Here is a 72,089-nt window from a genome sequence, read left to right as displayed (position 1 = left end):
ACGACCAATCCTTACTCAAAATGATCTAAAACTCGTTAAATGATAATTCCATCAGATTCATCAGGAGCATAAGCTCATGAACATTTACTATTTGTCCGACTAACACATGCATCATGACCTATAGGTCTTTCGCCATAATAACACTTGTTATCAAGTCGAATTGAGTATCTCTACTTTAGAATTCCTTAATTCACTCTTAAAATAATATGTATAACTTTTCCAAATCCATAGAAATTATTCTCAAGCAATTGAAACATTTTCCATCTCAACTGAAAGGCTAATTGTTCACGCCATTCAATAAGAAAACTTGACAATTTGTAGCAATAACTTCATAGCAGTTAATGCTAAAATCACACTATCAAGCAAATTTACTCTTTTTTCTCTCACTACAAACTTGAAACTTTTCAAGTTCTTAGGAATCAATCTAAATCAAACAATAATTCATTGTAGCATAGAATGGGTAGACAATCCATTTTCGTAAATTTACCTTCGTAAGGTAACTCTATCAAGTCCATAAAACTTAATATATATTCTCAGTCAAACTCATAATCATTTGATTCACTAATAACTCGATTTTCTATAAAATTTTAGCGGAAAACATATTTACCGCTTACTCAATTCCTCTTACTCAAATCAACAATGCTTTAAATAATTTAATGCTTAACTTAAATATTTCTCACTTATTTAAGCTTACCTGAAGGAACCTCAGAGTCATCACTAGATTCATAAATCTCATTTGGATCCTCATCCGATTCGAATTCTCTTGTAAGCCGTTCAAATTTTTTAATGGATTCTTCCAATTTAGAAACTTCGTTGAAAGCTGGGGCATTTCTTCCACAGAATGGAGGAAAATCCCTAACAACATCCACCCTTCTAAGGCGTGTTACATAAGTCATGTCAGATTCTTTTAGGTCAATTTTCAATCTCGACCTTCTTTTCAACATTTTCAACTTTCTTACCTTCGTCTTTAGTTTCTGACAACTGAACATAGTCAAAATCATTTTACATTAGTAAAGTGTAACTTTACTCCCAATAAGCATCATCACAATATATATACAACTATCAGTAAACTTTTGACATCATAGTGGCATATATACATTCTTGACTTAACATAAACTCTTTCCATGTCCAGAAACGGCTAAATCGAAAACTCTGATACCAATAAATGTAACACCTAAAATCCATATAATATACCTATACAGATTATAGATGTCACATGATTTTCTAAAAATATTTTCCTAATTCCAAAGGTAATTTACAAAATTCTTTTCTCAAATTGGTAATTGATAATATAAAAATATTATCTCAAGTAAAACTATCATATGATATTCAAAGCATATATATGTATATTAAATACATATACTCAAAAGAATAATATCGTTTCGTATTATCCATATTTAAAATAACATAAAATGATTTAGTTTATCCATTACAAACCAGTTTCAAAATAGTTACACAGAGAAACTAGGACATTGATAAGTACATGCCACTAACTAAGTCAAAATTACATCATAGGATGTCTTACTGATATTGTAGTGTATTTCTGGATGCAAAGAGTGCTTTGTACTCTTTACTATACTCTTGGCTTTTTAACTACGCGTGAAAATCATCAAACGCTAAGTATATACTTAGTGAAGCAATTTAAAACAACAAATAGTGCAATACAAATCATGCATGAAATTTAATGTCATATAAAAATGCCATCAGATCATGTTACCTATATGTCCAATATTTTACCATGATTAAAATAATACGATAGAAATATTAACAATTTTACCGATAGCTATAGCCCATAAGTAAACCTATGAAGAACCTAGGTATTTGAATAATATCTGCACCGTAGTGCTACACATAAGGTCATGCCCACCATATGCACCAAAGTACATTACACATAAGGTCGTGCCCACCATATACATCCCAAAAGTCGGGTTAGTGACCAAAATGAATGTTTTTGAAAACTTTGTGCTCAATTTTGAAATAAGTTAAAAGTTCAAGTACTAAAATGAAATTTATTTGTGAATGATTGATTAGTCAAAAAGGAAATGTGTGAGGGTATATTGGTTTTTTTCCAAGAAAGATTTTTATCTTTCCTTTTTGTGGAGTATAAACACGTGGAGAAGAAAGACTTATTGAGATGTTAGTTAAGCTTAAGGGAAGCTTAAAATGGTTTAAAACTCAAAGATGAACAAGTTATGAGAAATTATTAGGGAAGTAATATTAAGCCTTTCTTTTGGTTGAAGATTATTAGAATCGAATAATGATGTTTAGATTGCTGATATGTATAGGAATGTATGATTATGTAGATATCAATCAAAAGCAAGTACCAGATGAGTCAACAAGATATGATCGATCAAGAAAGAGTTATAGGTGCTCGAATTGACTAATGAGGCTAGATGAATGCATATTAGTTAGTATACGAGGTTTAAGGGAAATAAGACTTGCGACAAGTCTACTTCATATATTAGGATGCATGAAATAATGTATATAGCATGTTATTGATATGAGTATATGTATGATATGGTTGTACATGTTATATGATCTGTGTAAAGGCATGTTATGTGGTTATGATATCAATGATGTGATAATAAACTATATGAAAATATGAAAGCTGAAATAAGCTACATAATATTGATTTATGTGACCTTGTGTGAAAAGGTATAATTTATGTGATTATAAAATATGTGAACACATATATGAGATAAGCCATGTGAATATGAGCTATGTGATTATAACTAGTATGATTACATGATCACAAGAGATAAGCCATATGATATGATAATAAGCTATAAGAATATGTGTCTATGTGATATGACTATGTGAAATGAGATAAATGATAATGCCTATGTTATGTGTCATGAGAGCTAGAGGTATAGTTGACATGATAAGAGTTGAGGGTTCTACGTGGTCCTTCGAGACATATATGTAATCCTTTGGAACATATATGTGGTACTTCGATACACTTATTTGGTCCATTGGAATATGTATATGGTTCTTAAGGAGTGGTCCTTCGGGACATTTCTATGCGGTCCTTCGGGACAAATTCTACGTGCTCTAGTGGGAATTATACGAGCTGTGGTGACAGTATATGTGCACAACCTCTATGTACTCACATATCTTTAGTTCTCACAGGTGTACATGGGCTAATAAAAGATAATATAATAACCTTGGTATGATTATATATTTGTTTCGTTGTGAAGTAATATATGTGACATGATGATGGGTATATGGTTTGGTTAAGAGTGTTAGATACAAGAGTATATGACTAAGAGATAAGAATGAAATTAATATTAATAATCATAAAAATAATAATAAGAATAATGTGATGTTATGAATATGTATGTATTTATGTTTGATGCATAATGTGTTTTATAATTAATATGATTACATGAAGTGTGCATAATAGGAATTAGTATTTAGATGTTATATTTAAGTTTATTTATGCCTCACTAAGTCATCGACTTAGCGTGTGAATATTTCACACGTAGGTTCCGAGAAGATTAAGGAGCTGATTGGAGCAAGACATGTCAGTTTCTCCTTACCGAAGATCAGATCATAAAAGAAATGGTTATAATTATGCATATTGGTATATTGAATGTAGTTCACATGTACTAAAAAAATTGAGTTGAATACTCTCTGATATGTTTTGTAAAACCATCTGTTTTATATAATAGAAATTATTCTGTTTATAATAAATGTCAAATGAATTTTTTAGTCACTAAGTAAAAGTAAATGCTTTGAAAAGTCAATGTGACACATCGGATTCGGATCTGGGTCGGATGCGGGTTGGGGTGTTACACTTAGTGTCCTTACACACTATAGTGCTAATATAAACCTGCAGCTAGTATTCTCTATGGCATGTCAACTATACCATGTCCTTCAACAACTTACTTGGGCATATAGTCTAATTCATTCATCCATGGTATCATATTACCATATATTTAACATTAGGGCAGTTCATACCCAAATTAACATCCATGGTAAAATATCACATTATCCATGATCAATGCATTATCATTTCACACTGTGACATATCAATGTCATATCGAAGTTATAAAAATTACATAATATCATGCTAATATAAACAAGGTTGACTTATTGTAAGTCTTCCAGATGATGTATAAAACATCTATGTACAATGTCATGCATGTATTGCACTCACCTTGACACTTTATATATTCAAAAGATATGCCTCACTATAATCACAATAAACCCTTTTATACTTGACTTGCCTCGATCACAAATCAATCACGATCTGTACAAATCACAAATTCATAACAATACATATGTTAGTATTGTACTAACATAAATACATCCCCCAAAAAAATCCATAATATACTTGAAACTCATTTTCTACCAAAATACTTAACACTTAATAATTTCATTTAACATTGGCACCAACTTTTCCAATTTACACAAAATGGTCATTCTCCATTTTATCACTTAGATTCTTAATACCAAAATTCTAGCATTGAAATTATTACCATTCAAATGCTTTGACAAAGGCATAATTACATTAAAACGCCCCAACTATGCGAATATTGCACTTAACTCATCAATCTTTTCAAACTTCCAAAATAGTCATATTTCACATCTAAACACTCATTTCAATTCCAAAACAGTAATTTCCAGCAAAGTACATTAACTATTAGGCAATTATACAACCATTCACAACTTCTCCAAAATTGTTGAATTGGTCTCCCAACTTTTGAAAAATTACATAATGGTCCCAAAATTTTTTAAGGCTTGTAGAATACTTTCTACATTATTTCCATAATTTTTCTCACTCAAATACATCATAGCCGAATACTTTAAACTTAGAAACTAAGTTTTCATGATTTTGCTCAATTTTGATTCGATTCATGCATGAAATCAACTTCCAATCAACATTATAACATCTCTACAATCAAATCCTTAATCAACTCTCATCAAAACACCAATTTCTATCATTTCTTCATTTGACTGAAAATTATAGATCATTTCTAGGAAGTTTGAACATGTTTAATCATAATTCATGCTTGGAAATGAATTTACAACCTCAAAAAATCAATATTCCTAATCAATTTCATGAACCCTAGAATGAACATAAACCAAAAAATTTGGGATCTTTGAAATCAAGCAAGTTGAGCAAACATAATTGGTACCAAAAGACAGTGTTTCTCGACTAGATTACTTTCCTATTTCACGACATATCTTGAATTCCATAGGAAATAACTTAAAAATGGAAAACAAATATTTTTACCTTACCTTAGGAAACTCACGGCAATGGAGAAGATGATGAACAACTTTGGCATGAAATTTAGATATTTTTCATGCTAAATTTACCTTCAATGAATATTAAATTCATTAAGTTAGGAAAATACCAATTTACCCTTAATGAAAATTCATAATTACCATTAAACCAATACACCTAACCTTATCATCTTCCAAAATAAGACAGCTCAACCTTATCATCTCCCATAAGTCAAAGATGAACAAATAAGATCTTAGTTTACCGATTTGTCCTTGTTTTTTTTCTTCAAAAATCATGATCTTGCCACTTTAATCCAACGATCCAAATTAAACATAGAATTAAACCCTTAAATCTCAATATTTATATTATTTTCCAACATTTAAAAATGTGAAAAATAATATTTTCGGTCTAATGTATCATCCTTCATATTTTCCTGAATTTTCTATTGGATCTGATTTATCGAATTTTTCCTCAACTTCCTTGCTTTATAACTTTTATTACAAAACTCGTATTAACATTCTGATTCTCACATAAACATTATTCTTGAGATAAACTATTTATTTACAGGGCCAATTTGTAACTTTTTAAAATTACCATTTTGGTCCTTAAAATTTTCCAAAGTTTATACTTTGGTCACTAAACTTTCAAATTTTGTAATTTGGTCACTCATTAAATCCATTTATGGAATAAATTTTTTTTGGGAAGTTACCACTTAGGTCCTTAAATTTTTCCTAATTTTCTACTTTGACCAATAAACTTTAAAAAATTTCATTTTGGTCATTGTCTAAAATTTTGGGGTATTACATCACATAAGCTTGTAATGGGCTTAGGACTGAGGGTGTGGCAAGCCCAAGGGGGCACCATCAAGGAGAACTCAGGTACCCTTTTTTAGAACCTAAATCGAGAGACAATAGGGAATTAGAGCCCACCCCGAAACTCCATTTCAAAACCTAGGATGCTTGAGTTATTTCCTGCTTTACTTACTGTTCAAAGCATGCGAACTAGAAAATATACGGTTAAGACATGCTAAAAATATTACAGGGTATCATCTGTTGACGATACAAGAAAAAGATGTTCCAAAAATGACATTTAGGACTCGGTATGGTCATTATGAATGTGTAGTAATGTTATTCGGGGTTAACTAACGCACCTGCAGCGTTTATGGATCTGATGAATAGAGTTTTCCAACCGTACCTTGATCAGTTCGTGGTCATTTTTATTGATGACATCTTTGTGCATTCAAAGTCAATGGAAGAGCATGATGTCCATCTTTGTGTGGTTCTTCAAACGTTGCAAGATAAGAAGCTTTATGCAAAGTTCTCTAAGTGTGAGTTTTGGTTATCTGAAGTGGCATTCCTTGGACATGTGGTTTTTGCAGAGGGAATTCGAGTAGATCCTCTGAAAGTGCAAGCTGTATTAGAGTAAGAAATTCCAAAGAATGTGTCGGAAGTTCGAAGTTTCTTGGGTCTCACAGGTTTTTATCGAAGGTTTGTCAAAAACTATTTATTGATATCGCTGCCTCTAACCAAATTATTAAGAAAAGATGTGCATTTTGATTGGACTCTTTATTGTCAAAAGAGTTTTGAAGCATTGAAGAAAGTTTTGACGGAAGCTCCAGTGTGGGTGCAACCGGAATCGAACAAGAATTTTATGATTTTTAGCGATGACCCATAATGATATCCTTTATCAGTGTGGAGACTCAGAAACCATAATGTTACTTGGATTATGGGGATGAGTCAGATATTCTCCACTTCTGGCACTTCGGTAGTATGGGGCACGCTAGTTTCTCCCAAATACAGATGGAATTTTTTGATCGAAATTTACATACCATGAGGACAACTACAAGAAGAAGGTCAAAGACGTAGCTGAGTTATGGAAAATATATATTCAGTATGGATGTCGTGGCTGCTAAAGACATGCTTACTCCAGATTATTTGGAATGGCGAAAGTTAAGAAAGAATGATATCATTCCCGTGCCAGATCAAGAATATACTCGGGCCATGGAAGAGCATCTTAAACCAGTTCCCTTCGAATCAGAGATAGTAAAGAAAGAATTCGAAGTCGAAAAAGAGGAGCTGAAACAAAGGCTAAGGAAACTCGAGGCTGAAAGATTCCAGTGGAAGTTAGATACTCAGAAGGATCGGGCAAACAAGTTAGAAAAAGAACAGAAGAAAGTTTGCTTTGAGCTGGAAGATTTAAGAAATGAGTATCAGAAGCAAGTCTAGAACAATTCCAATCTGAAAAGATCTTTCGAATACTGGAAAGGTGAAGCTAACAACCTGAAAAGAAAGTTCGAAGGACAAGATGAAAGAGAGACACTGAAAGAACATCTAAAGACTTCTCAAAGACGTTTGTTAAAAAGCCAACACCAGAACAAACGGTTGAAGACTAAGATAACTGATCTAGAGAGGTTTCTTCAAAGACAGCAAAAACAAGATGGCAAAATCATAACTGAGTTGGAGGCCATTATAGACAAGTTTAAGAAACAAGCAAGTGAGCTTCAGATAGTTCCCTTTGATGGAGGATTTCAATGGTGTTTTCGTTGGGAGAAAGCTCAGCAAAGGGTAAAATCTAGAGATATGCTCATCCGAGATTTCTTAGAACAAGTACAGAAAGTGGCACATCACTTGCACGGTTTGACAAGAGAAGCTGTAGTAGTCTGACGGGGTAATCAGCCGATGACAGATGAAGGAAAAAGACTCATCAACTTATTAAAAGTTGTTCGGGGTCTAGAGGAATTAGTCAGAATGTACCTTTGAGATGTTTTTAGTCTCTTAAAAATAACACTTTTGTCCCAATAAAGATTATTTATAATAACGGACATGTTTTTGGATCAATGCCTCGAAACTTCATTCATCATGCATTCTTGCATATATCTAATCAAGCATTGGACATACCTCATCCTCACAATACCAATTCAAAGAAAAGGAAAATGGAAGCTAAGATCACTCAACTTGAAGAAAACATGCTAAGGTTACAAAGGGAGCTTGAAGAAAAAATAAGTCAAAATAATCAAAGCAATTTGGAATCAATCACTAAAAGCTATGAGTCTTTGGTTAATCAAATCGTTGCAATTGTGTCTAGCCTAAATCAAATAAATGTTCTTGGAGCAGGGGCATCTGAGGGGATGGTTGTACCACATGCTCCATAGTTGGTTATTTCACTTGGAATCTTACCAGGATGTCAAACGGGTTCATCTTCCGTGAAAGCACAATCCATTGTAACCAACCCTTAAAATAATCCAGATTATTACCATATTCCAGAGTTTGATGAGGATGTCAAAGAAAAGATGGTAGAAACGACCACTAAGCAAGGAAAGACAAAAAAAAAGAAGAGAGAATGAGAGATCAACAACATCAACGCTTTCAATACCAGCAAAAATGTTATGATCTCTAAATCAAAACCAACTATATATATACCGTCAGGTACTTCTAGACAAGATTTGAGGGAACCAATGAGAGAAAAAGGAAAAGAGCATTTCGATCCTATTCACATGACATATCAGGAGCTTTATCAATAGTTTTTTGATGCACATGTGGTGTCACCATATCAAGAGAAACCTCCAAAGCCCTCATACCCCAGGTGGTATGACAAAAATGCACACTGTGAATATCATGGTGGTGTTCCGGGGCATGCTATTGAAAACTGCCTCGCCTTTAAAAGGATTGTACAAAGAATACGCAACAAGAACTGGATTCATTTCAATAGTTCAGAGTCACCCAATGTTGCATAAAACCCTCTGTCTAATCACCAAGATAATGGGGAAATGCAACCAACAAGGAGAAGGGTAAGAAGTTCAAAACCAAAGTTTCCAAAGTGAAGTCACCTTTGGCTTGGGTATGGAGGTAAATGATAAATACAGGGTTTCTTACGTCACATCCTAGCACATCAGATGGACAAGGTGGCAGTCATTGTTTTTATCACAATGATGATGGACATGATGTACAAGAATGTGTCGAATTTAGAGCCTTGATCTATCTAAGGATGGATAGAAAAGAGCTATAATTTTACGATAAAAGCGATGACACTCTCGAAGTGAATGTTTGTGTAACTAGAGATGGGTCTAAAAAGTGAGTGTCACAACCGAGGAACGAGGTATCTTGGGATGAGACAAGAGGAGGTCATCACTATTACCACAGAGTTGTGTTACATATGAAATGATGTCTTGTTTGAATTTATCTTTTATATGCTTGAACTTTTTCCTTTTTTAAAAAAATGATGACATTTCTTTGAGTAATAGAGAATTGTTTGAGATTCAATGAATGTCAAGTATAATGAAATGCACATTTTAAGAAATGATGTTATAGCTTTTTGACATATGCTTATATCAAATTCCTTTAATAATAAAAAAATCCATATCTTTTACCCGAAAAAGAAAAAATGTTTTCTTACACGTACAAGTAGGGAAGTAGACAAGACGGGGCATCTCCGATGCATGACATTGTAAGACCGGTTAGTTTGCATGTCTATTAAGGATGTTCCATGACGATATACAATTTTCACAAATGGAATGGTAGAATAGAAAATTTTGGCTTAGATCAGTTGCTTAAGAATTGAGCTCTAAAGATGAAATTTTCTGAGTTCCACTGACACTCAGACTATAACAGATTCTTCTTGACAAACTTAGGAAATCTCAAAATCGAAGAGTTAATGTAATTTTAACAATGTTGGGGGCACTTCGCTGAAAGTAGTAGGCTTTTAATCTTCGGAAGTAATGTCTGAAGCAACTATTATGGTAATGTTCGAGCTTTATGAAGTGAGTTTCGCTTGAGTTTGTCAAGTCGAAGACTTTCTGATACTTGAATCCTCTAATTAAGGGTATTCTTCTAATGTAATGGGTAATGTTAAGTTCCCTAGTTTTATGAATACGAGTACATTCAGATCATGACACTAGTCTCTATGTGTCGAGATGAATCTCCCAACAAAATCTAAAGCGAGGACATCAAGTTTAACAAAGTATAATTTTAATTAAGTCGATAAGCCCTTAAATAAACGTGAATTTGAAATTAAATTTTGATGGAAGGTTGACTAAGGGAATCAGGAAACATCTATTATAGTTGACTACATAAAAACATTCAGGGGTTTTTGTTTTTAGATCGATATTTGGGCGTTATCTCTTTTTAAGGAGTCTGTGAAACTTGAACAAATGGAAGATTCCTGAGAAATGAAATAGAAATGCTCTCTAAAGGTCCTTACAGTGGAATGCATCAGTTGCACTATTTTGTTTACATACTATTTGAAAATCATAAAAATCAAAACCAAATCGCATTGCCTTCTCATATCACCTATGGATCTTGACACATGTCAAAAAGGCTATAAATTTTTAAAACAACTTGTGTGATTCATTTATTTGATATTCAATGAACTGATACTTTGCTTCAATTACTCTGACATCATTTTTATACCAAACATTTTTTTTTTAAAAAAAGGATATATCTCAGACAAGACATAGTTTCTCGAAAAATTGGTTGAAGGACCTGAAATGATGTGGGGCATCTCCAGGTTTCCAATCTCTTCTCTTTCCACCACTCGTGCCTCCTGACGTGGTTTCTATCAAAACAGAGCTTGAAGTTGCGAAGAAGAAGATAAAGTTACAATCTATGGCCAGAAATGATACTAGATCAAAGGGACAAAAATAACCATTCTAACCAATCATTTCAAAGTGAATATGAGCAATACAGATGATTGCTTTATCCAACACAATGTCTCTCTTTACTAAAAAAATGGTCATCCAGTAAGGTGAAAGAGACCTAAAACAATGAGTTGGCCGAAAAAAGTTTAGCCAATGATAATGAGAAATTCGTTCACAAGAAGCATGAGTTTACTGTTGTACTTGAGGATGTCATATCAAAGAGAAACAACAGGAATACAAGCCCTCATGATAATGACAACCCAAATGAGCATGAAAGGATGAGAGCGAGACGCTTATAACTCAACGATGTTTAGAGTAAATATAAGCTTTGTTTCCAAGATTCCCATGCAAGAAATTCAATGTACTCTGCGGGTACAAGAAACTGAGAACTCACAAGAAGCACTAAGGGTGCTTGACATAATTTTAGGGAAACATGCCTTCTTGTTCGCCAGTCTTTTTCCATGACAATCAAAATAATTTTACAAACACTAGAGGAGGTAGCATTGGCTATAGAAGTTGCCAGTTGAGCTTCCAAGCCACGTAAGGAAGCTTTTCGCTGAATATTGATGTGTCAACTATGATATTAATTCAACCAATTCCAGTAGTTGATCATCAATCGAAATGCAAAAGAGTCTTACTCCCTCGAGTAAACAAAGGCTAAAAGAACGTTTAAGAATCTCTGGATTAAAATTGATCCATATATTCAATAGGGAAATATCACTGGTTTGAGCTAACAAATGAGAAAATGTCAGATATTTTGCATGAAGTCATCAGTACTGGGCATGATCGATTCCAAGGACAATACCATCAGACAAAGAATGAAACTTCTCCCAAGAAATAAAACAAAAATTATTCATTTTGCATACATCTTAGACATACTTAAGAGCATTACATTTATCATTTTTATCATACATAATTTTTACAGCTTTAGAGTCAAGTTTCAACTTCACGACGAAAGATACTCGATTCAAAAGTGTCTTCAAAAAATCGATGGTGGTTGCTTAACTCAGTGGTGATGAGCTACACCTTAACCAACTTGACCAATAGAAAGATCGACAAATCTTAGAGTCAACTTCAAACCTGGTTTGAGAGTCGATTCAGACGTGTTCGAGAGCCAATTCAGAACGGATTCAGTTTAGCTTAACTCAACGACGAGTGGCTAGTTTCCAGCCAGATTTCAACTCCACGACGGATGATATCTGGCTGACAGAATATACCACTTGGCTTTCCAACAAAGGGGAGTCATACGAAGAATGAAGGTCGAATTAAACCATGAAGGGAGTAATATTACTTGACTTTCCCGTGAAGGGGGTCATCTAAAAAATTATTACCAGTTTAGACCCGATATGGGGAGCCATCCTTCATTTAGAGAAACCATTTACAGCATAGCTCAAGGCGAGAAGGGTTATATGTCAACAAAAACTTTTTAGTTCGATTCCATTCAGCTCGAGGGCATATCAACTGCATGGTAACAGCAAGGAACTACTTTCCGGTTGAATTTTAAACTGATGTCTTTAAGCCTAGAAAAATACCTAGGTTAGCTGTGATTTAGCAACAAGGAACTATTTCCCAACCAAATTTACAACATAGCTTAAGTTGAGAAAAGTTGTATGTCAATGAAAATTTTCGAGTTTGATTCCATTCAGCTCGAGGGCGTATCAACTGCATGGTAGCAGCAAGGAACTACTTTCCGGTTGAATTTTAAACCAAATACTTTAAGCCTAGAAGAAGACCTAGGTTGGCTGCGATTTAACAATGAGGAAATATCTCCTAGCCTAATTTACAGCATAGCTCAATGCGATAAGGGTTATCTGTCAACAAAAACTTTCGAGTTCGATTCTATTCAGCTCGAGGGTGTATCAACCATATGGTAGCAACAAGGAACTACTTTTTGGTTGAATTTTAAACCGAAGTCCTTAAGCCTAGAAGAAAACCAAGGTTGACTACGATTTGGCAACAAGAAGCCACTTTCCAATTCGGATGTCGAGTTTGATTTCAACTTCAAAACAAAGGATATAATATTCAAAGACATCTCAAGATCGACTCAACTTTACGACGAAGGAGTCACCCGCAGTGCGGCTCAACAACAGGGAGTTGTCCTTTATTTATTTTGAATCTCAACTCTGCAGTAGAGGGTAGTTGATAAAAGATTCGACAGCAACATTGAGTTGGATTTCAAACTTAGAAGCTAACAACCCTCACAAGAACATGTTTGTTTCCAAATCCATATGCACCGAACGAAAATTTGTGTCCTTTTGTCTTTGCCCTATTTTCGTTGCACGATAATGGGCAAAGAGGGGCAGCTGTAGTCACTCATTTTGTCCAAGGTTTTGTTTAACATTTATAATGAAAATATAATATATAATATATAGTTTTGAAAACATTTTTAAACGTATATAATATATAGTTTTGAAAATATTTTTGAAAACATATATTATATATAATTTTGAAAACATTTTTGAAAACGTATATAATATATAGTTTTGAAAACATTTTTGAAAACATATATAATATATAGTTTTGAAAACGTTGTTGAAAACATATAATATATAGTTTTTAAATATTTTTGAAAACATATATAATATAGTTTTTAAAAAAACATCTTTGAAAGCATATATTATATAGTTTATAAAACGGTCTTTGAAAATATAATATATATATATATATATATATATATATATATATAATTTTTTAAAATTTTGATTTTATAGTTTGAAACATATTTGGTATTTTATTTCTGTTTTTTATTTTATTTTATTTATTTATTCTTTTTTGGTTTAATCAGGTCTAGGGTCTAATAAAATTAAGGTCAAAGTCCAAATAACAGACCCGCCTGATCCAGCAAGCCGCTAAACCAGGCCCAGAAAGAGACCCGAAGCATATTAGGGTTGTAAACTTAGCAAAGGCGCTGCCACACGTGGGCCATTGGATCTAGCCACCATATCCAACGGTCATAAAGCATCAAGGGAATACCAAGCGACCGGTGACAGCATGGGTCACGCACTATGCGAAATTTTTGGCAGAAATTTTCGATCACAAAGTAATCAAGGTCGAAGAATCCCGACTAAATCGGGACTGATCCATCCCGTTTAGCTGGTCAAACAACAACCCTCAACTCTGAGCAAATTGAGAACAAGGGTAAACAACCCCGAAACCACCAAAAACAAATCGAGAACGAGGGGTTATAAATACCTCGATGAACGCCAAGAGAAAGAGGAACCAAGATCAAGAAAAAAACAGCAATACAAGTAGCAACCACACAAAGGGAGAACAATAAACAGTGATACACAACCAAATCAAAAAAACCAAAACTAAAACAAGCCATATTCGACTAAAACCAAAAGTCACCAAGCCAAAGAAATAACCAAAACAATGCCAAATAAGGTGTTATTTACAAGCTCTGAAACACAGCGCAGCGTCGGTCACAGTTCGGGAAGGGAGCGGCACCAGAAAACGAAAGGTTTCATTAGAAAAGGCTAAAAACCCGAACGTTTAGGCGTAGATCTACGCCATTAAGGGCTTTTTTAGGTGATATGGGTCTCGATTTAGGCTTCGGGGTGGCGGGAGGAAGCTATCGAGTAAGTTTGGATTTTTTCGACCACTGGAGCAAGGGTACGAGGCCAGGATGGTGGCCGGTCATTCGGCCGGATGGGGGATAAGGGAGACTAGGTTGTAATTAGCTAATAGTTTAATTATTTCTGGAGTCCCTGATATTTTGATGTGTAATTCATTTTGGTCACCATGTGTAATTTTGCCTTCGAATTTTTAATTTATTCAATTTAATCCTCATTTATATTTTTATATTTTTTGCAAATCGGACACTTAACTTCTATTTCTTTCATTGTAGCCCCCAGTTAACTTTAATTTGACCTCCAACTTCTCGTATGTTCCAATTTAGCCTTCTAATTTTATTTTATTTTTATTCAAACCCTAATCTTTTTTTATTTTATTATTATTTAACTCTCATCTGGCTTTATTTTTTAGGACAAAATTAAATTCGATCAAAGGTAAATGATTCAAATCGAATCTTTAAATTTTAATTTAACTTGTAATTTTCACAATTAAGACAACCGAGAAATTAAATTAGTATCGAAAGGGCAGTACAATGGTGCTAATCCTTCCTTGACTATAACCGACTCCCAAACCTGACATATTTATGGTAAAACGCATATCATGTAAGATGATAAATTGAGGTGTCCGGTCAACCTAATTATTGTTTTAAAAATATATAAATAATCGATGGCGACTCTTGTATGTTTTATTTAAGTCGACGTCCAATTCCAGGTCCACTCGAAAGACGATTACGACAATTTAGAATACGGATTACTTCCCTCTATTGCTCGTAGTAATTTTCTCATATGTTGACAATTTGTTTCATTCGTAGTTTCCCTCTAAAGATGTTACAATCAGTATATTAAAATTGTTTGAAAGAAAATTAAATATTAATATATTAAATAATTATTTATGTATAAAAAGTTAAAATATGTATACAAAGAAGTCCGACATAATGTCACATCTTTCGAAAAGATACTAGAAAGTAATGGTCTAAAATCTTTTGGTGTTGATTTTCTTTTACCATTTCTTACCAAAATATCTAAAGCATCAAATATCAACGGTAGTATTTATTCGGTTAATTTAATCACCGATCTAATCGAATTTGAATAGCTTTGTTTGTAATTAATAATTTTATTCAAAAAAATTATAAAGTTTCTTATATCTATAAGCCAATATATTATTTTTAATTTTATATATAAATATAGTATAAATTTTATTACACAAAATGTGGGTGAAAGAGAATATTTTATATTAAAATATATATTTATAAGAATTTATTCAACAAATAATAAGAATCTTATATTTAATTTAGTTAACCGGTAGTGTGAAATGTTTAATAATGGTGTGGGGGGGGGGGGAAGCGGCGCATGGAGAAGCCAACGGGCAACAAAGAGGAACAAAACAGGGGGCGAGTTTAAAGGGAAAATCATCAGCTAAGCGAGTGGATTAAAAGGGAAAAAGTGAAAGCAGAAAAGAATACATAATGAAAGAGGAGGTGAAATGAGTGAACAGCTGGGGGCGGCCAAATTGTGGGAGTTAAACAAAGGGGCAAATTGGGACGTTGGCTCTTCGAGGAACGGATGAGCCATGCAACCCCTGGGTAGCTGGATGGCCCGTCTCTCTCTCTCTCTCTTGGTTCCATCCCGTGTAGGCTGCTGCTGCCTCCACACCACACGCTTCGTACCAGACAAAAACAGTGCGCCTAAAACTTCAACCTCTATGGTCCATAGATTGAGGCCGCCACCTTTTCTTAACATTTGTTTCTCCCTTTTTTTGGTAACTTGTAAGCCATCCTCATGAAATATATATAAGGTAGTTACGCGGTATAATCCGGTAATTTAAGGTTTAAAAACGGTGGAGATACACAAGATTGAAAATTTTATAAGAAAACATAATATTTTAGGTTTTGTGCTACTTAAAATATTACATTTTTATTGAATTTAAAATATTATATTATTTGTAACATTTTAGGTTAAACCTAAAATTATTACAAAGAATATAACATTTTAGGTTATACTCAACTTAAAATATTATACTTTTTGATAATATTTTCGATTGGAACTGTTTATTGTTTTTTTACCTTAAATTAATATGCCTTTTTCTAGACTTTCCTTGGAATACAAGGGATACTTGTGTTTTTAAATATTTCTTTCATTCTTTATTCAATGGATGCATGTGATGAAAGGCTAGCTCTTGGGTGGTAAACTGGTAAAGGTGATTTACTACGTGTTCAAACCTGATTGGCCATCACACATGTACAGGAACCCTAGTCGAGTTTTCTTAACAGTTTATTGTCTTGGTGGCGAATGAAGTTTCCAGGAATGATCCTGTTAGATATGGCAGTAATGTTATTTATAAATTCATTTACTTACAATGATCTGTTTATGTTTTATGTAAAATATTTTCTCTCATAAATCATTGCAGGAGAAGTGCACCAACACTTCCAGCTTGTGACTTTTTACAATCGTTCTTCCCTTTAATTTCATGCGACCCGACCCACATATCTACTTTTTCAAAGCCATTACTTTCGGCCATCCAAATAGGATTTAAATAGGCAGATAGCCCAAACCAAAATATCAAAGATTATTTCACAAATTTATTATAAATGTGGTCTGTAGTATCTGTAAGGTGCTGATATTATCTTTTAATCATCACATTTATTAAAAAAATTAAGAATCTAAAAATATTATAAAAACTTAAAATTTAAGTAAAAATTATAAAATTATAAAACTAAAAGCTAGAATTTATAAAAAAAAACTAAAAGATTTAAACACTTCCATAAAAAATTTCTCGATTATATCTTTAACTCAAATTTTCTTTTAATTATTTACACAATATTAATAATCGTATCACCAACTTTTTGTTTTTTTGCTTCCTATAACATAATTGAATTTGTATATGAAAAACAAATATATATAAAAGTAAATAATGAATTAAACTTGTAACAACAACATATAATTTGAAAATTTTATTATTTTGGTCCTTAAACCTATAAATTAGATTCCTCTTTAACCCCTTTAGTTTAGAGGGGAAAAAGGGGTTTATACAGTCCTAAAGTTGTAAATGTATTTTTCTTAATAAAACTACAAAACTACAATCCTAAAATTCTATAATCCAACGGTTAATATTAATTGAAACCACTAATATTTGCTTGTTGTTTAATTAATATGAGGACCCTTGACACTTAATCCTCCACGTCAACATTCTTTCTCTTAACAAGCTTTCTCTAATGACCACTAGATCCCAACACTTCCAAATCTTGACAATTTAGTCTAGATTTCCTAAAGTAAAATTTGTTACCTCGACATATACTTGATGGAATTCACAATGTCCAAATTAATCCGATATACAAACTTGGTTTAAACGAGAGGGTCGTTCTCAGAAATTTTAAAGTTAATCAAATTTCATAATGACACAAATTTTGATATAAAAAACTTACATAATAATAAAATTAGTCTTCAACATTTACATAAATAGACATTTTGACCCTTAATTTTTCGAGTATTTTAACTTTTTTAATTTGTTATCAAACTAGTTAACGTTGGATGAAATTCGTTAGTTAACTACCGATCAACACATATTATTAATGTATCATTTTCGCATAAGTTTAATTAATGACACAACACATTATATATTACTAAAATAATGACATGACATATACCACGTCACCAAATGTAATTGCAAAAATATTTATTTATGTAAATGTAACTCATGTTTAAGATGTATATTTTAAGACAGAGAATGGTTAGTTTTAGTCGAATTATAAGATTGATTTGAGCAAATTGCTTATCTATAGGCTTGCAAATGAACTGAACGTTCAGCGAACCGTTCATGAACGGTGCGGCGGGAAGTTCGTTTATGTGCGTTTATTTATTAAATGAACGAACATGAACAAGATTTTGTGTTCGTTTAATTAAATGAACGAACATGAACATAGGTCTCGTTCGTTCATTTACGTTCGTGAACGTTCGGTTATGTTCGTTTATGTTCGTTCGATTATGTTCGTTTATGTGCGCTCATTTATGTTTAACCCAATATTCTTAAATCAATTTTGGTAACTAATTTATATGTATCTTAAAAATATTAATTAATCTGATATTCTGATGATCAACTCCATAATTAACCCAATTTTACGTCGTTACCCATAAGCAATTAAGCGCTAATACAAAAAAACTCTAAATCTAAAAAGCAATATTTTCTCAACTCTTCTCCAGCCCGTCACTCAGTCGTTCTTGATTCTCCACTCTCCCCACTCTCCACAATTTTCGTTTCTGCAACGATTCGACAGAGCTTCATCTCTTTTCCTTCATCTTGGCATCTTAAACGTGATTTCATAAGGTAAATAATTTGAAAAAAAATTTGGTATGTTAATTTTTGGTGTGAATTTAGGGATTTTTTGTGGGTTTCAACGTTTTTTGACCTGTTAAATCAAGGTTACATCTTTACTCTCTCTCTCATGCTTGGATTTGTTTTCCTTTCTTTATTTTTAACTATCCTTGTTAGATCAGATGCATTCAATTTCAAAGAGCTTTGTCAATCTTGTTGAGTTCGCTTGAATAGATCGGTTGCTCTATGAATCGCAATTAAGGCAGAATGTAGTTCTTGCTTTAGTTCCATGTTTTTATATCTTTTATATTTGCACTGTATCGGTTTCTGGTTGAGGTCCGTTGTCTCCCTATTCAAAAGGGACTTGCTATTCCTGTTATCTGCTCTGCTTCACTACTGAGGTACTTCTAAAAGTAGTGTTAGCTCCTTATTCAGTCGGTTTGGTAAAGGTATTAAAACTGGCACATCTAAAAATGACCAACATATTAGAAGTGTCGATACTTTTACATTTGTCAAGTCAGAATTGAACACTTATTTGGAGGAAGGAGTTTTAATTGGTGAGCCTGGTGTATATTTTGATGCCTTGGGATGGTGGAAGGAGAACAATCTTAAATTTAGCATTTTGTCAAAAATGGCTGTTGATATATTGACAATTCCGGTCACTACTGTTGCTTCTGAATCTGCTTTCAGTGTTGGTGGGAGGGTTATTGATCCGCATATATCCTCTTTAGGAACTAAGATGGTAGATATGCTTGTTTGTGGAGCTGATTGGTATCGTCAATACTATGGGTTGGAGAAAAATAAAAACAATGTATTTTTATGTTTTAAGTTTTATTAAATTTGGTTTTACAATGACTAATATATTTTTGGTTTTTTGATTTGTTGTAGCAAAACGAAGATATCATATATGTTGAGCTTCCTTGAAAATGAGGATGAATGAATTGGTATAACCTCGATAATTTAGTATACTTTTCATCTTTTGTTATAACTCCTTTAATTTAATATAATTTTATTTCTTTGATTCTGATCAGGATGGATGATGAATTAACGACTGATCATGAATGCAAGTTTAATATGTTACGAATATTATTGAAGTTGTTTGGATTTCAAGAAGATTATTTTGTTGAACAAATTAACTTTAAGACTTTATTATGTTCATATAGTTTATTTATGATTTATGTATGCTTTTGCATTGTCGACTATTTTTCATGAAAGAACAATAGTTTGTAGGGTCTCCAACGTTTATGTTCGTGTTCATTTATGTTCGTGTTCGTTTATTTTCGACTTCGTTTATGTTCGTTTATTTATTAAATGAACGAACATGAACAAGTTATATTCCTTAATAAACGAACATGAACAAAAAAAAATTTGTTCGTTTATGTTCGTGTTCGTTTATTTATTAAATGAACGAACATGAACATACATCCGTTCGTATGCGTTCGATTCGTTTACAGGCCTACTTATCTAATTAAAAAGAAGAGGAACTGTTGAATATCTCCATCTAAGAATATTTAAAGCAAGTTTTAACGCAACTGTCCAAGTTTAAAATAATATCGGTGCTATTGATATATTCTGTTTTTTTTCCTATAATTAATTTATTAGTTAAATAATTCCCATCAGATACCGTAAAAAAGCAGTCTGATTTCCCTAGCAGGTTACATATCTTGACACAGCAATCCCATTAGATCCTTCAAACAGGATGCTGAAACTAATCCCAAATGATTAAAGGATTATTGTCATCTCTTAAGACCTATAATATCTATTTTTTATACGTTTCTGTTATTGGTATTTATGAAGGCTTAAAACTAGACTTGCTTTCGTTGACTTCTGTGTAACATTCTCTTCACTTTTAAATTTAATCGGATCTTACGTTTCTGTCTATATGCAGAGATTTTTTCGTATGGATTTATTTGCAGGGATTACTGCCCAAGTACAAACGTGCATATGATATTAATGATATTAATGTCTGCATATAAATACTGTTCAACTATGTATTTATGTATTTATTTATACATGCATTACATTTTATCTATATTTTTAATTTTCTGACTGTAGGAAGTCTTCCACGAAAACTACTCTCAACCTGGCGTTAAGGACAGCCTACTATCCTACCTCCCTCTTACCCCATTGCATATGAAAATTAGGTTTTGTTGTTATTGTCATCGTCTTAAGACCTCAAACTCAAACACGTCTGTAGAAGTATATGAACATTTATTATTAAATAATTGATTTTTTTTCAGACAGATACCTTGTACTAATAGATAAAAAAATTCCTTCTCCAAGTCAAGCTTGCCGTTATATCTGCGGCCCTATTTCCGTCATCATAATGATGCTGGTTTCAGTCATTGATTGAGTTGATTTCTGTCTGATTTGCAACCAACCCTACAACTTACACACAAAGTTGAACGCGTATTTAAAACTAACTAATAGTCACTTCCATAAATAAATTACCCGCATACATATTTACAATCCCCCTTTCTAATTCTTACAATAATTTCTCATCTGTTTCCACCCAAAAATAACAAACAAACAACAAATAACTCGCGAACAGTCCTTTTCTGTACAGCATCATTGTAGGATGGGATCATGGTGATTCAGACCTATGCAGTTTGCCATTAGGCCCCATAGCAATGCCTCGTAATTGTTTAGGGGCAAAACTAAAGGCCAAAAGGCATTAAAGTTTAAGGACCCAAAGTTGTCTTCATCATGATGGACAGAGTGGTATCCGACGAGAATAAAGATCTGCATGTACGAATCAACGTCAACCGGATTCTTGAGGACCCTATTTTTCTACTTTCACAAACTAATAAGATATCAAAACTCCAAAACTTGTTCTAAACTTTTCACAAACTCATGTTTCAGTACAGAATCAGTATTCCCATTTTTAGATACTTTAGCCATCTTAGGATCTAAAGACTAACATCTTGCAACAATGGCAGACAATGTTTCTTCAGATTAATGGAGCACACTAGTTTTAATTGCAAAGAGCAGTGTGTTCAACAGGAGATAGACATATGATAAGCGGGAAATGTTTACCTTGTTGCAATTTAGTTTCAAGGCTACACAATCAAAACCGTCTGCCAAGATGAGGTGATGCTGAGCCTGAGTGAAGAGGCCTTTTCACAAATGGGTGCCGCAAGAGCTTCGCAGCAGTTGGCCGAGAATAGGGATCAGCTTGCATGCATTGCATGATAAAATCTCGAGCATCTTTTGACAAAGAATCAGGAATCGGTGGTGGCTCACCTTTCCCAATTCTAAACAATGCTTGCATCTGTTTCAAGTTGCAAAATGTCATTAACATAATAAAAAATTCATGCAATACATGCATGAAAACGGAGTACCAAAATTTTAACTCAGCAACAACACTTGCTCATAGCTATCCATCATCAGTGCAAGACAGAATTCATCATGAACAATCAGCAATGAAAGAAACTGGAACAACACTCCCCCCCCCCCCTCTAACCCCATTTCATGCAATAAAATTCTTTAGCCATTTCGTGATTTGGTGATGACAAAATACAAATTTCCACATCATCTGTTCTTTCTCCTTTTATATCAGATCACTCCATAAATAATCTAGACAAGGCTTGTGTCCAGAAGAAAAGCAACGTACCCATTCCAATGGATGGTACGGAATATGACGGGTTAACATCTCCAACACAGTACAACCAAGGCTCCATATATCAGCAGGAATTCCATAACCTTGACCTTTTCCGTTGACAACCTGTAATTAAACAGCTGGTGATCAGAATTCATAGGATAACAAAATTATTGGTAGTCTGTCACAAAGTAAATTATTGTAGCAAAGGCAACATGGATAAAAATGTTTGTACAGAAAAAGTACTGGAACCCATCTAGGAGAAGACATCATTTAGGTCTGATCTAAAGAGGAGCCAATAGCTTTCAGAATGGGTGAAATGCCACAATCAAACATTAGCAACTAATTGTCTAACTAAAAATAGCTTTTATTTAAAAATTACTGGTTGCAATTTTTTTAGTGTTCGTGTTTAAGCTAAAATGCTAAGATTCAGGCTATTATATAAAAACTAAATTGGCACATGAAACTCATGTTCATATACATGATGTCCCAGGAAATGATGGTGGACCAGCAAGAGAAATTTACACCTTTTGTCCTGTCTTTGTCACCATTTTCATGACTCATGAATGTGTATTCCTATAAGCTAAATACCTCCAGCAGTATCTCTAATGTAGTAGAAAAATATTCACTAAAAATGCACTCTATCATTTTTATGTCACCATTGTCAAAATTGAGAATTCCTACAAGCTAGATATCTCGAGTAGTATCTCTAAAACAGAAATGATATGATGCTCTAAATACATCAAGCAACAACTATTACGTATTATCACTTCTGAAAGGAAAGAATAGAGGCAAACCTCAGGGGCCATCCAGAATGCTGTCCCTTTGCATGATTTAACATCATTCAACGTAGTTGCCTGAAGACAAACACCAGCACCAATATAATTATTATGATCATCTTAGAAGCTACTAATAAACAAGAAACAAGATCGAAGTCTTAGACTTGAAAAAAGAAACCTTTGCCAACCCAAAATCTGCAAGTTTAACCGATCCATTTGCATCGACCAATATGTTCGCACACTTAACATCCCTGTATCAACAATCAAAATGATATGTCTTGAGAGATTAAAGTTTGTAATAATTCAGGTATAATTTATTTTCAATGTTAAAACTATAACAAACACCAAATTCCAAATCAGGAAAGAGGGCATAAATCAACCAGGCACCCAAACTTAAGGAAAAATAAATACAAAATACAAGTAAAATGTTTACAAAAACTTATATTATCAAAGTAACTGAAATGACCATCCAGCTCAGTTGGTAGAGCACAAGGTTCTTAACCTTGAGGTCGTGGGATCGAGTCCCATGGAGGGCATTTCATAATTTGGAGGTCTCTTACGGAAGCTGCTCTCAACCTAGTGTTGGGGACAGCCTACTATCTTACCTCCCCCTTCCCCCATTACATATGGGTACAAGGGACAACCAACCATATTATCAAAGTAACTGGTTTTCTTGAATTTTAAACGCCCTTTGAGAAGGAATGTCAATAGAGATAAGGAATCAAAACTTCCATCCATTAGGTAGAGCAATGTTTACATTAAAAGGGTATATTTTCTATTACAAAGTAATTTCCCATTAGAAAATATGTGTAAGAAAAACATATAACTAAAGTGTTTACAAAATTTCATATTTAGCTAGATCATACAAACAAGATTTTTAAGCAGTGTAAATAAATGAGAAGCAGCATGAAAGGTCTCTTGAATTACCTGTGAACCACATTTCGGTCATGAAGATACTTCAACCCATGCAGAATCTGTCTTGTATAAGCAGAGACTTGAGAATCTTTGAGATGGTACCTCTGATACAGATCTAAAAGAGAGCCTTTGGTTACAAGCTCAAGAAAGATGTATAAATTTGATTGATCCTGCAAAAAACATAAGATCAAAAGATAAAAGTTAGACAATCAATGAATGAATTTGACAATTAATAAAACTAAACCCAAATGAAATTTTAAAAGAAGGTTAATTGGCTACCATGTTTTTTTTTAATTCAAAGGCTAGCAAAAGTAATCAATTCCGGTGATTATGGTAAATGTGACAAATTAATACCTTATCTGTGCCATAATACTGAACTATATTTTCATGTTCAAACTGGCTTAAAAGAGCAATCTCCTGAAAAAGAAAGGAAATAAAGAAATTAAATAGACATAGAGAAGAAGAAAATGGATCTTTCAAGAAAAATGATTGATTAGCACAACAGAAAATGAAATTTTAAAGAAGTAAAAGCTAAGATCTCACTCACTTGTTCAAGTTGGATAAGACTTTGCTTTCCCTGACTTCCTTGATCAAGCAATGAAACTTCCTTAACGGCAAAAAAGAATCCATCCCTTCGGAAAAATGAATGGATAAAAAATTAGGCATAGAATGATTAAAAGAATAATATCTTTTTCCTAAATAAAATAAATAAATAATCTATTGGACAAGTGGAAAACCAACCAATTGTTAATTAAGATAAAATACGTTTCTCTACACTATTCTGAATATTTTTTATAATCAATGATTTCTCCTGTGACTCCAAGTAAATGACATCAAATAGCTTAGAGCTTATGATTATCCCAATTCTCTACAATTAGCTCCATATATTAAAGATCCTAGTGCAGTGTTGCTTCCCTGAGTTTATATTTCTCAACTCTTCAAAAACAGTCAACAACTAAATTCATCATCGTGAAATTTATATACAGAACAAAATATCTCCGGTGAACCAGTTCACAACCAAGAAACTTATACTTGAGCCCAACACCAAGAAACAAAATCTATTTCGAAACAATAGTAAATGGACTTAACTATGGTATTTATTTCTCTATGCCATTTCTCAGAATACAAATTGCCCGCAAAAAAAGCCTACATGGGTATATCAAATTATCAATTATGAAAAACTTCAAGCAGCAAACAAAGTAACACTTAAAGATAGATGGTCCAAAAGGCTAAAATTCATCATCGATCAGCCCTTTCGTGTTCTAGACAGCAAAAACAAGAGACATCTGAAAAGTAGTAACCTTTGGGGTTCACTATATAAATTATATCTAGTTATACTTAATACACCGACCCAAACATGTAAGACTGCTCTTTAAAGAAGCAAGGCACAGTGTAAAGACGGTTCCTTAGATGCTTAATTAAGACGAACAACACTTCCTAGCCCTAGATACCTTCTAATCTCTATTCTCTAAATTCTAAAAAACGATGCCGCCAAGTGACAAACTATATGTAGAACTAAAGCGGTACGGGTACCCAAAGTTAAAATAATTTGAAATGAAAGCTACCTATATGGAGTCGGACGTTATATAGTATCAAATTACTTACTCGGAAATCCCTTCGTAAACTGATCCAAACGACCCACGCCCCAGAAGATCACCTTTCTGCCAATATGTAATTGTCCTTTTGAACCTACCGTTAGGGGAAATATTTGACATAGGCTCTGTTGTGGTACTCGAAGAATCATCATCATTCGAAGTTGTAAACGAACAAGACTCTGAAAGCACCGCAGTCTCTCCTATTCTCATTAAATTTCCCTCCTCCTTAGCATTTTCATCGTTAACCCTACCCTCCTCTCGTTTATATTCTTCGTCATCGGAAGAAAGTAAGTTATCCAAAACCACACACCCTCTATCGTCGTCAGGACCGAAATCCCTAAACAGATCCCAAGATGAGCACCCGTTATCGATCACTTCTAGCTTCATTCCCGGAGGAGGCTTTAAAAACGGTGGCCTGTCCCCTTTAATTCCACTATTCCCTCCTCCACCACCAACACACGAAACACAGGACGCGTTTGTCTTTAGCTCGGTTGTAGTAGAATCATCCACCGCAATTTTATCGGAAGAGCAGCATTCCCTTAGCTTCGACTCGGACGAGTCGTTCCCAGTCAACTCAGTAGCCGAAAACCTATCAGACAACTCAGCTACCGTTACTTCAGCGGCATCTTTTACTTGAGCCATCTCTTCTTTAGGACTATGCAACCGGTTCAATCTGGACCGAGGCAGAAGATCCGAGGACGATCTGATTTTACGGGCCTCCCAAGCGGCGGCCGGTATGGAAAAATCGTCAGGACCATTAAGGCCCAAACTCCGACAAATCAGTTCGAACTCTCCGTCGGTTCCTTCGATACGGAAGCTGGTTTTGTCGTATAAATCGAGCGACCGTGTGATTAGAGGAGAAGAAGATGAAGAAGAATCGTCGATAGACGAATAAAACGACGACGCATCGTAATCGATGTCCTTCGCCGCATTGCTGCGTTCGAGCCTAGGTTTTCTCCTGCTGCTCTTCTTCGAGTCCATGGCGACTCTATTACTAAAGAATCGAGGTAAGTGATGCATATGGAGCAAATTCCATCAAAATCAAAACGCACATAAAGTAATCTAGGGTTTCCAAAAATATCAATTTAGAAATAAGAAACGAAGAATTTTCTTTCTTTTCTCCGTAACTTTCCTGGAAAAATTTAGGTGAGAAAATTTGGGAAGCAAAAAGGAGCTGACCTAGAGCGAGAGAGAGAGATAATGGTAGACAGAGTGGCTAGTAAACGCCGCCGGTAGAGAGAGAAAGAAATATTAAACGCGTTGCCACGTGGAAAATAAAGAAAGAGTTAATTTATTTTTTTGGAAGTATTAGTATTGTAGTATTTGGTTTAAGGTGGGACCCGATTAATAAACTGTTCAAGTTGTTGCCACGTAGACAAGCGGGATTTATTTGTCTACGGCGGCATGCATGCAGCGTAAGTAGACCCACATGGCAGCTGGCGAAATGGAGACAATTCGTCTCTATCCTTGGAAATTTGTGTAATGTTGGGGGCTATAACTCAAATTAGATTATTTGTTGAAATTTCAACCCGAAAACTTGAGATATTTAACTACCACAAAAAGGTTATGTAATAGTCAAATTTCAACCAAAACTTTGATTTATGCCTTGGGGAAGTGTCAAATTTTAAATCGGAAATTTTAACAAATTTAAAATGAGGATAATAGTTTAGAGATATATAATGCAATTAATTTCCAAAACTAATCATTATCGTTTAACTATAGATTGTTAAGAATATATATTAATTGTATTAATAGATTAATTGCGACCGATTTGAAGTTTCTCTGGGCGCACGTTAGCCGGCCTAATGGGTCCTCGGTTTCTCTTCTTTGTTTCTGATTTCTTCTACGGTCTTGTTAGCTGAGATTTTTTCGTAGTTGCTTTTGTTTCTTTGGTATGGATTCGTCGAGTTTGAGTCTTGATTGGAGAAATTTATTCGTGGGTTCGAAGAATCAGTCGCTTGATTTTCCCCCCCTGAGATTCATGATGGAGCTGTTGCGGTTAAGCCTCCTCTTTAGGTAATTGAGGAAGGCATTGCTGATTGGAATCATGCCCTAGTGGGTCAGTTCATCGGCGTGGCTCCAAGATTTGCTTCATTGCAGCGTATTATCGTTTCGATTTTGGGGAAATCTTCGCAGGTGAAGGTTAGTTTAGCTGGTCCTAACCTCTATGTGTTTTCGTTTACGGATGCTAATCTGAGGGACTGGGTGCTCGATAACGGTCCCTGGCATATCCAGAATAAACCTCTGGTTTTGAGGAGGTGGGAGCCTGGATTGCAGAGACTCAATTTTGACCTAGCGCTAATGCCTATCTGGGTTCAACTCTATAATATCCTGCTTGAGCTCTACACTCAAAAAGGACTTAGTTACATAGATAGTGCATTAGGTAATCCTCTTTTTATGGATTCCATCACTGCATCTCGTGAGAGGCTAGAATTTGCTAAACTGTGTGTTGAGATTGATGTTGGCAGTGTTCTCCCTGATGTTATTCATGTAATGCTTAAGGATGGGACGTTTGTGGAAATAGAAGTGCATGTGCCATGGATGCCTCAGTCCTGTGCTACATGTAAAGTGTTTGGGCATCATGTTAGCTCGTGTACTAAGATTAGGCAAACTTCTATTAAGCCTAAGGAAGTTCAAGTCTGGAGGAAGAAAGAAGTCACCCATTCTGATGAGACTGGTAGTAAGGAACCTCTGTTTACTATTGTTGAAGCTACTCATGAGAAGCTTACTTCTGTTTGGAATTGCCATGGAATCATATGTCCAAGATCTTCAGGAAGCTAGTGAGGTCACCCATCTTGTTGGTCTGGGGTCTGGTCCCATGTAACTTGTTACTGTTGACCAGTCTTCTGATTTGAAGGATCATAATGGTGACTCTAGTGGGCTTGTTAGCAACTTGGGGGTCGAGGGAGTTGTCAAGCCTAGTGAATTTCCTTCTCTTCAGGATTCTCTGAAGAAGAAGACTAGGGGTAAGAAAAAAGAGAATATTGGTTCCTCTAGTAAGGTAGGAAACTTGGTGGATGGCCCCAGGAAGACCAGGGCTGCTTCTATTGGTGTAGCTTTGTTACTTAATGAGATTAAGGCTAAGAAGAGGGATTATTTGGATAAAGTGAAGAGTAATGTGGTGTCTTTGGGTCCTGGCTGTGATGTTCATTCCTCCTCTTGATAATGATAGTGAGCTTTTGGAATGTTAGGGGGATTAATAACCCCCTAAAGCAGGCGAAAGTGCTTAAGAGGCTGGATTCTTATGAAGTGGATGTTATTTGTCTTATGGAGTCTAGGATTAGAAGGGATAATTCTGCCAAATTTTCCACTATTTTTTCTACTGATTGGAATTTAGTTGAAAATTATGATTGTGTTAATGGGGGCAGATTATGGATTATTTGGAAGAGGCAGCTGTCTTTTTCTGTGTTGAGAAGAAGTGATCAGGCCATCTCTATTATTGGCACTATTGATGGTTTTCAAACTGCTATTATTGCTGTTTATGGTAGCAACAGTGGTGGTACTAGAAGAGGTCTTTGGGAGCATTTGAAGACTGTTGAGAATGCTATTGGATCCTCTTCTTGGGTGATTGGTGGGGACTTCAACATAATTGCCAGAGCTGAGGAAAGTTCAGACTTCGAGGTTATGGGAGTTCATAATTCTACTGACATGAAGGAGTTTCAGGACTGCTTGGAGGAGCTTGATCTGATGGACCATCCTTTCCTTGGGCCTATCTTCACTTGGTCAAATAGGCAGGAGGGTTCTTTTTTAGCCCGGAAGCTAGATAGGATTTTGGTTAATTCTAAGTGGTTGCTGGATTACCCTAATTCTTTTGTGGAATGCAAAGCTCAGGGGGTCTCTGACCACTGCCTTGGGCTTTTATGGTCTCAAAAGGGTGTTTTGATTAAGAAGCCTAAACCGTTTAAGTTCTTTAATTATTGGGCTTCACATGACAGATTCCTGACTATAGTTAAAGACTCCTGGCAAGTGCACTGTGCAGGTTCTACCATGCAAGTTCTGTTTAGTAAAATGAGAAGGCTTAAGCCTCTCTTAAAAGAGCTCAATAAGGAGTTTTATTCTGACATCTCTGGTAGAGTGAAGGGTAAAAGATCTGAGTTGGAGCAAATTCAGATTTTTAATTTGACTCATGTTGAGCAGAGAAGAGTTGATGAGGAGAAAAGAGTTTATGATGAGCTTGTTAACTTGGAAGTAGCTGAGTCTGAGTTCTATAGACAGAGAGCTAAGATGCATTGGTTGAATGAGGGAGATCTCAATACTAAATTCTTCCATCAGAGGGTCGAATACAATAAGAAAAGAAATACCATTAGAGTAATTAAAGGTGAAGATGGTCAATTTTATGACACTTTTGAGGGCATGGTTGTTGAACTAGTAAGTTTTTTCACTAGTCTAATTGGAATTGAGGACCCTCTTATCAAGAGCAGTTCTATTGAAGATCTGAAAGGCCTGTTAAACTACTCCCTGCCAGAAGGAGCTGCTGATTGTTTAATTAGTGAAGTGAGTGATATGGAGGTTAAGGAGGCCTTGTTTAAGCAAGGTAAGGACAAGAGCCCAGGTCCTGATGGGTACACCTCTGGGTTTTTCAAGGCTGCCTGGGACATTATAGGTGCTGATTTCACTTCTGTTGTGAGGTATTTTTTCCAGACCTCCTGTTTGTTGCCTGCATTCAATGCCACTGCCATTGTTTTGGTTCCTAAATCCCTTAATGCATGTCTTGCTAAAGAATTCAGGCCTATTTCTTGTTGTTCAGTAGTTTACAAAACTATTACAAGAATTCTAGTCAATAGACTTGCTCATTTCTTTTCTAGTATGATATCACTTAGTCAGTCAGCCTTTGTTAAGGGCAGGAACATTGTTGATAACACCTTGCTAGCTCAGGAAATTGTTAAAGGCTATTCTAGAAAGAGCCTTTCTCCTAGATGTGCAATCAAAGTTGATTTACAGAAGGCTTTTGACTCTGTTAGTTGGGATTTCTTGTTGAAGGCTCTTGATGTTATGGGTCTCCCTTGTACTTTCTGTAATTGGATTAAGGCCTGTATTACTACACCTATGTTCTCTCTTTCTTTAAATGGTAGCTTGGTGGGGGTTTTTTAAAGGAGGTAGGGGGATTAGGCAAGGAGATCCTTTATCTCCTTACCTATTTGTTTTAGCCATGAATGTTTTGTCCTCTCTCTTAGATGCTGCTGCTAAGCATGGTATTTTTAAGTTCCACCCTAAATGCAGAAGAATATCTCTCACTCATCTCTACTTTACGGATGATCTGCTTGTTTTTTGTCATGGCTCTTTGGGCGCTGTGTTGGGAGTGCAATGCACTTTAGATAAGTTCTATGAGCTTTTGGGTCTTAAATTGAATGCCCAAAAGACAGAATTATATGCTTGTGGTGTGAACATGTTTGACTTGGAGCAGATCATAATGGCTACTGGGTTCAGGGTGGGACAGCTTCCTGTGAGGTATCTTGGTGTGCCCCTGGTGACCCGCAAGCTCACAGGCAAAGACTGTGAAGCACTTCTGACCAAGATAAAGGACAAGCTCAGGATTTGGTCTAACAAGAACCTGAGTTATGGTGGTAGGCTCCAATTGATTAAATCTGTTTTATTCAGCATTTTTAACTATTGGAGTAGGCAGTTGGTTCTGCCCAAGGGTGTTATTAGGGATATTGAATGCCTCTGTATGCGTTTTTTCTGGAAAGTCAGTGATTCTTCAGCTAAAGGGGCTCGTGTGGGTTGGAGCCATATTTGCTCCTTGAAGTCTGAGGGTGGTTTGGGTCTTCGAAACCTTGTGATGTGAAATAAAGCTTGTTGTTTGCTCCTTATAAAGAACATTTTGGCTAATGAAGGCTCTCTGTGGATTGCTTGGATCAATGAATATTGTTTCAAGTCAGTTAGCTTTTGGGATGTTGAGTGTAAAGCTCACTTCAGTTGGGTCATGAGCAAGCTTCTGAGTATGCGTGAGGAGGCTAGACGTTTATTCCTCCCTTGTTCCAATCGGAGTCTTATTAATGGCAAATGGATCTGGGACAATATCCGGGATTGCAAGGCGAAGGTAAACTGGCATAGACTGATCTGGTTCCCTGCTCACATTCCAAAATTCTCTCTTGTCTCGTGGATGGTCTTTCTCGACAGATTGCCTACTAAAGACAGGCTTGTTCGGTTTGGTTTGGATATTGACAATGTATGTGGTTTGTGTGGCTCTGGCATTGAATCTCGAGATCATCTTTTTGCTGAATGCCCTTTTGCAAAAGAAGTGTGGGGGATTGTTTTAATTGCTTGTGATATTCGTTATGACCTTAACAGTTGGGGTGACATTTTCAACTGGTTGATTGTAAACTTGAAGGGCAAATCCATCAGAGTTCGTATCATGAAGTTGGCTTGGACTGGTCTGCTGTATTTTGTCTGGGAGGAGCGTAATCATAGACTCTTTCGAGGCTCGACTCGCTCGGTTGATGTAGTCGTAAATAACATAAAAAAGGTTGTTAGAGTCAAGTTGTGTAGATTTGGATGTCCTAGGATTGAGGATGTTAATAGCCATTTATACTTGAACTGGGGTCTGTATTGAGGTTCTTTGTTTACTGTAGTAGCTAGGCTGCTTTCTTGGATGGAATATAAATTACTTATCAAAAAAAATGCGACCGATTCAATTTATTAAGTACAAACGTCACTTATTCATAAAATAAATCGAATAAATATTATATATAATATACAATTGTATCACTTAATTAATTTAACTAGAATTTATATAATACATGTGGATTTGATATTATTGTTAGAGTTAATGGTACACCTCATGGCACAACAAAAAAATTAATATGGTGATCTCTTCAAGAGATCCATGTACGATTAACAAATCCATGAAGAATGATGTAAAATATTACCTTATTTTGTATGGAAATAAAATAGTTGAGAAGATGACTGTAAATTCTGATCTACGTAACATGATGTCGATCAAGCAACAACGTAAAATGTCATAGTCTCTACGTTGTAATGAACAAAATAATCAAAGAGTAAAATTGAAACTATTTCGAATAGTATTTTGTCTTTTTGTATATAATGTGACTATTAGACCATCTATATAAATATATAGGATATGATCCTGTTACACAATGTAATTTTTTTTAGTTTTACACAAATTTAAAATCATTGGATGAGTGAAAATAGATGACTGAGATTAACAGTAGGAAATAAGAAGATATTCATTGGAAAGAAAAAACAAAGAGTCAATCTCAGTTATCTATTTTCACTCATCTAACGGACCTAAATTTATGTAAAACTAAAGAATTTTACATTGTGTAGGTGGATTCTAACCCTATATATATATTCAGTGTTCAATAGTTAACAGGTCAATCAAATCATCAGTTGAGTCGGGTCAAAGGTCAACGAGTCGGATCGAATCAATAGGTCAATTTGATTTGGGTCTAACTCGGCCTAGTTTGAATAGTTCGGTCTGGTCCAAGTTATTTGGTTTAGTTTAACTTTGGGTCAAGCTTTATCTTAGGCTGGCGTGATTTGATGTTGACCTTGAACTAGGGTTTCACACCAAAGTTAATAGATATGATTTTGGGGTCTCGAAGTTGGTAACTAAATCTCTCATTCAGGTATAGTTATATGGTGAAGATGAGACATCCACAATTAGCCTCTCGACGGCGTGTGGAGGCACACGACCACACTCCACGATCCAAAAATCAAAAGAGCCATTAACCATTTGAGGGAAGGACACAACGACTTGAAAATGAGCTTACTTTGATCCATGATTTGCAACGTAGGCAGTGACGCACGACCATGAAAATGTTTGTGAGAACCCAGTGGATGACTCTCTTGGCTCTCCTACATTGTAGTCGGTGAAGAAACAAATTTGGTGAAGTTTTGCTTGCGCTAAAGAAGGGAATCAAATGGTTTGGACGATGCACTCTACGGTAATAATGATTGACAACGATGCGAGGAAGATTTTAGAAGACTTTTATCTTTGGCTCATGCTAACGATAGACGATGAATGATCAAAACTAGTAAGGGTTTTCTCGCGATAGTGAGGGGACCACGATGATGTGGAAGTAATGATCATGATGTAGTACCCAAAATTTTGATTAGTGACCAAAATGTAAAATTTGAAAGTTTAGTGATAAAAGTATAAAATTAGAAAATGTTTAGGGACCTAAGTGGTAATTTTCTCAAAAAAATTTATTCAATAAATTGATAGTTTATTCTTGAGAGTGGAGTTTTATTGAAATCATATTCTTGATTTGGAAATTTTGTTAAAAACTAGAAAGTGTTAAAGCCCGGTAAAAATTCGATAAATTGGATCGAATAAAAAATTTGGAAAAATTGGAAGGATGATAAATTAAGTTTAGAAATATTATTTCCACATTTTAAATTATGAAAAATAATATGGATCATTGGATTTGAATATTTATTTCTATGTTTAATTTGGATCGTTGGATCAAAGTGATAATATTACAATTTTTGGAAAGTTGCTTGGTAAAATTGAAAAAGGGTAAAATATTTTGTTCATCTTTGACTTTGGAAGATGATAAAAGTTATGTGGCTTGGTATTATGGTAAATATCAAGTTTCATTAATGGTAAAATGAACATTTCACATTAAACAAATTTTTAATTCATTTAAGCTTAAAGTAAGGCCAAAATAACATGAAATGAAGTAAAGAATTCATGAAAATTTGGCCATTTTCAGCTCCATTTTGTGCTCCCATGAACAAGAGATTGAGTTCTTGAAATCAAGATCGAATATTATTAAAGCTAAGGAGAAACTTAAGGATGAAATAGGAAATTCTAAGGAAGTTTGCAAGCTAAGGACACTAGGTGAGTGCAAATTTAATTTGTACTTATGTTATCGAACAAACATTGGCTTACGATGAGCTAGTGATAGAGTTACTATGGTAAGAAGTGACTCCTAAAATGTTATGTGATTTGTGATGCATGCATATATGTGCATTTGGTGAGCTAATAGAATTAGTGACAAGCTGAAAATGCAAATTGGTGAAGTCTGCTTAGAAATTTAGCCATGGACAGTAAGTTTAGAAAATCACCATAAATTATCAAAAAATGATTAGAGGATTATTTTTATACCGTTATATTCTTATATAATCTAATTTTTTTAGAACAAATGGAAATTGATTTCGAGATATATACAAAAATATATTAATTTAACTGAAGATAGGTCAGAAAATAGGGCAGCAGATTCTGCTCAAAATAAATTATGTCTGTCAACTTTGAAAATTTACCATAAATTGTACAAATTGAACTAGAAGGTATGCCTCATATGGATAGATTTGTATTTGAGTCTAGTTTCCAGTGGCACAAACAAAATAATTTTTAAAGGTGTATATATTAATACATAATAATATTTCTTTAAAGGTAATGCAAACTGTCAGAATATGAAATTATGACATTTGGGATTTAACCAAATTAGACGCAAAGGATCAAGTTAAAGTTTAGTGAGACTTATATTTTGACTTGAATATAAAGTCTCAAAGTGAGTGCAATGCATGCATAATATTATACATGGATGTTTATACATCATTGGGTAGGACTTGCGATAAGTATAACTTAATTATATTGTCATGATATTTATGTCATTTATCATATAATTGATATATTCTAAATATGTCAAAGGTGAATATAGAATGCATTGCTCATTGTTTATTTCACATGATGTTATCATGAATACATAAATGTTATTTCGGGTATGAAATGCCCAAAGGTTAAATGGTATTGATATACCTTGCCTTGGATGAATCAAATAAAAATAGACTAATGCCCAAGTATGTTATTGAGGGTCAGTGGTATTATTAGCATGTCATAGAGTCTATGAACTGCATATTAGGTAGCACTAGAGTGTCTAGCGAAGACACATAGTGCAAGCCTCAAAGTGTCTAGCGAAGACACATGGTATAAAACACTACAGTGTATAAGGTGGGCACGACCCAACCTCAACACTACGGTGCATTATTAGGTGAGCAAGGTTCGACCTCAGCACTACAGTGCAATATTTGGCTCCTATATCGGGTCCTCATAAAGTTATACTTTGGGCTATGATTTATTGGTTAATAAATGGTAAACATGCATATAAGCTTACGAGCTTGTGGAATGAATGACAAGTATATTAGTAAAAAACTTAATATCCGGTTATATCATGTTAATATATGGTAACATGGTTGGAATACAGGTAAAGTGATCATATTGCATTGAAAATGGTTATTCATTTAAATTTATGTGTTGCATTGCTTTAAATATTCGTATGATTGTCTCACTAAGTGTATACTTAGCGTGTGATGATTTTTCAATCGTAGGAAAAAAAGAGGAAAATGAGTAAGGAGCTGAGCTTGACATCAGTCACCAAGGAAATATTTACAGGTAACAATGATGGCATCCTATTGTGTTCTAAAGGTTTTAGATGGCATGTATACGGGAAAGAAACGTCTTCAATTTCTTAATATAGTTAGTATTAAATATAATTAATAGTATGAATAAATTTATCATATTAAACTATGCTTAAAAAAATAATTTGGGTTTTTAAATCATACGTGTTAGACAGTCTTATTTATTTTATGAAACAGAACAAAACTGTCTATCACTGCTTGAAACGGGTTTTGAATTGGTAAACAAAAATATTATATTCCAATTTTTCTCTGAATAATTATTTTATAATAATTGTTCAAGTTATGAAATTAGTGAGGTTTGAATGAAACGAAAATTTTACTCAGTTTAATTAAAGAAATGTTTTGAATTTCTGATATGATATATGTAACTCGTATTGATTCGCGTATACGGGTTACGGGTTATGGGTGTTACACATGTCATATGTGATTTTCTTCCACATGATAAGATATCAACTATCTCGTACAAAGACAATAATAAATACATAATTTATAACTCAACTGAAAAGAGAATACATAAAACGAAATATATTTTCCCAAAGTTTTCTCCCTTATGATTTTCAAAAGAATAATAATATAAATATTTGACGAATCCGTTCAATTGGTAATTTGAAAGACCTATTCACTAGTGTATTGTTTACATGAACATTTAAAGATTGTATTTAAGTTTAAATCATAAAAGTCAAATATCTTATGTGATAATGTCATGAGGTGGAGTAAATACGAGTTGTACTTTTTTTCTAACCGAGGTTTTGTCTCACTTGATTTTCCTAGTATGGTTTTTAATTAGACAACTTGTTATGTTTATTAAAGATATATGTACCTTTTCTCTTTCATTAAGTTTTTTTCCCACAAGATTTTTATCTTAGTAAGGTTTTAATAAGATACATTATCTTCATAGACATCCAAAGAGGAGTGTTATGAACATTTATTTATGTACATATATGATAAGATACGATTTTGATGTACATTCTTATCAAATCTTTAATATCTATTAATATTAGAATTGTACATTAGATTTACTACTTATAGCTGTATAGAGGTTGGTAAAGTCCCTTAATACACTTGGGATGGGCATGGGTCGGGTTGGGTCGGGTTTTTGGTCCACCCGACCCGACCTGAGAAGAAGGGGACCTCCACCCGTGACCCGACCCGACCCGATCCGACAAAATTAGTTTTTCACCCGACCCGACCCGATAGATAGTTTAAAAAATCCGATCCGACCCGAAATAATAAAAAAATTATTTTTATTCAATAAAAACAGTGACTAAATTGAAAAAAATAATATATAGAGGTTTATTATTGTAATTATTCTTAAATATATAGGGTAAAATTATATATTTTTCCCGGGTCGGGTCGGGTCGGATTTTTCACCCTAAACCCGAACTCGACCCGAACTCGAAATTTTTTTAGAAAAATCCGACCCGATCGGGTCGGGTCGGGTCGGAACCCGTCGGGTTCGGGTTAGATGTCCATCCCTAAATACACTCCATATAAAACTCTTTTCTCATACGTCTTCCCTCTACCTTTTAAATACCCATTGCATTTCTCGTTCCAGTTGTACTTCATTACAGTGTTACTCTTCGATATGTGTCTGTTTGTTAGCTACACCTTTTGTATGCCTTTTTGCTTCATGACCATTGTGTTTCTCATTGCATTTACACTACTGCTTTTTGTACTTGTAATTGTAGGAATGCTTGTATTATTTTTTGGAACATATAATAACTGTATTCTTGTTGTTATATTAGATGTTTCTTCGGTGATGCATCATGGAAGGCAGAGAAACTATAGGAATACAATTGATTTTGATTACCCTCATCATGCATTTTTGGATCGGACATCTTCGTTGAATTCACGGAGGAGTTTTAGTAATGGTTCAGCAAAGCATTCTTACAGTAGTTTTAGTAGGAGTCACCGCGATAAAGACCGAGAAAGGGATAAAGAGAGGTCAAGTTTTGTGGACCATTGGGAGCATGATACTGCTGATCCATTAGACAGTATCTTAACCAGTCGGATTGAGAAATTAGGTGTCTCTACGAGTAGGGTTGAGATGGTTGCGTTGCCGCGTTCTCATTCTCTGATCTCTAGGAAACAGGGTGAGGCTGTGCCTCGAAGGGTTGCAGTGAGCTCAGGAGATATTGGTAATAGTAAAAACAAAAATGGCAATGATTTGCTTCCTGGGGGTACTATTGGAAGTAGCATTGACGAGGCCATGTTTGAGAAAGATTTTCCCTCACTTGGTCCCGAAGAGAGACAAGCTGTGCTTCAGATAGCTAGAATTTCTTCTCCTTGTTTGAGTTCAGTGAGTTCGCCTGTTGGCAATTCATCTTTGATTGGTGGTGAAGGATGGACCTCAGCTTTGGCAGAAATGCCCATTCTTGCTGGAAGTAGTAGCACAGGTTCTATGTCTGCACCACTAACTGTTTCTACCTCTGGTTCTGGGGGTCCAAGTGCCACAATGGGTCTTAATATGGCTGAAGCACTAGTACAAGCTCCTTCACGAACTTGTACTGCTCCCCAGGTAAGTGTTTCAGTCACGAGCTTCTCATTACATGTATAACTTGAATCTTTGATTTATCTAGATATTCCTATTTGATACAGCTATCTGTCAAGACACAAAGACGCGAGGAACTGGCTATTAATCAATCAAAGCAACTGATACCAGTGATACCTTCGATGCCTAAGTGTTCGGTAAGGCAATCACCCTAGGTTTCATAAGTTTTCACTATTAGCTGCATTAAGTTCATAGTTTGTCCTTTTAAACAAGTGCAGCCCCCTCCCTCTTTCACTTTCCTTCCAGTGCATCATCTTTATTCATCTGAGATTGTATGTTGGATAATCATTTAGAAGCTTGGCAGTTATCTTGGAAAATTTCTCAACTTTTTTATGAATCCTATGATATATAAGGAGGTTGAGGTTGATCTATGTTTTTCCATACCTGATTATTTTTGGCCCTTCTACGTAAGGTAGAAAACTTTGTAGGTAGGTTCAGCTAAATGCTGTCTTACCTGTCTACTGCTTGTTTTAACGAACCAGGTAATGGTTACATGATTTTGTTGTTCCAGGTTCTCAATTCAGTGGATAAATCGAAAGTCAAACCAGCAGTCAGAGCAAGTGAGATGAATATTGCTGTCAAGAGTGGGCAGCAGCAACCTTCTTTGATTCATCATGGTACTCAGTCTACTCATGGTGGACATGTCAAGTCAGATACGCCAAAGACATCTGGGAAGCTTTGGTTCTCAAACCAGGATGGGAAAGTGGGGTCTCATCCCCTAAACAAAAAGATGTAGCTACTCCAACAACAAATGTCAACAGCAAAGTTACAACTAGCCAACATGCTGTTGCTGCTGTTACATCTGCTCCCGCAAGAAACTCAAACAATCCAAAGCATTCTACCAGAGAACGCAAAGCAGCTGCGTTGAATCCAATAGCTGGGTTCACTGTGGAAAAGATACCCTCTTTGGCTCAAACCCAGAGTCGAAATGATTTCTTTAATCTCCTGAAGAAGAAGATGTCAACAAACACATCTTCTTGTCTCTCAGTTCAAACCCTCATATTTCATCATCCACCACAGAGAAATATGAAGTTCCAAAGGAAGTATGCAGTGCTTCACCAACTGCGCTTGCCGATGAGAATGATTCTGCAGCAACTAGCAATGGTGGCACCTTGAAAAGGCTCCAAGATTTTCTGGTGAAGGTGAAAAGAATATTAACTCTTTTGCCATGTTTTATCCATATGAGGAAGAGGCTGCATTCCTTCGTTCTCTTGGTTGGGAAGAAAACTCCAGTGATGATGAAGGTCTTACAGAAGAGGAGATCAACGCATTTTATCAGGAGGTAAGTTATACTTCTTTTGTTTTTGTGGTTCTACTTGCCCTTTTACTGATAACAGAGTCATTTAATAATTTTTTGTTGGAAGTCGTTCTATGACTTGATTCCTAGTATTGGTGTTTTTAATGAACCTTTTTCTATACTGGAAATTATGTTGAGTTGTCCCTGCTCTATGCTTTCGTCTGTAATATGATGCACAGAACTCTATGCATAGCCACTCAGTATCTTTCTGCTTGTTTAAAAGTTGTGTTTTAAAAAAGTAATGTAATGTAAGAACTCTGGTAAGATAATTTCTAAACGCTCTTGCTCTTTTTTTTATTGATTTTTGTTTTGCGGTACATGAAATTGAGACCAACTCTGAAAGTGCAACATAGTATGCAACCAAAGCCGGCTCAATCAATTGCAACTAATTTAGATGGAGGAGCTTCTTCGGAATTGAGCTCGTTTGACTCTGAATCTGAAGCTTGACTCTTCTAATGCTCATACATTGTGAAATCCAAAGAAGAACCCAATTTTTGATGGCAGATGATTAGATTTTTGTTTTTCTTTTTTGACGTCTTCTGTTTGAAAGGAAGCTGTTGGGTTGGGTTGAGTTGGTATGGAGAGGTGGTGGGTTTAAGGTTTTGAGAGGGTGCATTTTGCAAATAGCACAATAAGTCCTGCTCACTTGTAACAAGAGAATTCTTTAGGTCTTCTGCAGTGGGAAGATGATGCTGGAAAGAAAGTTGCATCTTTAAGGAAATCAAAAAGTTCCGTTTCAAGATTAGCTCAGATTTCCATTTTTGTTGTTGTTGTTGCTTGGATATAACGAGTATGTTGCAATCTGCATATCCTACTGACCTCATAACCTGTAATCAAGTTAGAAAAAGAGCTTTGACAAGTTTGATCACTGTATTACAATTTTAAAAAAATTGAAAAATTATTATTGGTTATCGATAGGGTTAATTGTATATTTGGTGCATGTATGGCACTGAATTCTTTAATGTCACATAATTATGTTTTTCTCAATTTCATATATGAAGTATTTCGTTGTCAACTGCATTTTTGTGACGGAATTTGACTTGGATCCTTTGGATGTAAAAGTATTTATTGTTTGGTTAAAATTAAAATAATTAATTTAATTAATGTAGTTTGATTAAACAGTCGATCATGAAGTTTGTTTAGTCAGAGAAAGGTTAAAGAATCTTTAAAGTTCGATTATTGATAAATTTCATTCAAAATCGGTTAATTAATTGAATTATTCAAAAACATAAAATATATATTACATTTTATAACTCAATTTAGGATAAATTACATGTTTAGTACTTAAATTATGGCTTTAGTTTCATTTTAGTACTCAAACTTTATGTTTTTTTTTAAATCATACCTAATATTTAATTTAAGTTTCAATTTGGTATTTGTTGTTAAAAATATAATGTGATACTGACATGACATTTCTTATTTTATTTTTTTGAATTTTCACTTCATTTCTAATATTTATTTTATCCATAAGGTGATTATATGTGTAACTTTAGAGGTATGAAGGATTTGCTTGAAGTCCTTAGATGGGGCCAAGCGCCTCCACTAAGCTAGGTCATTGCTTGGTTGAAACCATGGGGAGGACCATTGGCTATGGATGGAACGAAGGGACTTGTTATCTTTATAAATTTTCTCCTCTTTTAAGTGTTTAATTTTTGGTATAATGTTAAAATTAGCCTTCAATATTTATTTTAAATTTTCATTCTAGTTTCTATTTTTTAAGAATTTTAATTCTAACATTTCATTTTTTTTTGTCAAAATAGCCATTGTTTGATGGAAACTGTTAGTTGACTAACAATCAACTCATGTTGCTGACATAACACTTCCATATGTGCTTAATTGATTATGTGGCACAAATCATGTCATCGCATTGGATGATGTGACACACATCATATCATTATCTTCGTGACGTGACATATGACACGTAAACAATTAAGCACATTTAAATATGTTACGTCAAAAATATATTTTGATAGTTAATCAACTAATGATTTTTATCTAACATGGATAATATTAACCAATAATTGAAATGTTGGAGGCTAAAATATTCTGAAAAATATATGGGCTAAAATTACTATTCAAACAAACATTAGGGTTAATTTTGTTATTATGGATTTGCTTCTTTGTTTTTTCAATTGGAAATGGGATGACGTGGGAACTTGGAAGTTGGGGATGCAATGAAAGAAACATGGATATCTGATTGGATTAGGGATCTGAGTTATGTTACGTAATTTTGCATAAAATACACGTTTAATATCTCAACTATTACTTTTGTTAAGTTTTGCTTACTCAATTATTTTTTAAAATCATACTTAACATTACGTTTTGATTTCATTTTGATCACCTACTGTTAGGTTTAAAAAGAATAGAAACATATCACTACTTGCCAATTCACAGAGGCACCAACTTTTGTCGACCGAGATACTGAACAACAGATCCTTGTCATTGGCATTAAGGCACTAATTATTGCTTGGACTTGTATATGTCTTTGATGCCATGCTATTCTCTATTTTCCTTCTTTCTAATGGAAAGATGTTATGTTGTTTGAGGATTAACTTCAATTGTGGTGGACTAGGGTCGGCAGACAGAGGAAATAGATTAATATCAGGTGGTCTAGGAAAAAAGCAATTGAGAATCCATTGAATGATCTCGGTTTTGTTATTCTCTCTTGTGGTCTCGAGTTCGAACAGTTGCGTCTGCGAGATATGTACACGTTGTCAATGTTAGAAAAAGATTATGAACAGATAGTACCTTATAAACACCCATACTATTCAAGAAAAAAATGCGATTGACCGGTTCATCTCCCTATCTAACTCCTCGTGAGAGACTAAACTTGAATCCATTGATAAAACTGTTGATGGGTGATGATTCTCAATACACAAGCTTGTGAGCAAATCTTCTCTCATTGTTTAAGACGTTATTTGCTTTAGGAATAAGATAAAAGAGAGTATACTCTTTTAGTCTAAAAAATATAATTTTTTATCTCAAAACTCATATCCAAACTAATCAAACCAAACAAATATTAAAATACAAAATTTATTCATAAATGATTTTTGAGTTGGATCTCTTTTAAAATCTAAAATATTTATAAAAAAAAATAAAGAAGAAAAACGTTGTTCTACGAAACTTTTATTTGAAGATCTCTCCTGAAACGCAAAATATCATATTTCTTTTCAGACTCCGGTCAACAATATACGACAAAATTAGGGGACAACAATTCAAAGCGTTTAATGTTATATTTGTAGAATTTGAAAAAAAAAATTCAATTTAATGAATGCTAAATTTATATTTCAAAAAACAAAATGAATTTAATAGGAAATTTTGAGACTCGTTGACCGTTAACGAAAACGATCAATGATAATTGATACAGTAACCATTCATTATAGCCATTAACTATAATTTGGATTTGTGGAAAAGAAACAGAAAAAAAAAGAGAAAAATAATATACTTTCTTTAATTTTTTATAAAGATCCAAAACGACGTCATTTTAGTAATTTTTACAAGGATTCAAAAAAATTATCAAGTCTTATCATACTATTATTTTATTTAATGTTGGGGCAACAAAAATAAGAGGACTTCAAAAATTAAATCTTATTAAAATAAAGTGAAAAGAAAGTTAAATGATAGAAATTTATAAATTATCCAATCATGCTTGATAACTTGATTTTTGACCCCCATTAAACCCGGTCGTCTCAATCGATCTTAAGACGCAATGTTTGACATTGGCATCGTGCATTCAAGACTTTTACTTCCGGATCTTTCATTGCAACAATGTAGGATACAAGATCTGATCCAAACCCGAATCAATTATTGGCGAAGCACAGTTGGTCGAAATTAGATTTAAAAGCACCATCACACATATATTCAAATGATCGGCTCAGGACAGTAGACTACATGATTTATGAAAGTGAAACAATTTGCTATCCATCTCAATCCCAATGGATAATTACATATGACACACGCACATATCATCGCCTCGCTTTTGTGCTCCGTGCAAACGCTGGATTAGATTGGGAGATATCTACTATTCTGTGTGTGAAGTCCAATATATCAGCCCACTGCAATCGATATTCAAAGTAACGAACTTAACGAGTGAAATCCGAGGACTTCTTCATAATGACAGAGGGGCAGCATATCTATACATTGACTATTTCTGACTTCCGAGTCTCATTCTCATACAGGCCTAAACACGCAAGATGTCCATCTTCCGATGTAATTATAGAAAATTTAACCTAAAACGATATGGATGATGGTGAGAATTCTAAACCCGGAATAACATGTACCTGATTAAGATGAACGTGCACTGTAAGACTCCCGCAGTACCAGTCCACACTGAAGGACCAGATTTTACCATCGAGTCTTGTATCAAGAGGCCCACCGAAGCAGCCAGTGAGACAAAGGATACAACATAAGCCAAGAAAAGCCAGAGCTTCAACCAGTTGCAATGAAGGATAAGTAAGCCATAAGCCAAAGCAAGCAATCAAAGGCCTGCCGGGACCCTCATAAAGATCTAGAGTACACAACCGAATTTATACAAGGATGGTTCGTAGATTCCATTCAGAACCAACTAGAAATGCGTCACAAAAACAATCTTCCAATGGATACAATTATATGAAAACCAGGCATATAGAAGATAGATGGTGCACGGCTAGAAAAACAAGACAAAATGGGTATCAAAAGCTATGGGTGTAAAGGAACAGAGTGTTCAGTGAATTGTTCGTATAACGTTCGTATATGTTCGTTTGTTAAGCGAAATAAACGAGTATGAACAAACTTTGTTATGTTCATTTAATAAACGAAAGAACACGAACAAATATGTGTTCGGCTCGTTTATGTTTACGAACAAGCTCGTTTATGAGCTCGTTTATCGACTCGTTCATTTATATTCATGAACAAGCTTCTTTACCTGGTTTTCCTTTTTTTTTTACATTTTAAATATAGGTGAATGTAGGGACTAAATTGAACATACGGTAAAAGTTAAATTTTAAACTGAGAATTTTAAGGAGTTTAAGAACTATTGGCATAATTTTAACATTTTTCTTTAGTTTGCAAATGAAAGGGTAAAACTAAAAATTGAACGTATAAACGAACGATAAATAAACGTTAAATGAACATGTTCGTGAACGCTAAATGAACATGTTCGTGCACATTAAATGAACATGTTCCCGAGTCCTTATGGGGGAGGACTTGAGCAAGTAGGAGGCGTAGAAAGACAACCAAGTTGTTGTGAAGTATGGCGTAAGGGATCGTGAAGTTACATGAGGAAGAAGCCAAGGTAAGCAGTTCATATGGGAGGACCGCAACAAGCCAAGGCGTTGAGAAGTATCCAAGGTGATGTTGCCCAGGATATTTGAGTGCAGCGATGAGGGTGTCCCTAGGTTCGACGGGGGAGAATGTCACGGGCCGTGATATTTGGGTCCGGGACATTGGTGCAAGTGTCCGACAGAACTAATTTGTTAACATTAAATGAACACGTTCGCAAACAATAAATAAACTAATACGAACACCTTCAAAAATGAATAAACGAACATGAACACGATATTAAAAATTTAAACGAACATGAATCGAACATGAACATAACTTTTTTCGTTCAAGCTCTGTTCATTTACACCCAACAAAATTAGTAATTCCCAATTCCTTTAATCCACATAAAGCCGAACCCTAAACCCCGAATTTTAATCACTAACAAACAAGAGTCGATGAATAGATAACATCGTTAAATACCACTAAACACAAGGATGAACCGGAGAAGCCATACTTGATGCATATTATTAGCCCATATAACAATCCACCCTCACATGATGGAATCAATAAACGATGCAAATTTCTTTACATTTACAAAGAAAATTTTGAAGTGATTAAGCCAAGATTATTCGTTAGGCTTACTGTTGAATAAGAAGACCTAATGCTTATCAAATTCAAAGTAATCATTACATCAATAAACCTCGTCTCAGTTAGCAACGTCACTAAGGAACAATAAAACTCTAGGCAATCAACTTTCAAATCAAGGGTAAAATTATTACAATTTTACATAATTCAGTAACAGCAGCATAATCGAACTCCAGAGAGCAAATCAAAAGCATATTCTCAGGAAAAAAATAATAAAAAAGCAGCAATTGAAATATATAGAAAAGAATCGGCTAACCTCCACTCGCCGTCATCGTAAGGAGAGTAATCGATATCTTCTCTTCTAACACAATTAAACATCAAAGCCGCCATAGATGCAAAAATTCCTTTAAAAAGTTGGTAAATTAAAAGGAAGTTGATGAATTCATGTGTGTGTGTTGGGGGGGGGGGGAGAGAGAGAGAGAGAGAGAGACCGATGTACCAGGTAAAAAGTGGAGGAAAGGGACATTGATGGAGCTACAAACGACGGCGTCGACCCAAAACCACCAGCCGGGACCGAAGATCGCCCACAGTTCACTTAATTCCATTTGATTGTTTTCCGATCTAATTAATTAACGAAATAATGATTCGGAAAATAAAAAAATAGACTAATATGGAACTGTTGTTTTCCACTCTCTTGTACCTTACTCTACAAGGCATACATTTACTTCTCTTTTCTCCGCTAGTCCGCTTTAATATTTTACGTCATCTATACTGTATTAAAACTCCATTAAATTGGCGAACGTTTAAATTTAGGTTAAAGTACATAAATGATATTTAAATTATAGATTTAAAAGTTATAAAATATTTTTTTTTGATTATAGATGTTGTTTTGTTGAGTTATTCGAATATTAAAAATAATAAATTATTTATATGTTTTAAATTTGTTCTTTATCGTGAAAAATTTAAGTTTGAACTGGACGTTAACATTCTGATTGTGATATAATAAAATCATATTTTAATGATATGAATCTTCGTTGCTTTCAAACACTGACTCTACGACATAATGTAACGAAGAGTCGATCTATAAAATGCATCTTAAACGGTTCTACGATAAGATTTTATCATATCTAAGTCAATATGTAAACATCCAACTCAGACTACTGCATCTACCTTACAAACGTAGCTATTCGAACACGAGATTTTAAGAAGAACAATACTCTATTTAACTACTAAAGTCATTTAATGAATTTAGAATTCGAGACATCTTGAAATTTATAGATGAATTATGTCACAGTTTGAAGATATGCATTTGGATTAACGCTTTATGATGAATTTTCTAAACTATATTGTTGCGAATGAAATGTGAAACCCTCTGATTCAATATTGACAAATTCTTATTTCATGGTCCACGTTTTTGTTCTTTCAAATATTCTGTTTCTGTACGGCAGGCAATGCACTTGTAAAATAATGAACATTATATATATATCACATAATTGATTTTCTTTTATATTTTATTTGTTGGCATCAGAGAATTTTATAAAATTTAGAAGTTCTTATATTTTAATTGCATTATTTTTTATCTTTGAAATTATTTAATTTTATTAATTTTATTTTTATCAATGTTTACAATTAATACCATGTTAACATGATAATTAATAATATTGATAAAAAAAGTCAACTATGATGATGTGACAGTTTACGTGTGAATGATATTGTGACAAAAGAATTAGATTGATTTTTTAATCGATTTCAAATGTATAATTGATTTTAATTAAAATATCGATGATTAATTCGATCTTTAAGCAAAAATAAGAATTTTAAAAATATTTTTTCTTTTTAAATATTAAAATATTCATAACATTTATTGAAAATGAAAACTCTAAAAAGTTTTAAAAATTAAGTAAAATTTATAGAATTAAAATATCAAATTTATAAACTTATAAATTATAAATATAATAACTAAAATTTTAAAATATTTATAAAGTATTGAAAATTTTTGAACAATTTCATTTAAAAAAATCCTCAATTGACTTTTATAATTTTGAGTCTATTACTATTCATTATACATAATTTTAGTGTAATAAAAAATGTATTAAAGTAACAATAACCGTTTGGTTTAAAAAAAACATAGACTATTTTCATTTTCTTAAAAATTAAAAAACGTTGAAGAAAACATGTTTGGTTGTAAAATTAAAAAATAATTTCCTGAAAATAAAAAAAATAAGTGAAAATATTAAAATATTAAAAATTATGTTTTCAATATTTTTCATTAAAATTATTTTAGAAAATTTGAAAAAAAGGGAAACAAGGATTTAAATTTTTAACTTAACATTCACAAGCTCAAATCCTTTTAATAACAATTTTTTGACATAATGGAATCTGAAGACTTCAAACTTTTACAAAAAATCAATGTGGTTCCTAAAGTTTTTTTTACACTTAATATGGTCATTAAGCTGAACTTTTTTAGTAATTTAATTTTATAGTATTTTTATATTTAATGTATTGACTATCTTGATATTTGTTTATATTTTAAATTTTCCTATTTTTCTTAAAAAATTAAATAAGTCTTCAAACTTTTTTAAAAATCAATTAGGCCCTTGAACTTAGCTAAAAAATAATTAAGTCTACCTACCATATCATCGTACATCATGTATCATCACATCGCCATTGTAGATTGTCGTGTAAGCATCATGACAGCCAGTGTTTGATTTCGTTGATAAAAGAATTAGATTATTTTTTTCTCATTTTAATGATCGCATTAAGTGCAAAAAAAGTTCAGGGGCTAATAAAATTTTCCCCAAAAGTTTAAGGGCCTCAAATACCACTAAACACATTTGTTGGTTTAAGCACACTTTTGTGTGCTCTTACTTGTAATAATATTTTTGTGTCTTTTTTAAACTTAATTGATGTTCAATATGCATTAACATTATATTCTTATTATAAACTAAAATAATTTTTGTGTTATGAAATTTATTATCAATTTTTTTGCTTTATATTTGAATAATTCACATGTTAATTCTATGTAATGATTTTTTTTAATATTTATATTTTAATTTAATTATTTAATAACTACTTGTTCATCTCTAATTTAAAAAATTAAATACCAACTACATTTTCATTATTTTTATTTCTGAATTAAAGTTTCCATTTATATTAACCAAACATTTTTTTAAAATTTTCAAAAAATTGAAAGTAAAAACTATTTTCTAAAAATAAAAAATAGAAAACAAAAAGTACTTCTAAAACTAAACGGACCAAATTTCCTTTGATTTTCTACGCTAAATATTGATGAACACCCTTAAGTTGACCAACTTTCGATTTTAGTTATAGTCGAAGAATCTAATGAGATATTACTCATTAATTTTAATGTGTCACATTATCCCATTAACAACAACTAACGATAACTAATAATTTAATGCTCATTTTATAACAAAATCAAAAGTGTAGTGTTCATTCTATAATTATTAAAAGTCTAATATTCAAAAAGATCATTTAAGATAATTTAATGTTCACTTTTTAACTTCATCCAAATTTTAATATTTTAATTAATATTTTTGTTAAAATATAAGGAATAACAATGTAACACCCAACTCGAACCCGACCCGGATACGAGTTCGAGATGTCACATTAACTTTTTAAAACAATTTCCTTACAAAATAATTGAACATTTGAACTTATATTAATAAAATACAATAATATACCATTAAATTATGCTTCATTATAAAAATTTAAAAAAATCTGTACTTATGAACAGTATTATACTGTATGAACAGTGCCGTGAACAGTACCATGAACAGTGAAAAATTTCGAATATAAATTATGTATCGATGCACTACTACAGTAACTTTCGTAAAAATACGTATAAATTCATAAAAACTTAAGCTTTCATCCGTATAAAATTACCATTTACATATACACGTTTAAAACATTACAAAACTCAATCATATAATTTTATAAAACCAATTAGAGCATATCGTATTCAAATCTTTATTTACATGCCAACCATTATTATTATTACAAAATACATACTACTTAATTCTTTTCTGATCTGATCTATGGAAAGGAGGAACTGACCTGTCTTACATAACTTTTATCAATCTTCTTCTTCTCGAAACCTACGTGTGAAACAATCACACGCTAAGTCATAGACTTAGTGAGACATGAAAACATATGATATTAATCTACTCATATCAATGCATAAACAAATAATACTATCACTAAATCCTTTTTATCATGTAAGCATATGCTAAACCTTTCTATACTCACCATCGGGCATCCATATCATTTCACAATAGAGCACACATAGTATCATATCAAGTTATTTATTATCTTTAAATATTATATATTAGCCCATGTATACTTTTGAGAACTTAAAGTATGTGAGTACATTGAGGTTGTGCACCACTATGCTGTCACCACAGCTCGTATAAATGTCCCGAAGGACCAGTCCATAGATTCCGAAGAACCTAGGTAATCAGCCCATATGTCCCAAAGAACATAGGTAAACAATCCATATGTCCCAAAGAACATAGGTAAACCCTCGACCCTTGGCATGTCAACTATACCCCTAGCTCTCATATCACATAACATGGGCATTATCATTTATACCAGTTCACATTACTTATTCATATCATTTCTCTTATAAACACATATCTTTTCTTTTCAATCACGTATCACATGTACATGTAATCATTGATCTTATAATCACATGTTCCTTTTCTTCTGTCACATACCACGTATGTGTAAACATATATCTCATTACCACTTATTTATTTCATTTTCTATGTCCCTATCACATAGCTTATTTCATATTCCTATGTTCATGTAGTTTAGTGTCACATAACATAAATACAAGCAAGATGCAATAATACATACATGTAATCACTTAGATCATTGTCTTATAACACATATCCCATAATCATACAATTCATCACATCGATCATTAATCAAATATTATTTTAGGAGTTACTTCTTACCATAGTAACTCCAGCATTGGCTCATCGCAAGCCACTGTTTATTCAATTCATAAATACAAATTAAATTGCACTCACCTTAGCCTTGCTTTGATTCGATCCTAATTCTTTGATTGTTCCGTAACTCGTTTAGGCTATATATCTACATAATTATAATTTTCAAGATAATTATCAGAAGCCTAAACCTTATAACTTGGTATTAATAACTTAGGCTAATTTAATGATCCAAAATTCTATTTTTCCTTAAGGGGTGTACCGATGCACTATGGGTGCATCGGTACACAAAATAGCTTCAAAATATCCATGCATCGATACACCCCTTAATGCATCGATGCGCCTTCAAAAATTATCTCAGTGCATCGGTACATACTCATAGTACATCGATGCACCTGCCCAGAATAGGCTATTTCATCCGAAAATCATCAACACTTCACCCAAATTTTCATGTATAAAATCCTTATTATGCTACTAAATTCATCTATAACAACTTTAACAAATTCCTATCATTCCAACATCTTATAATCTTCCATATTTCATCCAAATTCTTAAGGCTAATAATCATACCAAATTTTCCATGTTATCCAAACTTTGATTTAACACTTATAACTTCTTATTCACACATGTGACAAGTCAAATTTAGTTTCAAATTCAACTTATCAACTCTTTTCCAAGAATTCACTCAAAAACCCATTTTCTTTAATCTTTCATAACTTCTTCATCTTTTGATTTTAAGATAACTTAAGCTTTCCTTAAGCTTAGTTATCATCTAATGATCAAAGCCCACTCTTAAAATTAACAAATAATCAACAAAATAGAAAACTCACATATGCTCTAGCTTGGGCACGTTGGAGAAGAGAATTGTCTGGAGACTTATCTCTTCAATCATGCTCCACATGGGTATTATAATACCCATTAATTATTATTTAATTATTTTCCTTGTTAAATGACTCATTTTCCCTTTGACTCTTTAATATTTACTAACAATTTTTAGGAAATATCTCCACATAAATCATTGAATTATTCAACTATTATACTTTTATCCCCAATTTCTAAAAATTTACAATTTAGTCACTAACCCGTAGTTTGGGATGTTACAAACAATGTAACACCCCCAACTCGTATCCGACCTAGATCCGAGACCGAGGTGTCACATTGACTTTTCAAAACTTATATTTGTATACTAATATGAAAATTTCCACTTTTATTCAATATAAGTTCTTAATTCATATCATTAAAATAAAAGTATCTTCAAAACTGATCAGAGCGTATATAATTCAAAACATTAATTACACCAATAACCAAATACAAATAATTCTAAACTCTTTTTTCTGATCTAATCATAGGAAAGGAGAGACTGAACTATCTTGCCTTGACTATCGCTGCTTCGCTTCTCTATTTGCTTCCAGAAACCTACGTGTGAAACACTCACACGCTAAGTCGATGACTTAGTGAGGCATATAAAACGTATAAGGTAACTATAACTCTTAACAATTAATGCATACTTTATGCAATCAAATCATAAAACCTCATATGCACATTCATGTAACAAATATGTACATACAATTATATCATCGTATCATATAGTATTGTGTATTGTTTCATGTTCATATAATCATTTATTTTACCTTACTCAGCTTATAACACATTCATTTATTATCATTTAACTCATTCCCTTTTTCATAATTCTTAGTCATATAATATATATACTATAGTCATCTATCTTATTTCTTATTTCCATTTACTTCTATTTATCATATAACTCATAGACTCTTGCTACATATTCTATATCATATCTTTGTGTACTAATTCTTTATATTCTATTTGTATTATAATCTATCATTTTGTAGACCAAAAGAAAGGTCTAATTCTATTTCCCCTTGAAGTGCATCGGTACACTCTACAGTGTATCGATGCATCCCTTAACATGTGCATCGATGCACTAATTGCATTTGATGTTTCCATTTTTAAGGGATGCATACTGAACAATTTCTGGAAATTTACCCTTGATGCATCGGTATAGGTTGAATGTGTATCGATGCACTAGCCCATAATTCCAATATTTTTTGCACGAAAATCACTCAACATAGCTCAATTGTGCCATAATTCTACCCATTTCATATCCTTAACTTACCTACTCTTACTTAAACCAATTAATACCCATATATCACATCTTAAACCTTAAAATCCTATCCACTCCTGAGATTCAAAAATTAAACTCAAATTTTTAACATGTTCTAAATCCACTTCTAACACCTCATATCTCTTAATTCAATCATTGACAAGTCAAATTCAACTTCAAAATATACTAACTCCCTCTATTTCAATAATTCACTTAAAAACTCTTCATATTTAATCCTCCGTAACTCATCCATTTTGAAGTTTCAACATGCTTTAATCTCTAAATAATCTTTCTTATCACCCCAAGAATCAAAACTAAGCTTAAAACTCAAGAATTAACCAGTTGAAATTAAACTTACCTTTGTTATAGAGCTTACGGGAAGAAAAGAAGAAGAAGGTTGAACCAAATTTGTAACACCCTAACCCGTATCCGAACCGAATACGAGTCTGAGATGTCACATTTACTTTTCAAAACTTTTTTCATACAAAATATCAAAACATTTGAACCCATTTTAGAAAAATACCATAATATTCTATTAAATTGTGTTTCGTATAAAATTTCCAATCAAAAACGTATTTATAAACAGTAAAATACGTATGAACAGTACCATATGAACATTAATGAACAGTACATGCTACAGTACCCGAATATTAAAAATTTTCAGATTCAAAAAGGGGAACCGATTCCCCTGCTACTGGGAATCGATACCCTGCTACAGTAACTTTCGTAAAATACATATAAATTCATAAAATTAAAAACGTTCATCTCTATACCTTTACCATTTACATATATATACGTTTAAAACATTTCAAAACTCGATCAAAGTGTATCCAATACAAATCCTTTATTTATTACATGCCAACATAATTCTTTATAACAAAATACATGTAAATTTTATCTACATTTCTGATCTGATCTTCAGTAAGGAGAACTGAAATGTCTTGTTCCTCTTTGCTTCTCTTTTCGCTTTCCAAACCTACGTGTGAAACAATCACACGCTAAGTCGATGACTTAGTGAGTCATATAAAACATATAGTATAACCATATACCATTCATATAAACAAAATCATACATCTGCAAATACTATCATATCATATAAAACATATCTCTCATTGTATAACCAATGCACACATATACATCTATCAGTAATCATCTTATTATTACTAATTCCTTTTTAATCATATAAGCATATGTTGAACCTTTCCATATACATCATGGAATACATATATCATTTCATAACAAAACATATATAATATCGTATAATTCATATATTGCATTTCGTATCATAAAAACAAACATATACATCATATATATATTGTATTTGATATTATTTCTTTATTAGCCCATGGTACACTGGTGATAACGGAAGGTATGTTAGTACATTGAGGTTGTGCACTAATGCTGTCACCACAACTCGTATAAGTCCCACTGAGTGGCATATGAAATTTGTCCCGAAGGACCACTGTATTGTCCCGAAGGACCTATGAAACCCTCGACTCTTGGCATGCCAACTATACCTATAGCTCTCATATCATATAACATGGGCATTTTTCTTTTGCTTCATATATTCATGTATTCATATCATTGCTCTTATGATCACATATCACATGTGCATATAATCACATAGTTTCATTTCATGTACTTCATGTCACTTTTCATATGAATTCATATTCATGTGTCACATAGCTCGTATCACATATGCCTGTAATCATATAGTTTCCCTTCACGTATTTCATATCAATTCTCATATCATATAATTCATGCTCTATCCTATTATGTTCACATGACATATAATGCATACAATTATATTCACATATGCCTTTACTCATGAATTCATACATCATACAAATCATGTCATCTCTTGTTCTCATATGTTTCCAATGCATCACATATATCTCTAGTGCATTTTCACGTAAACATGTAAATCATGTAAAGTATAAGAATATATATATATATATATCCATTTATATATACTAATACACACATAATAATCACATAACATTTTAAAAGTTACCTCTTACCATAGTAACTTCATCATTGGCTCATCGCAAGTCAATGTTTGTTCAAGAACCTAAGTACAAAATAAATTGCACTCACTTTAGCCTTGCTTTGATTCGATCCTAATCATTTGATTATTCTGGAACTTGTTTAGGCTCAATATCTACATAAATATAACATTTCAAAACAATTATCAGAAGCCTAAACCTTACACTTGATGTTAATAACTTAAACCGGTTTAATGAACCAAATTCCATTTTTTTCATTTGGGGGGAATTTGTACCCCCTGCACAATCTGGAAATTTCGTTCAAACTCAGAAAATCACTGTTCATACACAAAAATTCACTATATCAACTTAAATTCTTCATGTTTCATTCCATTTTCTATTCTTAACTAAAATATACATACTTAAACTAATTATATTCATTTATTTCATCTTAAACCTCAAAAATTCTATTTTCCATATAGAAATCAATAATCATACTAAATTTTCCATGTTATCCAAACTTAATTCTAACACTTCTAACTTCTTATTCTTATAGATGACAAGTCAAATTCATCCTCCAAATTCATTTAAACCTTCTTATTCAAAGTTTCACTTAAAACCCATTTTCTTTAATCTGTTATAACTCCTTCATCTTTTGATTTTAAGATAACTTAAGCTCTCTTTAAGCTTAGTTATCATCTAATGATCAAAACTCACTCATAAAATCAAAAAATAATTGATTAACCAGAAAACTCACCTTTGACCTGGAGCTTCACGCACAAAGAAGAAATGAGAAGAACTGAATTCTGGAAACCTTGTTTTTGGTTTCCTTCACCCCCACGTGTAAATATATATCCCTACTATCACATTTTTAATTCCTTAAATGGTCAAATGACCATTTTGCCCTTTAATTCCTTTGATAATTACTAATAACTTTTCAGAAATATTCTCAAATACATCATTGAACTATTCAACTATTTTACTTTGACTAACAAATTCTGAAATATTTTAATTTGGTCACTAACCCGGTATTGAGGATGTTACAAAAGTCTCCAGACTTTTCTATTTTCTTCCCTCCCTTTCCACATGCCATCTCATATATAAAGGAGAAATAAAAATCTTTCTTACGAAATTGCTATTATACCCTTCAAAATTTCCACAATTACCATTTAATATAACACTGAAATTTTCTATTTAAGTCCTTGAACTTTTAACTTGTTTCAAAATTGAACACAAAGTTTCCAAAAATTACTTTTTAGTCACCAACTCTGATTTGGGATGTTACAAACAAGTTATTTGAAATGGTTACTAAAATGTGAGACAATTTAAAAAAAATTAAATTTAAAATTAAGGCAACCCTATGATTTTATATCTTTTATTATTTATACTAATAATTAAATTTCTTTTACTGAATTTGATAGCACAAAGTAATCAAATATTAATTTAGTTAGAAAATATTAAACTATTTATGTTAAATTATAAATTAAATTTATTATATTAATAATATTTTTATTTCTATATAATATTTTAAAAATAATTAAATATTATATTTTAAAGATAATATTTGTATTTAATAAAATTAAATTTAAATTATTAACTAATTTACCTAGAATGATTGCTGATAACATCGTTATTTAGTTTAATTGTAAATTTAAATTTATATTTTAATAGAATTTAAGTTTAAGTACCTAAACTATTACTTTTACTCTATTTTGGCAATTAAACTTTAATTCTTTTCAAAATCATACTTAATATTTAGTTTAGGTTTCAATTTTGTACACTGCTATTAAAAACTTAATGATGATGTTGATCTGTCAGCATAAAATAATGTCACATTATCATTGAAAAAATTAAAAGTTCCACATCAACAATTTTGTAAATTTTTTAACAATAGGATACCAAATTAAAACGTGAACTAAACGTTAAGAATGATTTAAAAAAAATAAAGTTTAGGTACCAAAACAAAAGTAATAGTTTAGGTACTAAACATATACTTTACCCTAAATTTTATCATCCGAACAAAAACAACCTTGAATGAACATATACGTCATTCTTTCATCAAAAATTTAATAAACTAAAGTGGCCACTCTGAGTACGGCACGTGGATCCCATTTTGTCGACCTACAATATTACAGGTACAACCCGTAGATCTTACCTTCTATTCCCGGTCAACAAATCATCCCACTATCACATTCTCATCTACCTTCATTCCGCCACGTCTTCTTCAACAAATACTCCCTACCGATAAAACCCGCCCTTTTTAAATTTTATGGGAAAACTAATTTTTATTCCCAAATTTAGATTTTTTTTCATTTTAATCTCTTAATTCTTTTAGTCCACATTAGTATACGTAACGTATTTGGCCACTTTTCTTTTTTAGTTTTTCCTATGATACCATACACCATTAAAATACCAAAAATTCAAGTTCATGCAAAAAGGTTTAAGGACTTATTTGATGATATATATTAAGTTTAGGGAGTAAAAGTTGGTTTATCCCTTTATAGTTTAATTATCCCCTTCCTTACCTGTCCACGACATATTTCCATTTTCAAGTATATAAGTTTAGGTGTTTGTATATATATATATATAGTGAGAGAGAGAGAGAGATTCTATGGAAACTCTGTTTTTGCTTCCAAATCGAATCGGCCAAAGCTTCGTTATTTTTGATTTGATTGCTTTTACATATAGTTATTAGGGCTTTAAGCTCTTCGGGAAGAAAGTTCCCCCAAACACTTCAAAAATTTTCCCTTTTTTTGGGATTCTCAATGGATTTGTTTCAAACTAAATCGGGTCTCTCTTCGAGTTTTACTAAATCCTCCGTTACGGACGACTCGATTTCGCTTCAAATGGAAACCGGCTTTCGCTGCTCTGTCTCCCCTGTTCCGTTACAGTTGTTCGATGAAAAATACGACGGTGTCCGTCGGTTAGAGAACGGCGACCGCAAAAATCGGATCGAAGATGACGAAGAAATTAGGATTTGGGGGCGGTCCATGTGTGTGAAAAGACAAAGGGATCCTATACCTGGTCTAAGTCTTTGTAAACGGTTTGCCCCCGATCCCAGCCTGGACCAAAGACGAGCGGCCGTCAGGTCATGGGGGAATCAACGGTTAGAAGAGGCGGACCCTGAATTGAGTGAAATCATGAACAAGGAAAGGCAAAGGCAATACTTAGGAATTGAGCTTATTGCTTCAGAGAACTTTGTATGCCGATCTGTGCTGGAAGCTTTGGGAAGCCATTTAACAAACAAGTACTCTGAAGGAATGCCTGGAGCGAGGTACTATACGGGCAATCATTATATTGATCAAATCGAAACCTTATGTCAAGAACGTGCATTGGCAGCTTTTAATCTTGATTCCGAGAAATGGGGTGTCAATGTGCAGCCTTATTCATGTACTTCGGCGAATTTTGCTGTTTATACTGGACTTTTATTGCCTGGTGATCGAATCATGGGGTTGGATTCGCCATCTGGAGGGCATATGAGCCATGGATGTTATATGCCGAGTGGGAAGAAAGTATCTGCTGCTTCGATATTTTTTGATAGTTTTCCTTACAAGGTGAATCTTCAAACAGGGTTCATTGATTATAATAAGCTTGAAGAAAAGGCGCTTGATTATCGGCCCAAGATTCTTATTTGTGGTGGCAGTTCGTATCCTAGGGAGTGGGATTATGCAAGGTTCAGGCAAATTGCTGATAGATGTGGAGCCGTGTTGATGTGTGATATGGCTCATATTAGTGGTCTTGTGGCAGCTAAGGTTTGAACATTGTCTCATTTAAATTAGTTATTGGTTCGATGTTTTGATTCTAATATAAAGGTTTTTCCCTTAGGTGAGGTTTCTTGTTCCTATGGATAGTAATAGGCTCAAGTTAAATTACTTATAAAAAGTGTTAATTGCTTCAATATCACTTAGATTAACTTACAGGTAGCATTGCTGTTGGTAACTAATTTCGTGATTAGTGATGTTACTGTTTGTCTACCAAATATGCTTGCAATTAAGCCACCACAACATTCAATCCTATGCAGCTTAACTCAACATAAACACGAATGCTTGCATTTACATTTAATAAAGAATGGAAAGGGGGAAAAAGGGAAAAGATTAACTTACCCTTTTGAGATCTAGCTTAAGCTTTTGGCTTGGCAAGAACAAATCATGTCAGCCTTTGAACTTGTCTGCTTAAATAACATTTGTAACTTATTGAAGTTGATCCCAAGTTAAACCTATCTGAAAGGTTGTGTGAGATAAGACTGATTTATCATATATTATCATGAACTGTCTGACTAGAAGCCATAATAATAGATCTTCTAATTTTTTTCATATTTTACGTTTCCTGAACAACTTTGAGTTGATTAGAATTGTTAATATGTAAAACACATATGCATTGAGTTTATGTAAATGTAGATTGACCTCATCCTTCTTTCTTCTTAGTCATGAAAATGGATGTTTCTGTCCTTTTTTTCTTCTCTTTTGGTTGGATGAGTCTAGTTATTTCTGAAAAAAAGAGATTTTTGGAAGACTGGTAATGATAGAATTAATATTTTGACTCTTATTGTAATGGAAAAGAATATGAATTTGATATAGTGTCAAGTTGCCCCGCCTTACCCTGAATACATTCAGGGGAGCACTGCTCGTTTGAATACTTGGCTGTTGCTAGCTGATCCCTGATACTTGTGAAATTCAAGGTAATAGGCTGTTGATTTTCTACAAGGTGTATTTCCTTTTCGATGTTCCTAAATCTAGTTTGGCAGGGTTATTTGTGTACAAAATAACAGGAAGAATTGTGTAGTTTCATGCTTGAACTGCTAGAATTGTGTGCCAAGGTACTGGTCGAACTGTTCCGCCATACCTCTGAAAAAAATTAAAATATATTCCATATTCCTTAATCCTTGAAATAATGTAATAGCTTTGACATATAATGGCTCTTCATGTTGATGAATCTTTCAGCATTTGCTTTTTCATGCTAGGCAATTTTGTGTTTTGCTTTCCTTACCAGCATGTTCACCCCTGTCCATTACAGGAATGTGCCAGTCCATTTGACTTCTGTGATATTGTTACTTCAACAACTCACAAAAGTCTACGGGGCCCAAGGGGAGGTATAATCTTTTATAGGAAGGGTTCAAAATCAAGAAAACAAGGCATGTGTCTCAGTAATGGTTATTGTACTGACCCACTTGATTTTGAGGAAAAGATAAATTTTGCTGTTTATGCATCATTACAAGGGGGACCTCATAATAATCACATTGCTGCTCTTGCAATAGCATTGAAGCAAGTGGCTACACCAGAGTTCAAAGCGTATATGCAACAGGTGAAGAAAAATGCTCAGGCTTTGGCATCTGCTCTGCTGAGGAAAAAATGCAAGTTGGTTACTGGGGGCACTGATAACCACTTGTTGCTGTGGGATCTCACTACACTGGGCTTAACAGGTTCTCCTATCTTGTCTGCTCAATATCACAAACATGCGGAGCAAATATATGCTAACATATTAAATTTTCTTTTTTGCTGGAATTAAGTAATTCCTTCATGTAATTTCATTTGATTATATTAAAATTGCTTATTTTCACTTTGAGACTAAATTGTGATCCAAGTCTTCTTAATGGCTTTCTTAACCTTATTTTCCCCCCTTTTCACTAGGCTGGCTCCTTCCCTTGATGCAAAATGTGACATCGATTCTGAAATTTATCAAAAACCCCTTGGAAAGACCTAACTGTAGTTCATTACCATTATTATTCTAGGCTTCTTTTTTTCCATTATTCATGGCTATGTTTTAGAAGGGGAAATCTTATAACAAAATGTGTGTCAGTGTTCTCCATTTGAAGAGCATAGTAAGTTAATTCTTTTTGGGGGGGGGGAAATCAAGAAAGCCAATAACTAACTATGATTAAAGAATCTGACTAGTGAAAATAGGAGGCGATACTTCAGTTTACAGACTGTCGGCTTTCATGAGAATGACAAGAGAAATAGAAAAATGAGCCAATTGCTTGTTGACCATATTTGCTAGTTCTTCTGCTACGTCTCACCAGCCCATACACTTTAACCTATTTGATTAATTTTTATAATTTATTATTATTATTATTATTATAATAAACCTATATGTTCAATTTTCAAAGGCATAATGCACTTCGCTGCACATTTACACTTGCATGCTTACACTCTTTCTATAAATAACTTCTGTATTTTGTTTCCCAGGCAAATGCTATGAGAAAGTTTGTGAGATGTGCCACATCACTTTGAATAAAACTGCTATATTTGGTGACAATGGTGCTATTTCTCCTGGAGGAGTGAGAATTGGTAAGCAGTGATCTTGTTTTGTATTGAAGAAATTTCTATTTCTTTTTGACAGCTTCATAGGTCTCAATACATTCTGCCTCATTTCCTGTTATAGGTAAAGCACATTTTTGTGGTCTGTCTGCATTTTTTTGACATGATATCAGTGAAATGAACCATGTGCTGGACTGTCATTAACCAGTTCTTTCAAATTCACTAACATGTTCTATACACCCTAATAACATATTTAGAATTGACTAATTCATAAGTTAGAGTGATATCTTAACTACGGAGGTGGTTTGAATACTCATAGGTGTTAAAACTTAAGAGAACAGATATTCTGTTTATGGCTCCTGCTTATTGTCTTGCTAACTAGAATGTTTTTATTGGGGACTGACATCTTTTAGACTCGTATGATCATGACTTTGTGTTGATGCCTACGTATTAAATATAAATGTTTTATTCTTTTATTTAGCCCCATGAATTTAGTTCATTTATAGTGGTCCACTGACTATATTCTTTTATTTTATTGTCACCGAAACGCTTAATTTCCTATTTCTCTCAGGTACACCTGCTATGACATCAAGAGGTTGTTTAGAGTCTGATTTCGAGACAATCGCCGACTTCCTCTACACAGCAGCTGAAATCACGAGTTCCGTGCAGAGGGATCATGGAAAATTTCAGAAAGAGTTTCTCAAGGGCCTTCACAATAATAAAGATGTCATCGATCTCCGGATTCGTGTTGAGGCATTTTCCGCCCAGTTTGCAATGCCTGGATTTGATTCTTGAAGATTTATAAGATGGTGTTTCCTCACCTTTTATCGGTAATCAAAATTTATTTTTACACATCCATGTTTTTCCCCATTGAACATGTGTGTAAAATAAATAAACCAGGTCAAACAGTTCTGCATATGCTTACAAAAAAGAAAAAGAAACATTAACATTCTGTAAAAAGTTATTAAAGAGACATCTCTTTTAAAATATTGTAATAATATTTATATGCAGCATGAAGTTCAGTCAGACTTGTCTCCACATTTGGTATTTGTAGTGTTTAAAAAAGTGTTAAACAGGTGTTCAGTGACAGATGTATTATTTAAAATACTAAAATCTGTGTTATTTGCAAAATAGTTGCTGCTGTTATAAGAAGAATCATATGTTTTTTTCTTCTTAAATTATTTGTGTTAATGTCTAATTATAGTGAAGAGGAAACAAAGGCTGAAAAGCTATAGTTATAAAGGGAAAGTAGAAATAATGAAGAAGACATGATTTGGGTGGGTGGCTCGGCGTGATTGTGAACTCAGTTTAACATAAGATAAAAAGAACGATTTTGTTTTGGTTTTATTTTATGTCTGCCATGTATTGATCAAATATTATTTTATGCCTTGAATCTGGTTGTTGTTTTGTGCGCGTGTTAGCAGTTTTGATCAAGGAAAACACCCTTGGAAGGGACAAAAAGCATGAGATTCAGTTGAACATGCGTGTTGAGAGAGAAAGTGGCCCATTTTTTCAGTTTTAAAATTTCCCCAGAAACAAACAAATTGGCAACAGAATAAAAACTAAAACAAAAAGGAAGAGGATGAGAAGGGGACGGATGTTTTTGTCACAAGCTTTTTCATCATTAAAAGGAAGTGGCAACTGGGCATTGCTTTCAAGAATCAGACATCATAAAGCTTCCCTAAACATCAAAACCTGTTCCAGCTATGGAGGAATCTGACAATCCCCTACCATATCATAGCCTAAGCTAACCTAACTGTACCTTTTACCACTACAACATACCATTTTGTCATTTACTTTAACTACTACTCTTACCATTCTCCTACATTCCTTTTCCTAATATAAAATACATAAAGAATATGTTCTCTTATAATTCAATTACCAAAAGCAACCTTTTACTCTTAATCCAATACAACCATGCCAACTCGGTCAACTGGTAAGGGATTCATATTTTACAAGTTAGAACGTAGGGTATGCAAAAACAACATCATAGGAAGCTCTGCATGAAAAATTACTCCTATAGTTCATTTTGGTCTTAAACTGATTTTTGAAGCCCAAATTACTCTGTTTTGGTCCCTTTGCATATATCATATATATGTTATATGCATGGTAAAACAATAAATGCATGAAAGTAATTTTTTTTAAAAAAATACACCCCCAGCCAACAACTAATTCCTTCGACATATGAATTTTAATTTAATATATATATATATATATATATATATATACCCCATCTATCTGTTACTGCAAAAGTCCAAAAGCGTCTTCCTCCCTTCAACGATCTCATCAAAGAAATCATCAAGTTGGGCTACAATATTGTCAACCCCAGATCTCAATACCCCAAAACACCCTTTCAAGTTCTCAACTTTCTCCCTCAACCCCACCTCTGTTTCCCACTCCACCACCACTTGGCCATCACCAATTCTCCTCTCCAGTTCCCCTCTCACCTCCTCCATTGCCATCTTTGATCTTCTATACTCATACATCAATATCCTACCACCTTTCCCCTTCATCTGGTTTATCTCACCCGCCACCCTCTGCTGAAACCTCGCCGTCGATATCATCAAACTCGATCCGAAAAACAAACGCCCTTCGCTTCCGCCTCTTGAAAAGCTCGACTCTTGCCAACAATGGACCAACCCGTAGAGCAACATCATCAGAAGCAATGAGCTCACATTCCTCATTGCGTATAGAACTCCTCTGAAACCATTGAACCCATTCAGCTTCGATTCCATCGAAACTTTCTCCTCCAACTTCAACGAGAGTGGTTGGATTCTCGTTTCCATGAACGCCCTGTTTTCTTCCTCCAGTCCCATAGCTTCTCTCCTGCACCTCGAAATCGCCCTGATAACCTGTTTCCAGACCATGAACTTCAATGAAATTATAAACAAAAAGGGGAATAAGCTTTAATAATTCCAACTAGTTACCTGTATGGAAAGCTGGGGATTAAGATGTCTATGATCAAGAGAAGAAATTATGTTGAAACCAGAAGAGTAATAAGTTTCCATCCTGGAAAGCCCTGTTTTAAGAACATGACAAGCTTCCCAAAGCTTGGAACTTTCATCCATGAATTCATCAAGCCACTTATCACCAGCGGGGAGATGAAGTTTTTGAACAAGTATAAGTAGCTGGGAATGGAAAGATCTGAGAAGGGAAAGGACCCTTTGAAGGAATTGGATTGACATGAAGTTATTAGAGAGATAAACTCGTTCGAGATCATCTAAGCCACGGGTGAGGAAAGTGTAGAATCCATTGACGGAGCTTGTTGAAGATGGATCCATTGGAAAAATGGGGTTTGTAGAGAAGAAAAGGGTTTATATAACTGGAGATGATGAATTCATGATGATGATGAAGAAGAAATTGAAAGGAAAAGGCAAAATGGAAGGGAGAGAATATCTTAGATTTCTAAGGTCGAAAAAGATTGTTGGGAGCAATGATGGTGTTTCCTATACAGGGGAAAGGATGATTGGCAATGTGCCATTTTCATTGTTTGATTAAATTAATTAATTAACAGAAAATTATTGAACCAAAAAGAAAATCAGAAATAAAAATTACCAAAAATGAAATGAAAAGAATGAAATACAAAAGACTTTTCCTTTTCCAGTTTGGGTTTTCCCCAGTATCTCCGGCCCTTTAAAGTTTGGGTAAATTATAAATTTTATCAGTGAACTTTACTTTCTCTCCTATTTATTCGTTAAATTTTAAAAGTTTAATTTTCTCACTAAACTTAATACATTGAGTTTTTCTGTTACTCGGCCTTTAAATAATTAACGGCGTTAAAACGACACTATTAAAAAAATTCACCAAAATGACATCGTTTTGCATCTATATAACAGTTCGTTTATAACTATGTTAGTAAGAAAAAGGCTAAGTGACCAAAAACCTAATGAATCAAGTTCAATGAGGAAATTGAAAAGATTTAAAATACAGTGAGTGAAATATATTGTCATCACTTAGAATGAATTGTGATTTGTATGTTTAAAAGTGTGACTCAAAAAATATTTTTTTATTCTATATGACACGTTCGGTCAATAAGATTAAATATTATTAATTAACTAAATATTTGATTAATGTAACACATTTTTCTGAATTAAAAAAAATAAAATGCATTTATCAGTTAGTATTTTTCGAAAGTTCAAATTTTAAACTGAGAAACAGATGAAAAGTGCGACTGATGTTGTGTCTTTCTCGATTTAAATTTCCATCATAAATACCCTAAAGTCATAATGTGCATAAAAGAGGAAGTAAAGTTATTTGAAAATTTTAAATCAGATATATTTTAGATATTTCCGCCATAATTACCATAGACAAGAATAGATCAAAAGAGATGAGTGAAGTAACCGTCATTTGAAAATTTTAAATTAGATATTTTTTATATTTTTAAATTGATAATCTGTTTTTATCCCTTAAAATTTTATTACTTTCCCGAGGGTAAAATAAAATTAAAGAGAAGGTTAGCATTTCTATTTTCTTTATGAAGCAGTGAAGTTATATGATATTATCTTTATGCTTATAAAGTCATAATGCACATTACATATATATTTTGTAAGCATAAAGTCATAATCTGTTTTTGTAAGCAGTGAAGCATAAAAAATTAAGTGAAGTTATATGAATACCCTAAAGTCATAATGTGCATTTTCCTTTGTAAGCATGTATATATTATGTATATAGTAGAATTGTCCAAAAAATCATTTTGTATCTTATAAGTTCGAACGGCAAATCTGAAACAAAAAAATTAAGTTGATTTAATGTGATGAGATACTATATTCTTTAAGTACGATTAAGGATTCTAATCCTGATGTTGTGAATGAAACAAATTGAATTAAGAGGATCTCTCTCATAATACACCTATGTAGCACTTAATCAAGATTAATATGATTGACGTATAAATCGAAATATTGACGACAATAGAAAAAAGATTATATTGATTTGCTTGCTTTGATTTAGCGTTTAATATATACAATGTTTGGGGACATAAATTTTGTTACATTTGGTCAAACACCTTCAATTTACAATAAATTTATTCAAAGATAATATAATTAAACTAAAAAAAACAAATTTATGGAAAAAATAATATTAATACTATGAGTGAGAAATGCATATTTTAATTCAAAATTTTTTGAAGTTGATTTATACGTTTATGTTTTTAAAGAATAGTATTATTTTCTTATTCTATATGGTTAAAAAATGGCGGTGAGCGGATGCTCGTGAGATTTTGAAGAACGTGACATACAAGGAGGATGTTGGTCTTTTGATAATTTTTTTTAGGCTTAACGTTCACATTTATTTTTATCTTTGTAGTAGATATAATTTATCAATTTTATTCATATCGTATTTTTACATCAATTTAACCTTTGAAATTGTTTAATTACATCATTCTATATCCTACTTCTAACTTAAAAATCCTAAATTAATAACCCTAAAACCTAAATCTTAAACCCTGACTTAAAACCCTCAATTTAGGATTTTAAGTTAGGGTATGATATAGAATGATGCAATTGAATAACTTCGAGGGTTAAATTGATGCAAAAATATGATATGAGCGAAAAAAAGATAAATTGAGTCTACTGTAAAGGTAAAAATTACTCTTTTACATTTTTATTATTTTTATTTAAATACCCCTCTCCTCAGTTAAGGACAAATACGATAATTGTAATACAATTATACAATTTTACTTTAAAATAAGGATTAATAATATCCAATTATTGGTCCAACACTTCAAAAATCACACAAAAAAGTGTTTGTATTAAGGCTATAGGTATAATTTTATGCATCATTAATTAACCGTATATGTATAATGTTGTTTCAAATGTATATATAGAATGAGTTAATTACATCACATGTTCTCAAAGTATGACTTTAATTTTAAATTGGTCCCTAAACTTTTAAATGTTTCAAATTGATCCCTAAACTATTACTATCATTATAAATTAATTCTCAAACTTTTGAACATTTCAATTTCATCCCCAAACTATGGCCATTCTAAATTGATCCCAAACTTTTTGAACATTCCAATTTTATCCCAAACTATACGTATATACTAATCACATCTCTTGTTAATAAAATCGTTAGTCAAGTTATATTATTATATGTTTGAAAAAAAAAATAAAACTTAGGTTAAACTATGGTTGAAGCTAATTATATATTTGGATGGATTTGGGAATGAAACCTGAAGATTCAAAAGTTTGGTGACCAATTTAGAAAGAAAGTCATAGTTCAGGTATGAAATTAGAATATTTAAAAGTGTAAGGACTAATTCAAAATGAGAGTCATAGTTTAGGGATGAAATTAAAATATTTAAAAGTTTAAAGATAAATTTAAAATGAGAGTTATAATTTGAAGACATATAATGCAATTAACTCATATAGAATTTATCTATTAGCACGATATGTATTAGAAAAACGTCAAATTAACATTTGTTTTAATAATTTTATTTTATAAAAAAGTATGATTTATTGAAAATTATGCAATACTAACATTTAGGTTAAGTAACAATTGATGACATTTTATTACTCTTTCAATTTTATAAAAAAAAATTAATTTTATTAATTTATAATTAATAAGAACAATTAATTTTATATAATAAATAAATTATAATCTTAAAAAACCTATAAAAATTAAAGTAAAATAATCCTATTAACTAATAATTTTTCTAAAATCGTACAAATATATAGGCTAACCACTAAACAATAACAACACGATCATTTAAGAAAATGATTTAAAAAACTAAAATAATTAAAAGATACAAATAAACATCATTATCAACAGTTAGGGGTGTACAAAAATACCCGACCCGTCGACACGAACTTAAAAAACCGGGTAATTTTCTAAAAAAATTACCCGACTGGGTTGGGCCCAGGTCACAAAATTGTGTTTTTCCCGGTACCCGGTTAGTTTTTATTTATTTATATATATATATATATAATATAATGAATTATTTATATTATGAATTATTATATTTTGTATTTCGAACTTTTAAATTTTATGTTCAGATGTTGAAGTATGTCATTCAAAGTTTCGAACATTTAAATTTGTGTATATATTTTTTAAAATTAATAATTTAAAAATGAAAAAAAAAGAAAAAAAATTGGGTACCCGCAACATCTGGGTCGGGACACGGGCGGAGAAATCACCAACCCAGATGTTACGGGTACCCGGTAATCGGGTATCTGAAAATCCGGGTAATTGGATTTGTACACCCCTATCAACGGTATAAGATAAAATTATCAACACTAACATAAAAAATGTAACAATGACGCCATGTAGACAACCATTTTTATCATAACTTAAGCAAGATCTATTTGAGGTGATTGTGAGCACCTATTCATATGAGATAGCCAACTAAATGATCCATATCAACTGTAGTTGGTATATCAACAAACTAACCAAATAAATGTTTCGAAGAAATGATGTCAAATTCAATCTTAAAACAAGAAAAATGTACTACTAAATCATAAAAAAAGACATGATTTTCATTAGAAAAAAGAAGACTTACTAAAATAACAAAATTCTAAATATGTAAACAAAATCAAAAAGATGAAAAAAGTAAAAATAAAAATAAAAGAGAGTACATCAAAAGTTATGATGAAATATGAGTGACAACTACTTGACTAAATGTTAACGTAATCAATCTCATAAGGGGAAAACTTAAAAGGTAAAAGTTTTATTTTTTAATTGAAATTTTCATTTGACATTTTTTTAATACTATGGGGTAATTATAAAATTGTATATATTTAGAGATTTTGTTATATATAAGATGAAATGACCATCCAGCTCAGTTAGTAAAGCACAAGGTTCTTAACCTTGAGGTCGTGGGATCGAGTCTCACGAAGGGCATTTCATAATTCGGAGGTCGCTTACGGAAGCTGCTCTCAACCTGGTGTTGGGGGTAGCCTACTATCTTACCCACCCCTTACCCCATATATATGGGAAAAAGGGACAACCATTTGTTATATATAAGATTTAGACATACATTACGTAAATGTAACTACTCAAATTCAAATTTTTTAAAAAGAATAATATTTTTTTATTATAGAAAGCTATTCAATGGACATTCTTATCCTACAAAACATTTGTCGTTTTTATAATATGGAAAACACCTAATTCAACATTTCTATAATTTAGACATAATTTAAGATTGATGGAATATTATCTTCAAGTGAGATAAAAAATCTTTATGGTCAGGTTGGTACTCAATAATTCTTACCAGATAAGAGAACATGTATCTTGAGTAAATGAAAAATGTTCTTTTTGAACAAATAATAATAATAATAATAATAATAATTCAATTTAAATTGTTCTAACACACACAAAAAATTATTTTTTAATCAAAATTTGAACTATGAAAAAATAGACACGAATTAGAAAAACAAATTATATTAATATTATACATTTAACATTTAAATTTAAATAAAATTTCTTTTAAAAAAATAAATAAATATTTGTTATTAAATATAAATTCGACTGGATGAAATCAATTCAAAATTATTAAATTGTATCTAAAACTAAACTCATACTGGAGTTATGAACAAATTTAGTTGAAATATTAATACCCATCATTGTTTTCAATATCAGAATGGATAAGCATTGTATGAATGCAATAAATGAAATTTGTATAAATAGAAGTTTTTCTTCCCATGAACGCCATTAAAGCTTAAACTCTAATGGGGATGTTTTGCCAGCTAAAATTCATGATCACAAACTTCCCTAATTTCCCCCCACAAAACTAAGGCATACCTTATGGCAGTCCAAAACTTGCTTAATAATTTAGGGCAGTTTTTGATTTAGCCATATGAAAAGGCAAGTCAGTAGGTGAAAACTTGTTTGCTCTTCTTTTAGTAATTCAGGGACTTACTCCGAAATAATCAAATTCAAATCGAGTTTTTAAATTTAATAGTCAATTAAATTATAGAAATTTTATTGTAATTTTTATCAAATAATATATATATAAGTACTCTAATAGTGTTGAAAAGGAAAATGCAATGCAAAGTTAGATTAGTCAAAGCACATCTCTATCATGTAATCAAAAGACCACCCTATAATGTTTCATTTTCCACGTAATGATCTTCAATGGATACAACTGGATGGACCAAAGGCCTCTCTAACAAATGAAAATGATATTCAAGGAATAATTGTTCAACAAATATTTTTTTCATTCGTGAACAATGAAATTATTTAAATTTAGGTTTAAGGGTTACTTTTGTCCTTGTAGTAGACCTAATTTATCATTGTTGTCTCTATGATATTCTTCGCATCAATTTAATCCTCGGAGTTATTCAATTGCATCAATGTTTAAAATATTTGCTATTGTTTAGAGTCTTAAGTTAGGATTTAGAGTTTAAGGTTTAAGGTTTAAGAGTTGGGGGTCATGGTTTAAGATTTAGAGATTTAATTTAGGGATATAATATAGAATGATGCAATTAAGTAACTTTGAGGGCTAAATTGATCCAAAAATACGACAAGGATAAAAATAATAAATTGAATCTACTTCAAAGATAAATATGACCCTTAAGCTTAAATTTAAGATCGAGATCGAAGAAATGATAAATATCTTTTTTAAGGTGTTTTTATTTAAATTACTTTTGGAATTAAAATAACTCAACAAACATATCAAATCAACTGTGGAACTGAAGCAGAAATATGGCTTGTACTGGCAATTTGCTCAACTCATTAAAAATTTGATTTTTTTTTCTTCCTGAGGGACCACTTGACATTTTCTTTTCAAACTTTTCATTTTATTTATTAAATTAAAATGGAGGTTTCCTCTAAAACAGAAATCAAGACCCTGTTTTTAGGTTTAATTTTTCAAATGGAAATGGAACACATAAACCTGCTTTTAGGGTTAGGGTTTGAAATGAAGTGTGATTAGTATCAAATTATTTTTTATTTATTTTGTGTTTAATTATAATTATAATATCTTTATGTTTAAAAATTGCGATTTTGAGTAAACTTAATCATTAATTTTATCTGGTAAAAAGGGAAAAGACAGTGAAAAGTGAAAGTGGTTAAAACATTTTATAGGACAAATGTTAACCAACTAAGAAACTGCACAACTGGATTCATAATCATAAAGCTCAGACCTTCCAAAGTGGGAGTTTTCTACTTTTCCATAAGTAGTATTTACATTAATCAAATTTTAAAAAATAAACTATTCATCAACAATTTATTAAAAATTCATACAATAAACATTTATTTATTTTTATAAGTTCATCTTGAGAAAGTAGGGTAAAGTACACGAATGATCTCCCGACTATATGATACTATTTTGTTGAATCATTTGGCTATTAAAAGTTACAAAATGATCCATTGACAATAGAGAGTTACTTTGTTGAGTCTTCAATTATTAAAAGTTACAAAATGGTCACTTGACTACTCATTATGTTCCAGACTCATCCTTTTCAGTTACAAAATTAATGGTCGTCTGAGCTGGACGTTAACATGCTGAGTGAGATATGATAGTCGTTTGAGATTATGAGATCATATTTTATCATAACTCAATCAACAAGTAAACGTCAAGCTCAGTCTGCAGTCAATTTTTTAACAAAAAATGACGAGTTTGGAACATAATGAATAGTCGAGTGATCATTTTGTAATTTTTAATAGTCGAGAGACTCAACAAAGTAATTCTCTATAGTCAAAATATTATTTTATAAATTTTAATAGTTAAAAGGATTCAAGAAAATAATATCTTATATTCGGAAGACCATTTGTATAATTAAAAAAACTGTGGGAGGATTATGTGTTTTTGATGATGGTTGGGTTGGTTTAGCGTGGAAATTATTGCAAAGGCAAGTTGTGATTAAAGTAGTTGGAAACAAATAAAAATCTTTGACAGAGAAGCGTGCAATAATTCACCAACTCAATCTAAACCTCCCATGAACATCAAATGTCATTTCTTTCTGCAATTCATCACATACTGTAGGCAATCAAAACATTCCAGCATTTTATAAATTATTATTATTTTATTAATTTAGAATAAATATAAGATAATATATGTTCATAGATAATTCTTAACTATTTAACATTAAAAGTTGATACCTCTACTATTTAGTGATACTCGAATTCGGGA

At 32.8% G+C, this 72,089-nt stretch overlaps 5 protein-coding genes across 7 annotated transcripts; 2 read left to right on the top strand and 3 right to left on the bottom strand.

Moving 5' to 3' along the window:
- Window positions 1-21,040: 21,040 nt before the first annotated feature.
- LOC120203104 (mitogen-activated protein kinase kinase kinase 1-like) lies at window positions 21,041-32,667 on the bottom strand. The gene is made up of 10 exons (XM_039203457.1): window positions 32,640-32,667; window positions 25,641-26,709; window positions 24,583-24,667; window positions 24,390-24,452; window positions 24,048-24,205; window positions 23,299-23,371; window positions 23,139-23,198; window positions 22,357-22,467; window positions 21,780-22,014; window positions 21,041-21,485 (listed from the first exon to the last, which is right to left on the bottom strand). Exons 2-9 carry the CDS (start codon window positions 26,648-26,650, stop codon window positions 21,811-21,813), a joined length of 1,764 nt encoding a protein of 587 aa, XP_039059388.1. The 5' UTR covers window positions 26,651-26,709; window positions 32,640-32,667; the 3' UTR covers window positions 21,041-21,485; window positions 21,780-21,810.
- LOC120203059 lies at window positions 27,436-28,793 on the top strand. The gene is made up of 3 exons (XM_039203421.1): window positions 27,436-27,483; window positions 27,647-28,363; window positions 28,473-28,793. The coding sequence occupies exons 1-3, from the start codon at window positions 27,436-27,438 to the stop codon at window positions 28,791-28,793; spliced, it is 1,086 nt and encodes a 361-aa protein (XP_039059352.1).
- Window positions 32,668-43,816: 11,149 nt separating the features above from the next.
- Window positions 43,817-46,348, bottom strand: LOC120203103 (transmembrane protein 50A-like). Of its 2 annotated transcripts, none has more exons than XM_039203455.1 (4): window positions 46,190-46,348; window positions 46,007-46,094; window positions 44,145-44,297; window positions 43,817-43,919 (listed from the first exon to the last, which is right to left on the bottom strand). In XM_039203455.1, exons 1-4 carry the CDS (start codon window positions 46,293-46,295, stop codon window positions 43,886-43,888), a joined length of 381 nt encoding a protein of 126 aa, XP_039059386.1. In that variant the 5' UTR covers window positions 46,296-46,348; the 3' UTR covers window positions 43,817-43,885. The 2 variants fall into 2 exon arrangements, with proteins under 2 accessions (XP_039059386.1, XP_039059387.1); XM_039203456.1 differs by lacking the exon at window positions 43,817-43,919 and adding an exon at window positions 44,020-44,044.
- Window positions 46,349-57,359: 11,011 nt separating this feature from the next.
- LOC120203102 (serine hydroxymethyltransferase 7-like) lies at window positions 57,360-61,952 on the top strand. Of its 2 annotated transcripts, none has more exons than XM_039203454.1 (4): window positions 57,360-58,519; window positions 59,781-60,186; window positions 60,950-61,051; window positions 61,593-61,952. In XM_039203454.1, the coding sequence occupies exons 1-4, from the start codon at window positions 57,533-57,535 to the stop codon at window positions 61,814-61,816; spliced, it is 1,719 nt and encodes a 572-aa protein (XP_039059385.1). In that variant the 5' UTR covers window positions 57,360-57,532; the 3' UTR covers window positions 61,817-61,952. The 2 variants fall into 2 exon arrangements, with proteins under 2 accessions (XP_039059385.1, XP_039059384.1); XM_039203453.1 differs by having other exon boundaries at window positions 59,757-60,186.
- Window positions 61,953-63,146: 1,194 nt separating this feature from the next.
- LOC120203101 lies at window positions 63,147-64,499 on the bottom strand. The gene is made up of 2 exons (XM_039203452.1): window positions 63,949-64,499; window positions 63,147-63,873 (listed from the first exon to the last, which is right to left on the bottom strand). Exons 1-2 carry the CDS (start codon window positions 64,300-64,302, stop codon window positions 63,256-63,258), a joined length of 972 nt encoding a protein of 323 aa, XP_039059383.1. The 5' UTR covers window positions 64,303-64,499; the 3' UTR covers window positions 63,147-63,255.
- Window positions 64,500-72,089: the final 7,590 nt, after the last annotated feature.

The sequence above is a fragment of the Hibiscus syriacus genome, unplaced genomic scaffold (genome assembly GCF_006381635.1).
Source record: "Hibiscus syriacus cultivar Baekdansim isolate YM2019G1 unplaced genomic scaffold, ASM638163v2 tig00009023_pilon, whole genome shotgun sequence".
NCBI classification, from domain to species: Eukaryota; Viridiplantae; Streptophyta; class Magnoliopsida; order Malvales; family Malvaceae; genus Hibiscus; species Hibiscus syriacus.
Note: the sequence above shows the minus strand (reverse complement) of the source record. Positions and strands in the feature narration are given on the sequence as shown.

What these genes read in the sequence shown, in the direction of transcription:
- LOC120203104 (XM_039203457.1), bottom strand. Translation starts at nt 26,650, where the DNA reads ATGCATCACTTACCTCGATTCTTTAGTAATAGAGTCGCCATGGACTCG. An exon ending in CAGATTTTGGGTTGGCAAAG is followed by an intron (nt 23,199 to 23,298) that starts GTTTCTTTTTTC and finishes GTTTGTCTTCAG; the next exon opens with GCAACTACGTTGAATGATGT. An exon ending in CGTACCATCCATTGGAATGG is followed by an intron (nt 22,015 to 22,356) that starts GTACGTTGCTTT and finishes AACTTGAAACAG; the next exon opens with ATGCAAGCATTGTTTAGAAT.
- LOC120203059 (XM_039203421.1), top strand. Translation starts at nt 27,436, where the DNA reads ATGGGTCCTCGGTTTCTCTTCTTTGTTTCTGATTTCTTCTACGGTCTT. An exon ending in CTGATTTCTTCTACGGTCTT is followed by an intron (nt 27,484 to 27,646) that starts GTTAGCTGAGAT and finishes CCTCCTCTTTAG; the next exon opens with GTAATTGAGGAAGGCATTGC. An exon ending in CTCATGAGAAGCTTACTTCT is followed by an intron (nt 28,364 to 28,472) that starts GTTTGGAATTGC and finishes ACTGTTGACCAG; the next exon opens with TCTTCTGATTTGAAGGATCA.
- LOC120203103 (XM_039203455.1), bottom strand. Translation starts at nt 46,295, where the DNA reads ATGGAATTAAGTGAACTGTGGGCGATCTTCGGTCCCGGCTGGTGGTTT. An exon ending in TTTCCTCCACTTTTTACCTG is followed by an intron (nt 46,095 to 46,189) that starts GTACATCGGTCT and finishes AACTTTTTAAAG; the next exon opens with GAATTTTTGCATCTATGGCG. An exon ending in TACGATGACGGCGAGTGGAG is followed by an intron (nt 44,298 to 46,006) that starts GTTAGCCGATTC and finishes TCATTGCAACTG; the next exon opens with GTTGAAGCTCTGGCTTTTCT.
- LOC120203102 (XM_039203453.1), top strand. Translation starts at nt 57,533, where the DNA reads ATGGATTTGTTTCAAACTAAATCGGGTCTCTCTTCGAGTTTTACTAAA. An exon ending in CACTACACTGGGCTTAACAG is followed by an intron (nt 60,187 to 60,949) that starts GTTCTCCTATCT and finishes TTTGTTTCCCAG; the next exon opens with GCAAATGCTATGAGAAAGTT. An exon ending in TCCTGGAGGAGTGAGAATTG is followed by an intron (nt 61,052 to 61,592) that starts GTAAGCAGTGAT and finishes TATTTCTCTCAG; the next exon opens with GTACACCTGCTATGACATCA.
- LOC120203101 (XM_039203452.1), bottom strand. Translation starts at nt 64,302, where the DNA reads ATGGATCCATCTTCAACAAGCTCCGTCAATGGATTCTACACTTTCCTC. An exon ending in ATCCCCAGCTTTCCATACAG is followed by an intron (nt 63,874 to 63,948) that starts GTAACTAGTTGG and finishes GTCTGGAAACAG; the next exon opens with GTTATCAGGGCGATTTCGAG.